At 33.1% G+C, this 72,089-nt stretch overlaps 5 protein-coding genes and 1 pseudogene across 9 annotated transcripts; 5 read left to right on the top strand and 1 right to left on the bottom strand.

Annotated features, from left to right (window-relative positions):
- The first annotated feature begins 5,934 nt into the window (after nucleotides 1–5,934).
- On the top strand, nucleotides 5,935–9,569 carry LOC114192653 (putative disease resistance RPP13-like protein 1). The gene has a single exon (XM_028082427.1). It carries the CDS (start codon nucleotides 6,137–6,139, stop codon nucleotides 9,371–9,373), a length of 3,237 nt encoding a protein of 1,078 aa, XP_027938228.1. The 5' UTR covers nucleotides 5,935–6,136; the 3' UTR covers nucleotides 9,374–9,569.
- Nucleotides 9,570–12,358: 2,789 nt separating this feature from the next.
- On the bottom strand, nucleotides 12,359–35,373 carry LOC114192720 (chromosome transmission fidelity protein 18 homolog). 2 transcript variants are annotated; one of them, XM_028082513.1, is made up of 23 exons: nucleotides 34,719–35,373; nucleotides 34,030–34,091; nucleotides 33,718–33,855; nucleotides 33,316–33,591; nucleotides 29,806–29,892; nucleotides 27,106–27,207; nucleotides 26,952–27,017; nucleotides 26,083–26,190; nucleotides 25,931–25,992; nucleotides 24,977–25,021; nucleotides 20,027–20,100; nucleotides 19,264–19,331; nucleotides 16,844–16,912; nucleotides 16,648–16,742; nucleotides 16,481–16,562; nucleotides 16,311–16,389; nucleotides 16,143–16,230; nucleotides 15,901–16,054; nucleotides 15,134–15,322; nucleotides 14,981–15,040; nucleotides 14,037–14,299; nucleotides 12,915–13,020; nucleotides 12,359–12,639 (listed from the first exon to the last, which is right to left on the bottom strand). In XM_028082513.1, the coding sequence occupies exons 1-23, from the start codon at nucleotides 35,236–35,238 to the stop codon at nucleotides 12,586–12,588; spliced, it is 2,847 nt and encodes a 948-aa protein (XP_027938314.1). In that variant the 5' UTR covers nucleotides 35,239–35,373; the 3' UTR covers nucleotides 12,359–12,585. The 2 variants fall into 2 exon arrangements, with proteins under 2 accessions (XP_027938314.1, XP_027938315.1); XM_028082514.1 differs by having other exon boundaries at nucleotides 34,017–34,091; nucleotides 34,719–34,837.
- A 4,210-nt stretch (nucleotides 35,374–39,583) lies between these two features.
- Nucleotides 39,584–42,150, top strand: LOC114192721 (annotated as a pseudogene).
- Nucleotides 42,151–43,840: 1,690 nt separating this feature from the next.
- Nucleotides 43,841–53,453, top strand: LOC114191687 (uncharacterized protein sll0005). The gene is made up of 13 exons (XM_028081032.1): nucleotides 43,841–44,166; nucleotides 44,313–44,462; nucleotides 45,415–45,585; nucleotides 45,930–46,073; nucleotides 46,519–46,624; nucleotides 46,746–46,894; nucleotides 47,052–47,177; nucleotides 48,028–48,171; nucleotides 48,526–48,613; nucleotides 49,605–49,978; nucleotides 50,651–50,977; nucleotides 52,656–52,886; nucleotides 53,219–53,453. The coding sequence occupies exons 1-13, from the start codon at nucleotides 43,966–43,968 to the stop codon at nucleotides 53,351–53,353; spliced, it is 2,346 nt and encodes a 781-aa protein (XP_027936833.1). The 5' UTR covers nucleotides 43,841–43,965; the 3' UTR covers nucleotides 53,354–53,453.
- Nucleotides 53,454–54,750: 1,297 nt separating this feature from the next.
- Nucleotides 54,751–57,541, top strand: LOC114190770 (B3 domain-containing protein At5g26805-like). Of its 4 annotated transcripts, none has more exons than XM_028079796.1 (3): nucleotides 54,751–55,091; nucleotides 56,605–56,705; nucleotides 56,851–57,541. In XM_028079796.1, exons 1-3 carry the CDS (start codon nucleotides 55,056–55,058, stop codon nucleotides 57,488–57,490), a joined length of 777 nt encoding a protein of 258 aa, XP_027935597.1. In that variant the 5' UTR covers nucleotides 54,751–55,055; the 3' UTR covers nucleotides 57,491–57,541. The 4 variants fall into 4 exon arrangements, with proteins under 4 accessions (XP_027935597.1, XP_027935600.1, XP_027935598.1 ...); XM_028079799.1 differs by having other exon boundaries at nucleotides 56,472–56,705; XM_028079797.1 differs by having other exon boundaries at nucleotides 56,458–56,705.
- Nucleotides 57,542–66,331: 8,790 nt separating this feature from the next.
- Nucleotides 66,332–71,067, top strand: LOC114191002 (ankyrin repeat domain-containing protein 13C). Its single transcript, XM_028080117.1, has 3 exons — nucleotides 66,332–66,866; nucleotides 67,012–68,873; nucleotides 70,314–71,067. Exons 2-3 carry the CDS (start codon nucleotides 67,260–67,262, stop codon nucleotides 70,650–70,652), a joined length of 1,953 nt encoding a protein of 650 aa, XP_027935918.1. The 5' UTR covers nucleotides 66,332–66,866; nucleotides 67,012–67,259; the 3' UTR covers nucleotides 70,653–71,067.
- The last annotated feature ends 1,022 nt before the right edge of the window (nucleotides 71,068–72,089 follow it).

Below are 72,089 nucleotides of genomic sequence, written 5' to 3'. Positions count from 1 at the left end.
GATAGGTTTGCATGATTCCTTCTCCCAAATTTGTGGTCAAATCCTGCTCTCTGATCCTCTGCCATCCATCGGTAACGTTTTCTCCTTAATTTTGCAAGAAGAATCTCAGCGAGAAATTATTGATACCCAATCATCGAATAATTCTGAAAGTCTAGCTTTCTCTGTTAATTCTTCTAAAAAACCCCCAATTGATAAACAAAAATTTACCAAGAAACCTCACCCTAAGTGCACACATTGTGATATCTTGGGTCATACTAAAGAAACTTGTTATAAAATTGTTGGGTACCCTCCCAATTATTTCAAGAATCGATCAAATTCGTCTGTTAATAATGTTGATGGTCCTTCTGAACAAAACCCCACAAATAATCGTACATTGACCACTGCTCAATGTCAACAATTAATTCAATACCTCACCACGCAATTAACTGCTACTCCTTCCACTCCTTCCACTGATGACATTGCTACCAACGTTATCGGTAATACCCTAAACTCTATTTTACCTATTAATTCATATCAATGGATTATCGATTCTGGTGCCACATCTTATATTTGTTGTTAATAATGTTGATGGTCCTTCTGAACAAAACCCCACAAATAATCGTACATTGACCACTGCTCAATATCAACAATTAATTCAATACCTCACCACGCAATTAACTGCTACTCCTTCCACTCCTTCCACTCCTTCCACTGATGACATTGCTACCAACGTTATCGATAATACCCTAAACTCTATTTTACCTATTAATTCATATCAATGGATTATCGATTCTGGTGCCACATCTTATATTTGTTGTTACAAATCTTTGTATGATTCTTATGTGACTATGAATAATTCACATGTTTTACTTCCTAATTTCTTCAAAGTTAAAGTCGAAGGCATTGGCAGTATTAAAATTACTCAGGACATATTTCTTCATAATGTCCTTTACATTCCTTCATCTAGATTCAATCTATTATCTCTCCTTACATTAATTCAGCAGAATCAATTATGCTTTATTATACAACCTAATTTTTTTCATTTTGCAGGATCTCAAATCGCAGAAGACGATTGGCACTGCTAAGTCGCGTCACGACCTTCTAGTTTTTCATTTCTATAAACATTCTTTACCTTCTGTCAATTTTAATTCTTGCAATTTTGTGACATATGACGTTTGGCATAGGCGATTAGGCCATTTGTCTATTCCTGTTTACAACTTACTTACTGCCAAGACTTCCTTAACTGTTGTTGATAAAAACCATCATTGTAGCATATGCCCTCTGTCTAAACAACAACGTTTACCTTTCATTTCTAAAAATACTTTTAGTCCACATTGCTTTGATATTATTCATGCGGATGTTTGGGGTCCTTTTCGTTATCCTACTTATGATGGTTTACGTTATTTCTTAACTTTGGTTGATGATAAAAGCCGTTTTACATGGGTGTATCTACTTAAAAACAAATCTGATTGCATTGAGCTTATTCCAAATTTTTTTCAATATATTGAAAATCATTTTCATGTTAACATCAAAGTTTTTCGTTCTGATAATGCTAAAGAGTTGTCTCTTCATGATTTTTTTACTAATAAGGGTGTCCTTCATCAATTCTCTTGTGTTGAAAGACTTTGAGCAAAATAATGTGGTTGAACGTAAGCATTTGCATATTCTTAACATTGCTCGATCTTTGCTTTTTCAGTCTAATGTTCCTATAAATGTTTGGGGTGATTGCATTCGTACAACTGTGTTTCTCATGAATAGAACCCCTAGACCTGTTTTAGGAAATAAGTCCCCATATGAAATTCTTTTTGATAAAATCCCTCTATATTCTGACTTTAAAGTTTTTGGTTCCCTCTGTTATGCTTCTACCCTTTTGTCCTCTAGACATAAGTTCAGTCCTAGAGCCACTGTTGCTATCTTTATAGGGTATCCCATAGGTTACAAGGGTTACAAACTGTTGGATATCAAAACTAGGAAAACCTTTATCTCTAGAGATGTTAAATTTCATGAGCATATTTTTCCTTTTCAAGAAAATACTGTTTCTACTGCTCTTGACATTTTTCATCATGTTACTCCTGTTTTTCATCCACCTAATCTTGATTATGATACCTATTCTCTGGATCACAACCTGCCTACACCCACCTCTGCCTCTCCTAGTGATAATAACCCTCCTTCTCCAACTCCTACTCCAGCCTCTTTTTTAGATTCTGTTGTTCCTATTCGTAGGTCAGTTAGGTCTTCTATTCCTCCTACCTACCTTTCAGACTATCATTGTTACAATGTGACTTATAATTCAAAAATCCCCTATCCTATTCAGAATTTTGTTAACTATTCCATGTTGTCCACTCCCTACACACACTACCTTTGTCAAATCTCTGAAAATTATGAGCCTCAAACTTATAAGCAAGCTATTTGTTTTCCACATTGGCAAAAAGCCATTGACGATGAACTTGCTACAATGGATGTGAATAACACTTGGTTTATCACACACCTTCCTCCTGGTAAGAAATCTATAAGTTGCAAATGGTTGTTTAAACTCAAGCTCAATTCTGATGGCACTATAGCTAAACACAAAGCTAGGTTGGTTGCTCGTGGGTTTACACAGCAGTATGGTATTGATTTTTATGAAACTTTTTCTCCAGTTGCGAAAATTACTACTTTGCACATTATTTTATCCCTTGCTGCTTCTCATAATTGGCATTTAACTCAACTTGATATTAATAATGCTTTTCTAAATGGTAATCTTAATGAAGATATTTTCATGCATATTCCTCTCGGTTATACTCATAATTTTACACCCACATCTAATGCTCCTTTTGTTTGTCATCTTCATAAATCCATCTACGGTTTAAAACAAGCTTCACGCAGCTGGTTTCATAAATTTCGTGATACTATTCTTTCCTTTGGTTTTTGTCAATCTAAACATGACTATTCTCTTTTTGCAAAAGGCAATGATAATACTTTTATTGCTCTCCTTATTTATGTAGATGATATTATTCTTGCTGGCCCTAACATGGATTGTATTGATGCTGTTAATATTCAACTGAAAAACAAATTCAAATTAAAAGATCTTGGTGATTTAAAATTCTTTCTTGGCATTGAACTTTCCAAATCAAAAACTGGTATATTTATGTGCCAACGCCATTATGTTCTATCTCAGCTTGAAGATTGTGGAATGCTTGCTTGTAAACCTTCTGCTATTCCTATGCTTCCTAACTTACATTGACATAATAATTCTGGCACTCCTATTGTTGATCCTACTATTTATAGACGTCTTATTGGCAGCCTGTTATATCTTACTATTTCTCCTCCAGATATTTATTATACTGTCCATAAATTAAGCCAGTTTGTTTCTAAACCTTGTACTGAACATATGGCCGCTGCTAATATTTTATTAAGATATCTTAAGCATACACCTGGGCAGGGCATTTTGTTTAAATCTGCTTCTGATTGTAATGTTCATGCTTATGTTGATGCTGATTGGGGCTCCTGTATGGACACCTGTCGCTCCACCATTGGATTCTGCATTTTCTTAGGCAATTCTTTAGTCTCATGGAAAGCCAAGAGACAAAAGACTGTCAGTAAATCTTCTGCAGAAGCTAAGTACCATGCATTTGCTTATGTATCTACTGAAATTGTTTGGTTAAAGAACCTTTTGACTGACTTTCATATTTCCACTCCTCATGCAGTGATCTATTGTGACAATCAAGCCACCATTCAAATTGCTTCTAATCCTTCCCACCATGAGCGCACCAAGCATCTGGATATTGACCTACACTTTGCTCGTGAACATGTGGAGAAAGGAACTATCAAGCTTAACCATATACGAAAACATCACCAACTTGCTGATTGTTTAACCAAATCTCTGCCCAGAACCAGTTTTCTCAGCATTCTCTCCAAGATGGGCATAGAAAACATTTTCCTCCCATCTTGAGGGGGGCCTATTAGTTTAAACCTAATTACTTTCTATTAAGTCTAGTTAGGTTTAGTTTGTTTGTTTAGTTAGACTTTCTCTGTAACCTTTATATCCTCTGTTTGTAAACTCTCTGTGTTATCAATCTCAATACACATTTTTCTTGTTTCTGTAATAAAAAGTCATCCTGTTAAAGGAGACCACAATCCACCCACCTACCGCATACACAACAAACAAATAAACTTACCCGAACCCCACAACATTTATCAAATAAAATACACATCTTCATATGATATATAGAAATGCACAGCTTCAAAACCCACAACATTTATCCAATAAAATACAAGCTCCAAAACGAATTACACAAACATACAACTTCCAAACACAACCAAATGAGCATGGATTCATCAAATAAAATACAAACCCCAAAACAATATATAAAAACCTACACCTTCCAAAAGCACAACTGAATCAACACTGAAAACTCATGTAAAAGCTTCTTCTACTATAACGAAAGAACCCCACAACTTCTTCTCTCCATTGATCGAATGCAAATGTAACAGCTTCTTCTCCGATGACGGAATGCAAGTCGTTCTTCTCTTCTCCACCAATGCAAAACTCCATGAACCTTAATTCTCAAATTCAACTTTTACAATTTCAACCTTTTTTACCCTCAACTTTTATCTTTTTTCATTTTTTTTACGTAAATATTAATTTTACAAATTATTTAACATGACGAATCCATATCAGCAACTTATATCATTCTATTGCACAATGACAACTCATCACTATATAAATGATGTTAACCGGAATACGACAGAAAATACTAAAGTGAATCACTTCAAAAAATAAAGATATCATAGTGAACCTTTCAAAAACTCGAAGACCAAATTGAACTAACTCAAATAATTAGAGGACCATATCAATAATTATACCTATATATTAAATATATCATTGAGAAGAAAGAAAGAAAAGAGTGGGAAAAATGTATTGTTGAGAATGTACAGTGATGAAGAAGGGTTGGGGTCTTTTTCATAATAGAGTTTCATGGGTTTCTTGTGCAATAACAATGTCAACGATGGTAGAAAGACTATTTTCTAAGTTTATAAACTAACTAGGGGATATAATTTTAACTTAAAAATGGTACTATCATTAGCAGGTAAATAAAATGTTAAGTATAACATTTATTTACATATTTTAGTTTTAGTGTACAATAAAAAAATAAAATATTAATATAACAGTTTTCATTTTATTAATTATTTTTGAACTCTATTACTTTTATTAATTACTAAAGACTATATATGTGTTTCATTGCTTTAATCATTATTAGAGTTTAAACAAAATTAATAAAGTTAATTTTTTATATTAAGATTGTAATTTTTTTATTATATTAAAAATAAAAATATGTTAATATTTATTGTAGGAAGTATTTATCTCAAAATTAACTTATTAAACTATAAGTATTTAACAAATTAGGTTTTAAAGGTAAAATAAGGTAAAAATATATATAATTACATAAATTTATTTATATGATTTTAGATTTTTTAATATTTTTGTTTATTTTTAAAAAATATATTTTTATTTAAAGAAGCTATTTTATTATAAGAAATTATCTAATAAGTATCAATCACATTTGATTTTTATTTATTTCTAAAATTTGAAATTATTTTTATTTCTCAATTTAAGTTAGGCTTACATCAAATACATTTTTTTTTTACAATTTTCATTATACGTAATTTTAGGTAATTAGTTAATTCAATTTTTAAATGTCAGATTTTTAACATTAATTAAAAAGTAACGCAATAACTAAACAAACATAGTGTTATAATTATTTATTTCTCTATAAAATTAAAATAAACAACAATGAGTAGTAATAATAATAATAATAATATATACATATTAAAATATAAAAAATAATAATACATTTTTTCAAAATAAAATTAATTACTTTAAAATATATTATTAAATACATATATGTTTTTTTGTAACTTAGAAGCTATTTAAATAAGCTACTAGCTATTTAGCTTTATCCAACATTTCTGCTTTATAGAAACGGGATTCCATGTAATTAAGAGATTCCTGAAACTTTTTGAAGTGGTCGCCAGCTGCAGAACACAATCATTGACTTCACATAATCATTCAACTTTACAATCTCTCAACACTGCAAACCCAAGCAAGCAACATAATTACAGCAGTTACTCCACTTTACCATACACCAAAACTCTATAATCTTGGAACACACACAGCATGGCTATGGAACTTGTTGCTGGACCTTTAATGGGAGCTGTTTTCAATGTGTTGCTTGAAAGGATAGCTTCCACTGAGGTTGTCAACTTCTTCAAGAACAAAAACTGTGAGAAGTTGCTCAAAAGGTTGAAGATCATCTTGCTGTCAGTGAATGTTGTTCTCAATGATGCTGAGGAAAAGCAAATGAAAAATGGGGCAGTGAAGGAGTGGCTTGAGGAACTCAAAGATGTGGCCTTTGCTGCTGAGGACCTACTTGATGAGATCTACACTGATGCAAAGATGAAGGCAAAACAGGTAAACACACTCCACACTGGTCCTGTCAGTTTTTATTGTAAAGGGGTTGAAGAGAAAATTGAAGATGTTCATGAGAGATTAGAGTTTATCATGAGACAGAAAGAAGTGCTTGATCTGAAGGTGGGTAAGGAAGTCAAAATGTCACAGAAGACTCCAACCTCATCTGTAATGGAAGCATGTGATGTGTACGGAAGGGATAATGATAAAGAATCCTTGGTTGACTTGGTGTTGACTCATGATGAGAAAATAGGTGTTATTCCCATTGTTGGAATGGGAGGAATTGGAAAAACCACCTTAGCTCAACTGATATACAATGATCAAAGAGTGCAGAAGGAGTTTGATCTCAAAGCCTGGATTTATGTCTCTGAGGAATTTGACATTTGTAAGATTACAAAAACCCTTTTGGAGGCTGTCACGTCTTGTAGTTGTGACACTGAGGATTTAAATTTTCTGCAGAGGGATCTCAAAATGCATGTAATGAAGAAAAAGTTTTTGTTTGTGTTGGATGACGTGTGGAACGAAAATTATGACAATTGGGACAAGTTCAGGAGTCCATTTAAGCATGCAGGGGAACATGGAAGTAAGATTATTGTAACTACTCGAAGTGGGTGTGTTGCATCCATCATGCAGACTGTTTCACCCTATAATCTCAGAGAGTTGTCAAATGAAGATTCCTGGAATTTATTTTCAAAACACGCATTTGATTATGGTGATTCAAGTTTGCAATTGCATCAAAGTTTAGACAAAGTTGGGAGAGAAATAGTGAGGAAGTGCAAAGGGTTGCCTTTGGCTGTGAAGACACTTGCAGGACTTTTGAGGTGTAAAAGTGATAGACAAGAATGGTGTAAAGTACTGAACAGTGAGATATGGGATTTGCATGATTCTGAGAGTAACATTCTTCCGGCTTTGAGATTAAGCTACCATTACCTCCCATCACATTTGAAGAGATGTTTTGCTTATTGTGCAATTTTCCCAAAAGATTATGAATTTGAGAAGGAGAACCTGGTTTTGTTGTGGATGGCAGAGGGTTTTCTCCAACAATCCAAAAGACATAGAAGAATAGAAGAAGTTGGCAATGAGTACTTCTGTGAACTAGTATCTAGATCATTTTTCCAGCAATCAAGGCGTGGCAAGTCATGTTTTCTAATGCATCACCTTGTAAATGATTTGGCTCAGTTTGTGTCAGGAACATTTTCTATCAGAATGGAATGTAGCAATACTAATGAAATCAAAGAAAGAACTCGCCATTTGTCCCACATTATTGCAGATAGTTCCTCATACGTAAACCTGAAAGATGCTAGCAAAGCAAATTGCTTACGCACTTTTCTGCAAATAAGACCAGTAGGTACATCCATTGATTTGTTCAACAACATGCCAAATGATCTGTTAACAAAGTTAAGGTGCTTAAGGGTGCTATCTTTGGTAGGTACACATATCTATAGCTTACCTAATTCAGTAGGTGAACTAAAGCATCTCCGCTATCTGGAAGTGGCTGATACTGAGATTGTGAGGTTACCCAAATCCATCTGCAGCTTGTTCAATTTACAAACTCTCAAGTTAGTTGGATGTCACAATCTTATTGAACTGCCAGCAAGTATTCATAAGCTTGTTAACCTGCGCCACTTGGATATCAGAGGAACAAGTTTAAGGTGGATGCCATTGCAAATCAATGAGTTAAACAACCTCCAAAATTTGAGTGACTTTTTTGTGGGAAAGGGGTGTGGATCTTCCATCGGTGAATTGGGTGAGCTATCATGCTTACATGGAGAATTGTTCATTCATTGCCTAGAACATATTGTTAGTGAGAAGGATTGCGAGAAGGCAAAGTTAAAGGAAAAGCAAGGTCTTGAAAAGTTGTCTTTGGAATGGTGTGGGAATGGTGAAACTGATAACTCACAGAAAGAAAAAACCATACTGAACAGCCTGCAACCACATACAAATTTGAAGAACCTAGATATCTATGACTATCCAGGAACAGAATTTCCAGAGTGGTTGGGAGATCACTCCTTCTACAATTTGGTGTCCGTACTGCTTAATGGCAGTAAATATTGCTACAAGCTGCCTCCCCTTGGACAACTTCCAATGTTGAAAGAGCTTCAGATCAGTAAATTTGAGGGACTAGTGAGTGTGGGATCTGAGTTTCTTGGAAACAGAACCTCTTACGTAACCGATTGCTTTCCTGCACTAGAAATTCTAAGGATTGAGTATATGCCATCATGGGAGAAATGGTATCCTAATGCTGAAAATGCAGGAACCAAAGCTTTCTTTCATCTGAGAGAGTTTCATATTGGTAACTGTCCCAAACTGAGAGGAGATTTACCAGATAAACTTCCATCTTTGACATTACTTGTAATCAGAGATTGTAAACGTTTACTTTGTTCACTTCCTAATTCTCCATCTCTGCGCGTGCTGAATGTTCAGAATTGTGAGAGTCTAGAATTCCAAGTACACTCACCTTGTTGCCATCAATCACTGACATCATTGTTCTTGCACGGTAGCTGCGACTCACTCGTGTTCTTGCCTTTAGATCTCTTCCCCAACATCAAGTCTTTAGATATATGGGGGTGTAAAAATCTTGAAGCACTTACTGTTTCAGAATCAGATTCAACTCCTCCAACTTTCAAGTCCCTCCATTCCTTGCGCATAAGACACTGTCCGAATTTCACATCATTTCCCAAGGGTGGATTTGCAGCATCAAAGCTCACTTTGTTAACCATCAACTACTGTCAGAAGTTGAATTCTCTGCCTGAACAAATGCATGACCTTATGCCAAGTTTGAAGGAAGTTCAACTGAGGGGATGTCCCAAAATTGAGTCATCAAGAATGAGGCCACTCAGGATCAGGATTTGCAGCAAACACATGGAAGGCAAACAAAACCTCTCTGATCCTCTCTTTGCAAGGTTGAAAGGTTTGGCCACTGATCAAAGCCCCTCATCAAGTTAGACAAGATAAATGCAATGATTTTCAAGCAATCACAAGGAACTATAATACAAATTTACAGTGTAGTCATGTAACATAACTAAGATGATTAAAATGGGTTTGATCAATCATAGCTTCTACTTATTACGTATATAATGTAGAACTATTCACTAATGTTCACTTTGTAAGTTTAGCTTTTGGAAAAGATGAGCTATGATATGTTACCAAAATATTTTTAACAAAGTTTTGACAAACTTTTCTATTTAGGTAAAAAAAAAAATTCCAAAGATAATTATAAGTAGAAAAGGTATAGTATATGGAAGCATCGCTCGTACAAAGCTAAAGTTTAGATCTATATTTAAAAAACTAGAGTAATTAATTCCTAAAACCTAACTATATTTTATTCCTTTACACTTCTGAAAAAGTGTGATTCCTTTAATTAATAGAAGAAATAAAATATTTGTAAATATAAAAAGAATACAATATCACGAGTTTAATTTTATAATTTTCAAGAAATTTGAATACACTAAATTTAAATTGTTTTTCTTTCAAATTGTTTAATTTTTTAAATAATTTTTTTATGAGACAATTTTAATTTTTTATAGAATATTTCAATTATAACAAAAAATATTAACATTAAATAGAAATTAATAATTTAAAAAATACAGGTTAATAAATTTTCAGTACACATTAGCTTATAGGTTGTTTTTTATAAAGTGCACCAAAAACGTTTCAATAAACAAAGTGTTTATTTTCTATAAATTATTTAAATTTAAAAATAATAATTAAAAGGGTAAAATTTAAAAAAAAATGTGTAGTTAGTTATAAATACATAATTATAAATATAGTCATAGATAAAATAAATATTAGTTATTAAAATAAAAAATATTATAAGTAATATTGGGTAAATATTTTTTTATTATGAATAATTATTTAAATTTGAAAAAGTAATTACTAAAATGATAAAATTGAAAAATAATTTTTTTTATTATGAATAATTATTTAAAAATAAAAAATAGTAATTAAGATAAAATTAAAAAGCAAAAGATGATGGTGATGCTATATTCTTTTTATATATAGTTATAGATTAATATGTTATTTTTAATTTATGTTAACCATAATTATTTTAGTGACAAAAATTAGTTTTTTTTTTTTTTTAAAGTTTTTTTGCCTAGATTTACTTTGCAACTTCTATATCTTTATTAGTTGAAAGTTTTTGCCCGGCAAACATTGGCCGATCCTAGCAATGGTTGGTTAAAATATTTCTCTATCGACATTCGAAAGAAAAAAAATCCTAATAACAATGAAAAACAATTTCTCAAATATAAAACAATTCTTACAGACTTCAAGTGAAAAGATGAGTTTGAATTTTCCATTAGTTTTTTTCTATTGTTTTTCTATTGTATTTTTAAAATATATCAATGATCATTAATTTTAAAATTTTAAAATATATTAAAATTATCTTTAAAAAAATAGAACAATGTGTTTTAAATATTTAGCAGAGAATAACACAACACTCAACAATGAAATTAGATTCGTGAAAATATATGATAGACATTTAAAAAAAAATAGCATCAATAATACTGGTCAAAGTAAATCATGACTAATGTTGATCCTGAAATAATCCTGACCTACATCACCAGATAAACAATCTTAGCACTATCAACCAAACAATAACATTTTTCACATTGAAAAAAAATATTGACATGCACAAGTGGAAAAATAGTTTAACATTAACTGAAAATGATCTCGTTCAACAAAAAATGTGTTTAACACTAGGAAAACCCATTATCATTGATGTTAGCCAAAAAAATCTTAACTAATATTAATTGAAAAATAACATTGACCCATATCAAGGTATAGCTTGCAGAAAGACTCCTGAATACTAACTACCAAAAATTCACCTACAACTTTAATATGAAAGAAACCATCAACAATATTAGTAAAAAAAAAAACATAAATGAAAGTGACCTAATGATATCTTAACCAAAATAAAGCTGACAAGAAAATATAAAAAGGATTAAGTATGCTTTTAGTTTCTTAAATTTAACTTAAAATTAAAATTTGTCTAAAACTTTGATATATTTTGATTTTAAACTTTTAAAAATGAATGAATATAGTCCTTTTAATTCAATTATGTTAACTTTTGTTGAGATATTGAACACATTTGTCAACAGATATTAAACCGAAAATGTGTCAAACATTGTAAACAACTTCAATACTAACATGAAACATGTTCGACATATAAAAAAATTAACGTAATTGAATTAAAATTATTATGTTCATTCATTTTTAAAATTTAGAAACAAAATGTATCAATGTTTCAGAGAAGAATGAATTCTAATTTTTGATCAAAATTTAAGAACTAAAAACATACTTAACCCTATAAAAAAGAAACAAAGAATTTTAAAAAGAAAAGAATATGAAAAATATTAAATTCTTATTCATAAGTGAAATTTGAAATTATACAATTTTAAGTAATCAACATACTTTTTGTCGAAAATAGTCCCACAACCACCTCAACCCATATCAAACAATTTTGACCAACAATATTCAAAAAGTGCAACAATAAACCATTAACTAAATCCTTAAAAGTGCATATATTTAGCCATACGATCTATTAAAAAAGAATTCATAAACGAGTTTTTAAAAGCATAAATCTGTCAATTATATTAAAATTTATAAAGAGATGTATGATTTAAGTAATTAATGTTAACTTATATTTAGGAAACAAAATAGTAAGTGTTTAATTTTAAAGGTAAGGATAAAACGAGAAATTTTGAAAAACATATATGATATTTCTGTAGCTTTATAATTTAATGGAATACATTTTGAGGGACAAAATAGTAGTTTACTCCCAAATTTGAATTCCAATTCACATTTTGACAAGATTCAACAAGCATTGCATTGTCTATATAAAAATCTGCATTGAAATTTAGCTCTGTGGAGTAGGGACTGGTTGGGTGCTATCTGGCAATGTCATGATAAACTGTAAACATAGAAAATTAGTTTTTGCTGAACAAATTAACTTTTAGATGAGTAAACTGTAATCATAAACAATTAGTTTGGTTGACCCTGCCACTCCATTCCCCTTCATTTTGTAAGTGAAAATGATAAACAGAAAACAAGACCACAACTAAAATTGGCAAGAACTTTGATTTTGAAACATACAACAAAGCTAATCGAAAGGGAACAAGGGGAGCCCATGAAGATGAACATATTATTTGCTAAACCCATTAAGATAGAAATTCCCGAATACGGACAGGCCTTTTGACTGCATTAGTAAAGCCCTGCAAAGAAATCAACAAGACACAATGACCGTATTAACGAAACAAATATTGCTATTAACTTAAATCATAGCTCCATTTTCTTAAAAGTAGTGAAACTCAATGCAATGATTTTGCAAATATCTTTCTCTTATCGTCTCCAATGCTATCGAATGAATGGCTTTGAAATCACAACAATGCATCTTTATTAATTAAATGCAATTACATTTTTTTTCTATCATGTGCAAGATAAAATAAGAAACTTCCATTTCATTCATTACTAAAGAAATGTAGTGTACCTCATTGTATTTAAAAAGTAAAGGGTATCGATCTTTCTCCAAGATAGCTTCTTCTGGTAGAGATCTGTCATTACTTTCTACGCCCTTAATATTTACCTTTTTAAACCTGCCATGAAGCAAAGAAAGATAAGCAGTAATAATGACTATATAAAGACAATCATTTAGTAAGGAATAATTGCCATCCATTAACCCAACAGTACAATATTAACATCCAAGTGGAACCATTACAAAAATCAATGGACATAAAATCTTTTTTAATTAGTAGTAATCAGTTGAAGAGGAGATTTTCATTTTTTCTGTGAAGCATTGTGTCTTTGCCCGATTTTACCAAAGTCAAAAATAAAAATCAAAGAAAAAAACAATAATTAAAATAACCTTGATCCAGGCTTGATGCATCTGCCAACAAAATCAATATTTTTACCAGATATAAACATAGTGATATACTATGAACAACTGTAAGACAAAATAATGTGCTCTCGTACTAAATTTGACAAGATATAGGTAAGAAATGGTATAACTGTTTCAAAAATCATGAATCTGGGTAACTTCTACGGGAGATTAGACCAAAGAGATTTATTGCACTGAACCTACTTGGAACAAGGATTTTGGAGTGCGTGATTTCTCCTAATCAACCATTTACAACTCCAAGGTGCTTTTCCCTCCTAAATTTTTCTATTTGATAACAGTGATAACAACTTTAACCAAGTAACTTCTCCAAAGAAGCTTCACCCAGTTAAAGAACCACTTCACGTTGAGCCCTTTTTTGTTCTCCTAGTATAAAAAAAATCATTAAAGGAGGTCTAAGACGTGATTTCATTATACACATCAAATTTGAATTAAGATATTCTAGAAATACTCTTTAGGTACTGAAATCAATACCATGCCAGCCCAGGAAATATCTCAACCTGGCCATACAAATTTATTAAGGAATATGTGACTTCAGCTAGGTTTCAATTTAAAAAGACAATAAGTTTCCAATTTCAGACCCTTAATTAAGTTTCCCAAATTAGAAGCTGTTATTACAGTATATAGATTAATTTAGCAAACATGATTCTCATATATCATTATTTGCTTTAAGAAGTAATAATTGACTCGACATACAAATAACTCAGGAAGAATCACCTATCAAAGAAACTGGAGGAACTTCTGGTTGCTTTTTTAATATTTCCCACGTTTTGTGGTTTTCCAATATCTTTTGCACTTGAACTTTTATCTGTATTCAAGTTGGATGAAACTATTGTGGGATTTGCATTTGATTTCCTTGCCACAACATTGGTATTGGCTAATGGGATGTTGGGAGTTCCAGTCTCAATGATTTCATGCCCTTCATTTGCTAAAGCCCTAGTTTTGTCAACACCAACTTGTAAAATCTTATGCTTTTCAACCTGTAACCATAAAATAATGGAGCATAAATACAAATAAAAATGGATATAGACATCCCTAACATAACTACCAAAATTTGAATAAGTTTTGGATAGTCAGATTATGAGTCAGTTTGTTTAAACTTAAAAAAAATAAGTATGTCTGAAATAAGCAAATTTAAGAAAAAAAATCACTTATTTTACAAGTAGATGGAACTTTCTTATTAAAAAAATCATAAAAATATTTTATTTTTAAAATAAGCAAGTTAGACAAACAAAAAAAAAACATAAATTTGCTTATTTTATTAAAAAAAAATTCTCAAAAAAATAAGCACAAACAAACGCACCTTATATTTGATATTCAAATTTGATTTTCATTCTTTCAAACTTGAAGCTTTAGGCAAAACTAATTGTTAACCTTTCAGTCACAAAGCATTAATTATACAAATGGGTATAACTATAGGTGTTGATACAAGTTGTAGAGCTAACCCGGTTGGGTTTGCAACTTATATTGTTATACCATAACCTTCTTTCTTTACTTCGATATAAAAAAAAAGGACTATCATTGGTCAACAGACATATTTTACATATATAAATAAGTTATACAAGAGAAAACAGAGGCCAAGATTTGAATATCCTCCTTAAATAGAGAAGGATGAGAAAAATATGTAACTAAACTAAAACGTCAAGTTAATGAAATCTAACCTCATGTACCAAAAGCTGCTTCATAGCTACAGAAAGCACATAATGATTTGAAGTATAATCCTGCACAAATGTAGAGAATAGAAGATATTAAAATCTGGCTGAGATTGACATACTTCAAAGACAGAAGTATGACCGACAATCCATAGTCCAAACCTTGAAGTTTATAAAGTCACTTATAGGAGGAACAAAAGACAGTGCCAAACCATCTGCTAATTCGGACTTCAGGGTTTGATGCAGCATATCTGATTTCACAGTTTTATATGTTATAGCATATGATACCATTTTGCTAACTAATTGAGCAAGATCATTCTTCTCCGTGTCAGATAGTAATTGTAATGCCACCTAAAGACAAAAGAAATCCACATCAAAAAAGAGAAAAAAAAAAAATGCAGTGCAACTGGGGCTGAACCAAGCAAATAAGTCAACTTGTCTATCAGAATCAGACACCAAGTCCGTTACTACAAACACTGGATTAAAAATCAAAGATCTGGTCCTGATACAGTTAGAACAGCTAAAGATAAAAAACAGAATTAAAGAAAGAAAACATAACAATGAAGGATCTTCATAAACAGAACTGCAAAAACGGACTTACAGTACTGTTGCAAGGCTGTGAATATAGAGATTGGGGATTTATAAGTTCTAGTGATTAAATTAAACTGGAGTAAGGTTTTGTTCGAACTGAATTCAATAATAAATAATACGACGAAAGATTTCTTCATCTTCACAATTTCTTTGTCATAAATATTTCCACAAATAATTTATCAACAAAGAATAGTCTGTCTCTACAAACACACATGAACATCAAATAACAAGGAATCAGCAATTAAATCTACTCAAGCAATTATAGAGGATGAAGACAAGGAGACAAAACTGATTGGATAACAAAACCATATTCAGAACAAATAGAATTAGTACATCACCGGTCTTATAGTTGGTGGGGACAGAATATGTAACAACGGAGAAATTAAGTCTTCCACAAAGGAACTAGCTGATAAGTGCCTTGCAATATGCGGTGGGATTTTGTGGTGCCAATTATTTAAAATGTCCATTTTTTCTGTCATCATTGTACGATATCTGAAGATGTTTGAGATACATTATTGTTTTGTACGAAAAGTACACAATAAAATCTTTCTAAACAAAACACAAGAAGAACAAGATATACCTCTGATAGGACTTTGGCCACTCAATGTTTGGTTTCTGAACTTGAGATACTATATGATGTACAGTAATTGCAACTAGGGGCAAATATACTGATGAAAGGAAACATAGAGAAATAAGAGCGATATTTAACTTGTAAACAAAAATTAAAGTAGGAAAATTATCTTCTTACCATAAAGGGACATCTGATGTGTATGCACTATATATTGATGCAATAGATCATAAACTCCAAGATTGTTGAAGCACTTGACCTTCAAAAAGATATCAAAACAAAATTCTAAATGATTCAAAAGAATAAGTGAATGAATCCAAGGAAATAAGTTGTGTTTGATAAATGTTTACAGTTTTCTGCATCAGTGGGTCATGATAATTGAGCCGCAAAACATTTTCATGAATTCCATCCAGAATCAAGTCACTATCACCTCTGCACATTGATATTCCTATTTTACCATGAAGATATATTTAAACAAGAGAGGAAGAAACAAGTAAGACAGTAAAACATGGCCAACCGTTTTGACACAAGGGAGTACAGTGAGTCAAAGTCAAAGGAATTCCCTCTATGAGATTTTCTTTCCGACTTTTTTGTTCTTCGCTTATGGAAAATCTATACAAAGAACACCAATCAATAATGAACATGGTCAATTAAAGTTGTAATATTAGATACCTACTGGATTAATATAAAAATTTAATAGAGGTGAGTCTTACCTCTTTCCAGATGTCAAAAACATTCTTTGATGTGTCCTTCTGGCCAACTACTTGAGAACCAATATCAAACTGTGCACCAAGTAAAACAAGTAAAAATTAATGCAGCATCTAATGACAGAAAATGGTTAACTATGTTTTTGGTCCCTAAACTATTAAGTGATTTTGGTTTTAGTCCCTCTTCCAAATTTTGCTCTAGTTATCCCTATCTTTTCAAAATTCATAGAATTAGTCCTTAATAAGCAACATAAGCAACCACGTTAGTTTTTTTTTATGTGGCAAACGGAATGTCACGTCGTCACCCCATTTCAATGACCATGTTGAAAATAAAAAATAAAATATTATTTTTTAATGCAACACTTATCATCTTCCCCAATCCCGCACCGAGAGAGAACACACTCATCCTCAAGCTCCATCATCATCAGCACCACGTTGACATACATCACATCTAAATGACACAACAAACTTTTTGGAAAATAAGAAAGGAAACATGAACTTTAGGACCGGAAAAGAGGAATGTCCTAGACGACAATGGAAAAGCCAAATTTGAGAGGACTCAAAAGTTGTGTAAGATTGGAGACAAAAGGTACGCGTGTTTACTAATATTATCTTTAAAACCCAAGTTGTTAAAACAATACAACCCTCCTTGTTCCTCAATGGCACCAAATATCCTCCCCGTAGCATGATCCTAGAAAACACAATGAGTAGGAAAGAACGTTACATAACACTTTAGGTCATGGATAAGTTTTTTAATGAAAATAAGATTATTAGAAAGGTTTGGAACATAAAGAACAACTTTAAGGTAGAGGTATGACAAAAAGGAAACATTATCACGTCCAATTATTGGGATATGAGTCCCATTGGCAGTAGCATGTGTGGTTACCGAAAAGGGAAACATACGATGTTAAAAGAGATGAATGAGGGGTCATGTGGTCTGTGGCACCAGAGTTGAGAACCTAAGAGTCCTTACATAAAGTTTTAAAAACATTAAAAGATGAATTGAAGTTCTTACTAGTTATAGCTGGAGAGCAAGTACTAGAAGGTGACTTACTAGTAGACTCCAAATGAGATTTCAAACATTCAATTTCAACACATTGCATGTATCTTTGAAGTTAGAAGCTCAACATTGCTTAATGGAGCTGCCATGCTCAAGTAAATAATAGAATTCCCTCTTAATTAAAAGAGAACAATAAGACAAAAAAACTCTAGATGTGGTAGCGGCAATGACATGACAATGTTGATGATGGCAATGGCAGAAGCTCTAACAAGAAAGCTCGACAACAACTCTAGCAAGGGTCAGCGACAGCTCTAGCGAAAGCATGATGAAGGTTCGACAAGGTTTGGCAAAAGTCCTGCGAAAGTCCGACGAAGGTCCAACAAGGTCTGACGAAGGTCCGACAACAACTCCGGTGAACAATAGGGTGCAAGAATGGACAAAACCACAAGTTGGATGCACTTCGGGCAATCCCAATATTTAAAGGAAATGGATGCACTTCAGACAACCCTAAAAGGAACCATAACTAAGACAGTAAAGAAGAAATGCAAAGGTAAGGCTCCCAAGATTGGGAGTTCTGATACCAACCAGAAAGAATTAGTATAAAAGAAAGAAGATTGGTATTCGATTGATTCATTTGAAACAATACATTAGTTAGTCTCTATACATAGAGAACTCTAACCCTAAAGTATTAATTACAAGGAGATCACTAGAATCTTCTAAGAACTTCTATTAGCTTCTAGTAATAAATTTAATATTCTACCAACTTCTAGTAATGCATTTAATATTCTACTTACAACAATAGGTTTTTCCCAACCATGGTGTTTCACCTACACCCATACTGGTCTTGCTGCCACACTGTTGTCATGCCATTTAGTCCGACAACACAACAATTGTGATCATCCCAATAAAGCGACAACCACACCGAAAAAACACGACAATCAGTCACCACCCCATCCCTTGCCGCCACTACTACACGTGGCGACACATCTAGCCTCCTCTCTAACAACGACCACCAACATTAGACTGGTCTCTCCATCCTCTTTCCATGTTGTAACTTTCATCTTGATCGGAATATGTTGTTTGTAACCACCCATAACTACTCAACTTTTTTCTTTCTCTCATTCACATCTCTGAAATTGCAAAATGTATTGTAGGTATTCACATCTCTGAAATATTGTTCTCTCTTATCCATTTTTGAACCACAAAAATGAGAACACATTTAAAATGTTATTCTTCTCAAATGTACGGTTATCTTTCTATTTGATTTCATTTTTTCACTCAAACCGCAACTCTAGTATTGAAAAACGGTTGTTGCACCCACTTTCAAAACATTCTAGCACAATATCCATAAAACAAATTTAATACTTCTATGAATTCACTAGCCTTAAAAAATTTATCAGAACTTCGTGATCACACGAAATCTTACCACATTGAGATCTTCTTTCTTCTTTGAGAGAAATTGGAGAGTGTTCAAGCATGATCTAATATCACATTCTGTAATTAAAAAACAGGACAGAAAGAGAAGGATTAAATGATTGCAAAGATGAACTGAAGAATGTAACATTGAGCAAAAAAATAATCTTTAACTAGTCAAGGTGTCAACATGGACACATCACATAATCATTACATTTATCATGAATCAACCATTCAAAATGTGACAACACTATCCATACTACATAAAGATTAACACTATTTTTGAACATGAGAGGATATGGTAGATCACAAAATGGAAGTTCTTGTTGCTGAAATGGGAGAGGTTGTGAATGTGGTCAAAATGGTGATCCATTATTATGTCAAGACAAGGCAAATCTAGAAAAGGAATTCTTGTATGCTGCACATAAGCCTAGACAGTCTGTTGTATGCCAGTGAGTGAATGTCATTTCCCTTTATTTTGCACTGTATATTTCTTTAATTGCTGTAATCTATTATAGTGTCTTTTAAGTTTAGCAGCAGCTTCTGACTATATATAACGATGTACCTTTTGTTTCATTTTCTATAACACAGCAGTTAATTGATTCTTTCTGCTATATTCGATAGTATAAAGAGTGAAAAAACTCCTTACATACACTTCTTTCCACTTTTTCCCCCAATACTTAACGCCAGACACTAAAGCATGCAAAAATGTATGGCCGCACCAAATAATATTAACTTGAACAAAGGCACAAAATTAAAAATATAAGAAAATTTACCTGTATATTCTGCAAGAGCAGTGAGTGCAATTGCACTGGCTTTCATCCCCTCCTTCTTGCATATGTATGTCAGCCTACAAAGATCATTTGTTTTAGGATGAATTTATCAAACTAAATTAACAGAAAAGACACTGCAAAAGATTAATGAGGTGATCAAATATGTAGTCTAGAAACATCGAGCACTAATCCGTAGATTTTACAATTCAATCAAAGTTATAAGTACAACCTCAACCCATCTCTTATTAATATGTGGCTTAAAAACAGTGAGTAGCTAGTTTGGTAAGTTTCAAAAATTTGTGACTTGGTTCTAAGCTTAGTGTCAGAATTTCTCTTCTTTAAATAATACAGATCCATTAATAGTAGCTAATAATTCTATTTCCTAATTTATTATATCCAAATTAGGAAAGCTTATATTCTACAATGCCTTGGTAAAGATGATCGCAAGCTGAACTTGAGATGTAACATGGGGAAAGAAATAACATGTGCAATGTCTGTTGAATAGAATGGAAATTCACCTCAATATGCTCCGTACCCTCATGAAAAATTGAATTATCAAGAATCGTAGCCAAATCAAGAGTCCATGGAGCCAAATGATTTCAGAAGAAACCATAGACATAGCTTAATACTTGAGGACTTAGATACACAAGATTGCTTTTTACACTTCCAAGAGAGCAGTGTGGGGTCGAGATACATGCACCAACTAGTGATAGATCTTATCAAGGCAACTAGCTAAATCTATAACACTGTAGGCAACCACACTAGCAGGCTTCTCCATAAGAAGGAACAGGTTGCAAGTAGAAGTGTCTTCTAAGAAACAAATAATTCATCGAACAATGGCCATATGAAGATGCAAGGGGAATGCATAAATTGGCTCACTTGTTGGCTGCAAATGAAATGGCAGGGCATGTAATGGTCATATAATTGACTTCCAACCAAGTAGTAGTATAATAAAGGATCTATTAAAAGACCTCCCTCATCGCAATGAAAGTTGACACTAACCTCACGAAGAGTGTCCTGTCCATTGGAGTGGCCGAACTAAGAGAGGCAAAAAGAAAAAAGCCAGTTGTATACTTGGGTGATGAAGAAAAACACTTAGGGAGTCAATACAAACTTCAAGGTCTAAAAGCTAGTGAAGACAACTCGATCTTTCAAATGAAAGGAAGCTTGGAGTTGTTGCTCAAGACATTGAACGGTTGCACGATCAAAACCAATAACCAATATTATCGTGTTGTCTTCAACATATATAAGAACAACAATTCCAATGTTTCTATGATGAATGAAGACATAAACTAAGTGAAAGAAAACCAACGAGAGTAGAACAAAACATTTCAAACCATGTACAAGGAGCTTGTCACTAGCCACACAAAGAACCTTTAAGCTTGCACACGCCATTAGATAAGGAAAACAGGCCTGGAAGAAGAGTCACATAAATATCTTTTACCAAATCATTAAGACCTTCAGAACAATATGAGCCAATGACAAGCCTAGAGAGGTAATGTTGTAAATAGCATATTATTAATTTAAAAAATTCTCAATATCCCATAGTGATTAGGAAAAGTATACCTAGAATCTTCCTGATTATTTTAGCATATTTTCATTTCCTTATTTTAAGGAACTAATTATTACAAATAGAGACGATAAGAATGTAACTAGTGTGATTGTTGGCGATAAAATAACCTAATCATGGGAGCTATGTTTCTACTACCACCGTAAGCCATCACCGTTGTTATTCACCATCACTGCCATTGAGGTTAGTGGTGACCCAGAAAGGTGTACCCCACTTCAGCGATCAAAATGCCAATAGTTGCATCGACAATAGAGTTGCCAAATCCCATCACATGCTAGCATCGATATCAACACATAAAGAACACTATCCGGTGCCACAAAGAGTGTTGACTGGACCTCTTCAACCCATTCCAAGGAGTGATGACATCTCTTTTGGCTCCAATTTCAGTAAATATAAACTTTTTGGGTCTTTTGCCAAATAGGTTCTTTGTTATGTCTTTGTTTTAGTTTTCTTCAAGGTCTGATATGAAACGGTTATAAAGAAGAACTTGATCGTTTGAGAACAATGAGTCAATCAATGACTAAGTCCTCTACATCATATACCCTATACATTTAATGCTATTGACCCTTTGTCTTAGGGTGTTTGGATTCTTCATTGAAGAGCATTTACACATTCCATTGAGAAAAGGAAAATGTGTTAAATATCCTATTTCTTAGTAAGTCTACACTAACAATTTTTCTCATCAACATCGAAACTTTATTGTTGTCATTTATGCTGCAAAAATTCCTACCTCAATCCAAGAAGCCATAAAAAGTGAACCTTGGACTTAAAATGGAAGATTGTTGACAAACCAAGATACAAAAAAGATGAATGGTGCAAATGGATATTTACAATGAAATATAAGGAAGATAAGACAAGAGACAAATATATAAAGCCAACTCGGTTGAAAAAGAAGACACTCAAACTTATGAAGTTACCTACAAGGAGACATTTTCTCGTATAGTAAAAATGAACACAGCTCAAGTTGTTCTTGCTCTAGCAATTAGTTTTCGTTGGGACTTACATTAGTATGTGAAGATATCATTAAAGTGTATAATGAAAATATTCGTGAATCATACGAATCTAATTATATCTAGAATAATAGGGATTTGATTATATCCCTATATAATAGGAATTTGATTATATCCATATATAATAGTAATTTGATTCTATCCCTAAATTATAGGGATATGATTACATTAAGAGTTATTATATTTCCAAAACTAGTTTTCCAATCTTGCATGTCTATCTAATGTACTTTTAGCGATAAAATTATTCTATTCTACCCTAGTATTTACAAAATGTCTTTCTTCATGGAACTATAAAACAAGCGTACATGGAGATTCCTTCATCAGGATTTGAAACTCCTAGAGAAGGAATAAGGTATGCCTCCTAAAGAAGGTTTTTTATAGTCTAAAGTAATTTCCAAGAGCATGGTTTGGGACATTATGAAAGCAATGGTTTCCTTATTATACAAGCAAAGTCAAGGAGATCATACTTTATTTATTAAGCACTCTATTATTGGATGATATGATTATTGCAAGAGATCATGAAACAAAAAAATTGGCAGCCCAAATTGAAATGAAGCACCTAGAAAACTCATATTTGTTTGGAATAGAGGTTGCTTATTCAAAAAAAAAAATGGATTTTCATCCCTACGTATTTGATCTCTGTTAGAAGTCTCACATCAACTAGAGATGAGGTCAATTTGCAGTATATAAGTGGGTCTAAACATCACCTTACAAGTTGGTTTTGTAAAGTTGAGTTAGGCTTAAAGCCTACTTCTTAACATGGTATTAGAGTCATGGGTTAGAGCCTAGCATAGCAAAGTTTGTAACTTGTTGGATCTATTATTCCATGCCATTATCGAACCACTCATTAATGTCTAGTTCCACGCTCGAACGCTCGAGTTGTATATGCCTCAGCCTCAAAGGATGTGTTGGAAGTCCCATATCTACTAGAGATAAGGCTAATTTATAATATATAAGTGGGTGCAAACCTCACCTTACAAGCCGGTTTTGTGAGATTAAGTTAAACTTAAAATTCACTTCTTAACAATGTCCTCAAAGAAACATATGTAGAACTTCAAAAGCTCCTACTGAACTACATCACAAAAATTGGGACTGAAGAGGGTTCTCGTGTAGAAAAGACTTAATATAAGATATTGATAAGAAAATTTACTTATTCATTGCACATGAGGCCAGGCATTACTTATGCACTTAGTGTGGTAAGTCATTTTGTACATGTTCGAAGAAAAATGACAAAATTCTTCAATACTTGAAAATCATGTTCAAGGGGTTGTTGTTCAAGAAGAAAAAGACACTTTGTTTGACCCTTAGAATATATACTACTACAAACCATGCAAGTTATATTATGAACAAAAATCTACCTTTGGGTATTATATGTTTATTGGAGAATTGGTAACCTAGAGAAGCAAAAAACAAGATAGAGTATCTCTTTCTAGTGTTGAAACCGAATTTTGAGCCTTTGGTCAAGGTGTGTGAGAAGTACTCTGTATGATACGACATAGTGTTGTGAAGAGCCACAGCAGGCTAGTGTCAACACATAAACATGACATGGTTTGAAAAATTCCCAAGAATGAGAAACATAAAAATACTTAGAGAGGGAAACAAAATCATTAAAAGAGTTAATATATATACATATATATATATATATATTAATGGTAAAAGAACCACACTCCTAGAGATACTAAAGTGACAAGAGGTTGCATCATAACACAAAAAATCCTTTGAACCATACAATAGCCTATGACGTTCAGGAAGTGAAAGTTGGAGAAAATAAACACAACCATAGGAGTGTAGATCAATATAATCAAGATAAACTTGAACGCGGTGAAAGAAAGGAGAATCAACCATAAGAACATGAGAAGGAAAAAGATTTAACTAAGAGACAATTATTGTCAGAACCTCATCCCAAATATTGGAGAATAATAACACCGTGTTACTTTTCCCTTATTCTAGAATATTCTCTTGTTTGTTGTACTATCGGTTTGCTATGAAAACTATCCTTTTTTGTTAGTTTGATATTTGTATTGGTACTCTTGTACCCTAAAGATAGCTTCTATAAAATACTCCCTTTGCTCACTATTTTTGATGGGTTGAAAATATGAAAACCCCCCCTTTACATTTTCTTGTTCTCTAAGATGGTACACAAAGCTCCTTAATTTCTTTTCCATGGACCCAAACCCCATCTCTTTCGCATCCCATTCTTGTTCCACCATTGTCGTCCAAACACTTGATAACTTCAATCATCTCCTTTGCTAATTTAATTTAAACATTAAATCTTAATATAATCTATAAAAAGGTTTTTTATCAACAGTCTTACTAACGTCAATTTTCTGATATATATGTATGAGGTATGAACTATTTCAAGCTAATCATCACCTGCTCACTGCACGATTGACTGTTGGTTGAACAAATATATGAACCCTGTCATGGAACAGAAGTTTGTTGTCAAAAATCAGACCATATACACATTTGGACATACAAATTAAAAAAAATGCAAATAGGAAAGACAGGAATACTAGCTTATAGACAAGATTAGTATTTAGGGATAAAGAATCAAAGGTGTAGCAAAAGAAAAGCCATCCGAAATTCAATATATTAAAAGGTGTAAGAATATAAGATGATTATCCATATGGACGAATCCTTGTGTGTTTGAGCACAGCCAAGGAACGTATTATATATAGATTGTTGGAGCTCAGAGGAACAGTTTAACTTCAGTAATAATGGGAAGAAAAAGTTTGTAAAAAGTGAGGAGGGGTTTGGCTGAGGATAGCTGCTGGCTGTAAGCATCCGTTGAGCAAAGGCCAAAAAAACATAAGCGCTGTTGTTGGTAGAGTAGTTGACAATTGACCACCGGCAAGGACACTAGTTTTTCTAGGTGCATGGCTTAAACATGACTCGAAGTCAGTTTAAAGAGAACAAAAAATATTAGCATGAAGAAAATAATTTCATCGATTATTTCATATAAGCAGAGATAAATTATATAGAAAGAAGGAAGAAAATGAAAAGAAATAAAACAAAAAATATTTCCAAAATTAACTAGTATTATACAACACTAGTAACTAGGAATGACACACAAATAGAGTAACCGACAGTAATCCTTCCTACTACTGAGATACCATGATTCTGTAACAACTAAGAAATTGATTTCCAATGAAAGTTTTCTCAAATAGCAGGATAAGACTTCAGTCGCAGCTGTTACGGTTGAATTTTGTTTTTAAAATTGTGGGAAATAACAACAACAAATATATGCAAAGAAAATAATTTAAGATAGAATGAAATATTTAACACCTAAAAAAATTAGGAGATTAGTTATCTGAATCAGAAACTTACTTGGCTACCTGACGCAATGGTCTTAAGGCAGGTGCATATAGGTCATTACAAATGCATATCACCTACATTGACAATTAATATCATCATCACTGCAAATGATTTGTCTGGTAAACAATACTAACACTATGAACATCAGAACATCCAAAACTCACAGGTCTTGAAAGTGAAGCAGTTTTTGAACCCTTTTTTGATGACTTTCTCTCCAGTTGTCCTTTGCCCACAGTTTGTTTCCCCGCATCAGGCTTCCTTTCGGAAGAAATCTGCATGATTTGGTTTATATAGAGATTTATGATTTCATATGACAAACTTTCATTAAAATTTCCATGTTACTGTTATTTATACTTTTCCTTAAAAAAGAGGGCTCCGTCTCAATCCCAACTTCCCCTACCCTATTCATTGTAGGTATACCAATCTTAAACTATATGAACTAGAAAGACATTTAACTGAAATAGCTGATGCGGGATCTCTAACATCCGATATAATTTTATTTGGTTAGAAGAAGCTACATAATAGTGATAAATATTTGTATTTTAATTAAAGGTAGTTAGTCAATTACAAGTGAAACAATTGGCAAGGAGCTTCAATCCTCTCAACCTAGGGAAATTTGTTAAAAAAGGTACAATTCTAAAACAAAATGCATACAAACAATACTTCAGATAATCATTTTGTTCAGATCCCCAACTCTACCCTCTCAAAAGTGTATATCTACTTTTAAAAACCAGCAAAACAAAAAAATTGCATTCAGTTACATACAAATGTCAGCAAGCCTATCACATGTCTAGTAAGAAAATTTATGTTCTTGTATTGTACTCATTGATGAATGCGTGAATAGTGAACACAACCAACAAATGAAATTATATTGAAACCACAAAAACATCAAGCTATAAAACTTGTTTGATCATTGAGATGAAATTGAGACCTTGGACAATATTAAAGGAATCTTCAATATGACTACAATTAAGTAGGTTTGCTTAGACAACACACTTTAGGAGACAGATCAACATTTGCATCTAACACTAACCATCTTTAGAAGAACCTCCACAGCACCCTTACCGTCACCAAGAGCTCCATCAATTTCATCCACCACCTAGGAAAATGGAAACAGATAAGCATTTTCACCTTTATGCATTGATACTAATATACAAAATGAAAATATTGAAAGAAAGAAAAGATACCAGACACTTCGGCCTTGAATCAGACAAGACAGAGTTCATTTGAACCACATCAAGAATCTTGGCTTCAATTGTTGATGTAGAACGATCATCACTAGCATTAATCTACAAAATTTAAAACTCCTGTTTGGTATAGGTTGAAATTATAGGAATCTATGTAGAATGGGAGGAAAGAGAGAGCAAGCCAATGAATAATTAGGATCTGGTATTGATTTGAGTTGATAAGAAATACAACTATTACCACTAACCCCTATTTATGATAATACTAGACATCTAGACCCAATTAAATAAGGAAGCATATCTTGATATACAATGACCAAAGCCACTCCCTAGAGATCATTATAATACTTTAAATATTCTAACATATGATAAGAACATAAGAATATTATGCAGATATTATAACATTCTCCTTCAATGTAAATCTCATAAAGCTTTCAGGGTGTTATAATTAAACAGCTAAAAGAGAAAAAAAAGTAAATATAGCATAATGGCATTCAACTTTTACCTTAAGACAAGACCAAGGAATATTGGACTAAAAGACAAGGCCAAACTGAAACTGGAACAGAGACAACAAATGTGAGTTTAATAGAACTGGTATTTTAAGAACACCCTGAACAATAGTTCTTGATTGAATCAATACTAATTTCTTATCAATGTGACAAGGAACTAGCCTGGGTTACACATGAAAGCTTACAACTCAGAACTCTGAGAGACCTTTCTCTCAACCCTTTCCAAACCCAACTAACAGCACAACTAACTCCCCCCAAAGCTCTCAGATAGACTTATATACATGTTTGTTACCGTTACAACCCCTAACTGTTCTAATTGTCTGTTTTCCTCCTCCATTTATACACAATACCAAATCTATCAATACCCCTTCCATGAAGTTTCACCTTCTGGAAATTCCTTAGAGATGCAGGCCACTGACTCTCAACTATTTTCAGTAGGGGGAAGATTCTGCCACTGAATTAAAACCTCTAGATCGCCTTGAGTCGTAGTCCTAACATCCAATATTTCTTTTGGAGTAGCAACTAACACCAGGTCCTCATTCAATGTCGAAGGCAAGGGTTGAGGTACTGTAGATGGTTGAATGGCCTTTTTAAGCAATGATACATGGAAAACCGGTGTATTCTGCTGTGTGGAGGTAACTCCAATCTGTAAGCGACTTGGCCAATGCGATCCATGACCTTGGTAGGGCCCATAAAATCGCGAACACAATTTCTCATTGGGTCTTCTCGCTAGGGATTTATGCCTAGAGGGTTGCAGCTTAAGATATACCCAATCTCCCACCTTGTACTCCACTTCTCTGCAATGCTTGTTTCTTTGTAGTCTGTTCTAGTCTTGAGCTTTACACATTAACTTTCAATTTGTTCAAGATATCATCCCTCTTGTAGTAACCAGTTGACACTATCCACCTTAGAAGGAATAGTAATGCCCTTAATAAGGGGAGGAAGGTCTCGTCCATAGAGGGGTTTGAAAGGAGTCATCTTTGATGAGCATTACAATTGGTGTTGAACCAAAATCCTGCCCAAGGTAGCCAATAGGGCCATCGTTTAGGTTGTGTTCCCGTTATGCAACATAGGTAGGTTCCAAGGCAGCGGTTGACTACCTTTGTTTGGCCATCCGTTTGAGGATGGTAAGTTGTACTAAACTTCAACTTTGTCCCTGCCTGTCGAAACAATTCCCTCCAAAAATTGCTCAAGAATAGGTGATCGCGGTCTGAGACAATGGTCAAAGGAAACCCATGGAATGTGACCACCTCCTTAAGAAATAATTGTGCCACTTTTGTTGTTGCGTACAAATGGGCTAATGGAAAGAAATAAGCATACTTTGTTAATCTATCAACAATCACAAAGATAGTGTCTTTCCCTTCAGCCTTGGGTAACCCCAATATGAAATCCATGGATATATCCGACCAAACTTGAGTGGGAATTGGTAAAGACTGCAATAACCCTGTGGGAGCCAAGGCTTCTGCTTTATTCCTTTGACAAACCTCACAAAGCATGACAAAGTTTTTAATGTCCTTTCTCATGCCTTCCAAGTACACCACTCCCGCCACTCACTTGAATGTTCTAAAGTAACCACTATGGCCACCAATGAAAGATTCATGCAAATCTTTGATATCTTATTTTTATCTTCTATCTTTAGTTTCTTTGTTATTATTCTTTATTTTGTATATTGGGCTTATCCCATGTCTCCTTTACTATAAATACAATAACCTATGTGTATTTTCTATACTAGGGAGATTAATCCCACACTTATATTCCCTATACTTCTATACTCAATATGGTATCAGAGACATGGGTTAAAGTCGATCCTAGCGAGATTTGATATTTATTCAGCCTGTTCGGAAAGTTTGTTGTTTGTTCAGTATGTTGTTCCACCCACTATCAAGCCGTTATTGGACCACCCATTGATGTTTAGTCCCACGCTTGAGATGTATGTACCTTGGTGGGAGGGGGTGTATTGTCAATCCCACATTATCTAGGGATAAGGTGATTTCATAGAATATAAGTGAATGCAAATCTCACCTTACAAGCCAATTTTGTATGGTTAAATTAGGCTTAAAGTCCACTTCTTAATACATATAGTTACGTCACAAAAACAATTATTACTTAGAAAATAATTTAAATTATTCTAAAAAAGTAAAAGTGTTCACAACTTGAAGACTTGTGAATCCACATGTAAAATAATTCAAAATACCTCTACCACATGATATCCACAATGCTTGGCAGCTACATGTGCTAGTGTTGTTTTTCCAAGACCTGGTGGTCCACTTAGCAGAAGGATCTGTAACCATTTTAAAAATCTAGTTACCAATGGGATTCAACACCCGACATCTAATATGATTGATATCATAAAACATTAATATAAATCAAATGGTTTCATCTTATGTCATGTACAAACAACCAAAGAGTATAATGCAAATGCAAGACTACAAGGATAACAATACCACCTCCGGTCCTTTATATAGAACAAAAGAGAGCACTTTTTAATATTTATTATAGGATACTTACATTTCAAATGTATTAATTGCTAAATTCCATATACCCTAAATTATTGTAAAGTTAGTTAATGAGATATCCACCCACTTTCCATGAAAGTAGACATGTATTTATTGGCCTATTAACAACATAAGGCACAATAATTATTATAGGAACAATGGTAATAATATATGTATGATAACAGAAAACCATTATTCTTGTGCTTATATATGTAGAAAAATTATTATTGGAACAATGGCAAAACATAAAACTTTGTGTACTTTTGAAATAAAACTCAAATTTATGACATTGCTAATCAAAACTAACCAATTTTTATTGGGCTTGATGAATTAGGTATTAGTCTCTTTCGCATAGATCTTAACATAGTTTTATCGAGAATCAACTTTGTCAAAATTATCAATAAACAACTTGACTACTTTCTAAGAACATAGTTCTTTATTTCTCTTAGGCCTTACAAAAAACACAAAAATGTTCCTTTAGGTCCCAAGAGTGTGCCTTTCTATGATATTTATCTCTCACAAAGAAGACAAGTGTTGTCTTCCAGCGGTTACAATTTTGTTTCCAAAGAGTATATGTTTTCAATGAGCACAAGTTTCCTAATCCCACTTTACTTCTTTAATTGCAACCTCATCATCCTTTAGTAAATAGGTTTATACCCAATTCAATCTCACAAAACTGGTTTGTCAAGTAATATTTGCACTTCACTCATACACTATAATTTGATTTTATTTGTGGTCGATGTGGGATCTTCAACACTCATCATCTCATTCTATTCTTCTTCCTTGTATACCTCAAATTTGCCTAGTTTCTCACCCTCTCAATTTGTCCCTTCTGCACTAACTTCATAAGCCTCTCCTTGTGACCCCAATCATCCTCACTCATCATTACAAACCACAACCGAATCTACATCCTCTACTTCTCAAGTTGTTTATGTTGATTCCTCTATGCTTATTCCATCCTCAAATTCCGATATACACATCTTTCACAAAACATCAATCATATTCAAATATCCGCCATGTTAACCATAGTTTAAAGACATCTACATCCTACTCATATTGAATCAAAATCAATGAAACATGCCCTTGTTGATCCCACTTTGTTTGTTGCATGCAAACAAGATTATACTCATATTCCTCAAAATACATGAAAGTGAGTTTAAACCAAACTCATCCTCACAAAACCAAATTAAAAGACAAGGATTGCCCTCACTTATATATTATGAATTAGCTTTATCTTTAGTCGACGTGGAATCTCTAACACAACTCCCTCATGCCAAGATATAGACATCTGGTGTGTGGGACTAAATATTTGTGGATGGTTCGATAGTAGCCTAATAACAAGTGATACCATATTAGGAAGTGAGTTTAAGCCTAACTCATTCTCAGAAGAATGGCTTATAAGGTAAGAATTTTTCCCGCTTATACATTGTAAATTGTCCTTTGTCTAATTGATGTGAGATTTCCAACACTCGTGTTAAACAAAATCAACCAAACATGCCCTTATTGATGATCCCACTTCATTGTTGCATGCAAACAGAATATTCTACTTTTATTCCTCAAATACATGGCTTTAACAACAATTCCTACTAGACATGTGCCTACTAGTTGTAAATGGGTTTTCCACATTAAGGAAAACTTAGATGGCACAATTAAAGAGAAAAAAGCTATTTTGTGGCCAAAGGCTTCCATCAACAATTCAGCCTAAATTACAATAGACTTTTGCAGCAGTGATCAATCTTTAATTTGGCTCTTTCTCATCAATGGCCCTTAAAGCAATTACATGTGAACGATGCCTTTTCAAATGGGCTCCATACAAAGGAGGTATATGTCAGCCACCTGGATTTGAAATGGTTGATATGTCCTTGGTTTTCAAACTAAATAAGGCCATTAATGGTCCTAGCAGGCAACCCAAACTTGGTTAGAAAGATTACAAGCAGCCTTTACACAACTTCAATATGTTGCCAATAAATGTAATCACACATTGCTCGTATACTCAATAGTTTATGTGGACGACATTAGCACCACCAAAAATAATACTCATCTTACTCAAACTCTTATTTGGCAACTCAATTCAGGATTTTCTCTCAAGGAACTAGGTGATTTGGGTTATTTTCTTGGGATTAAAGTTTGTTATTAGTTTAATGGTTCTTTTTATCTTACTCAGTCCTAGTATGTTTCGGGATATGCTTTCAAAGACCAACATGTTAGAGGCCAATCCAATTTTCTCACCAATGGTAGGAGGTTGCAAGCTTACGAACATAGTTATGTTCCTTTACCTGATGCATCTTACTACAGGTATATTGTTGGCTCCCTTCAATATGCCACCTTTATATGATGAAAAATAATTTTTGCTGTCAATGAAGTGTGCCAGCACATGCCTTCAACAAAATCTTATATAAAGGGATGGAGGTATGTTTTGTTTTCTTAAAACACCTTAAATAATAAAAGTCCATCAGAGCTTCAAAATTAAAATTATAGGTAGAATTCGTTAAAACATACATGTTGGGAATTTAGTTAACTTGGATTTGGAGCAACGGTCCATTAATGGCAATTCATTAGTCTAGAGAGAACTGCAGCACATGGCAATTCATTAGTCTTAGAGAGAACTGCAGCATATGGCAATTCATGGTCAATACATCAGAATATTAGAATATGATTTGGAGAGAAGATAAGTATTGGTCTCCTAAAACAGTCAAATAATCAGAAGATACGAGAAAAAAAAAATGCTCAGATGGAAATTGAAAGGATAGACTATTTTCCAATATATCAAAACTCATCAAGTGTAAAAAAATGCTCAAAATTTGAGGAAAAAGTTAACTGTTTTCCAAAATTATCCATCAAAACAAAGAGTCAATACGTTCATTGTTACCCCAACCATTATGTTTGCACAAGTGAAGAAGGAATGGGTAAGTACGTGTATAAGGAAACTGTCGTGCCTATAAACAATCAAAATACTAAGCATAACCCAAATACATAATCCCAAATACCAATGCATATTCTACCCCTCCCTGACCTGGTGGTGTAAATTGTTAACTTTGCCCATCATGTTACAAATCTGACAAAATGGTCTCGAGTCTATTCTCCAAATCAACACAAATAATAATAGCATAATTCTACCAATTTGACTCCATTGCATATTTGCTTCTCAAAAATGATAGATACATTAATGGGTGTGGAAGAGTATACAATCATGCGATTCTTATAAATACCTTTTGTTCTGGGGGACCAATATTCCTTGACTTCGTACTCCATGCATCTTGAATACTCTTTGAACTCCCACTCTCATCCATACTTACAGAATTTACATACCTTCCCCCGTTACTCCATTTGGATCCTCCATTCTTCCTAGGAAACTTTGAATTCAAAGGTTTCTGATTGTGGACAATAGAAGAATGGCGTTTCAAAGCAGACAAAACATCATCTGATGTGCTTCGAATTTCAGATCCAAACACAACAGAATCCCATTGCTTCAACCATAACAGTACCTGTCCTAGTCAACCAATCAAATTAGTCATGGCAACATAAGCCAAGCCTAGAAAACCAAAGAATGAAGTCCTTAACTGCAGCAATTCTAATAAATTATTTTCATAACTAAATGGTACTTTAGATACCTCACGATTTGTCTGTTCATCACTGAGAAGCTCGGTGAAGGATTTTGGAGCATATTTATCAACCCAAAGTTGCTCATTAACCATTTGTGCTTCGGGAACATCTGGAACACTTTGACCTTCAGAACTAGCTTCCAAGGCCTTCAGCATCACAAGAACAGGAATAAGCAATCACTAACATCAAAAAGCTACATTTGATTACCAAATTCAGATGCATTCCAAGTAACAAACAACACAACATAAAAAGAATTAAATTTTCATTCAAGTTTCGCCCTTAGAAGCTCAAAAAGCACATTCTTAACCTTGAGTCCAAACCTTAGCAAAAGCCTCTTGCTCCAGCCTCTCAAGTATAACATTAATTGGTTCTGAACTAAGCTCTGCAACCAAATACAATTCATGAAAATAATCTCAGTATTCAACAAGGCTCGTAATCAAAATTTAAGACAAAACCTCACACCAAAATAATAGGCTTCCTAATCCTTAAGTCATGTTTGGGTGCCGGATTTTGGCATTGGAAAAAAAAGGGAATATATTTATTTATATTGAAAATCAAATTCGAATATTTATTTATTTAATAGTTTTTTATAAGCAATTAGTATCTTATCTAGAGGAACAAAATCTCCCCTGATTATATGCATCTATTTACTTTACAAAAATTAAATTAACTCCCTTAGTTAAAAAGTTACCTAAGGACTTGAAATTGTGATAAACACAAATAACATTAGAGAATTTTCAGTTCAGGTATTTTTTATTTCTTTCAGAAAAAACATTAGTCTTTTTTTTACCAGTTTCATCCCAACCACCAAACTATTAGAGCCTCTCCCCTAAGCAGCTCTTCATGAAAATAAATTACTCATGTTCATGTAGACTTAGAAATATTAAAAACCATGTACCTCAAACATTGAAAGAAAACAAAAACACCAAACTAATCTCAAATCTTAAAACTAAAAGTGATAAAAAAAAAAAAAGTAGAAAGAGTGACAGTTCGAAAGAGAAAAAAGTACCGGCAGAATAACCATTGCAATCGAGCGTCTTCACGCGCTCTTCTCCTTGAAACCGAGTCAGCTTCGCATAAACCCTGTCGCCGTTGGGCGCGGTGATCGGCATGCACTCGCCGTCAATCTCCGAGGCGAATCTCGACAATGTCTTCTCCTTCGCGAACGTTGTTTCCTGCGCCGCCGGCTCCTGCGGCGGAGGAGAGTAGCGTAGCCAATCCTCGTCGGCGGCCTCCTCGGTGGAGGAATCCTCCTGGACGGTAACCCTAACTTTCGCTGTCTTTTCCTCTTCGGGAAGTGAACTCGAACGCGACCGCTTGTGACCGCTGGATTCGATATCCACCGAAGGAGCCTCGAGATCTGGCGGCGGTTGTGGAGAGTACGGTTCAGCCGGGGGTTCGAGGTCTGCGAAGTGATAATGATGATCTTCTTCTTCTTCTTGATTTTGCTCGGGTTCGTGAAAATTTGATTCCAGAAACTCGAGTTCATCAGGGAGCGGAATATCCATTTCCATATCATCTACGTCCATTGTTGGAGTTTGATTGGTGGTACAAAGAAGCGAGAGAGAGAATGAGGTTTCAGTTTGTGTGAGGAGAAAGGGTTTGTGTATAGGTTAACTGAAGAAGGTTTTGGCGGGAATGAGGCAGAAAGGTACCAGCTCTGTGTTGTGTTGTGGCTTATGTTATTATGTAAGTGTACTACAAAAACAAAAGCATGTCAAGGCTGATCAACCGTTGATTAAGTAGAAAAAGGTATCATATTGACCACAATTGTTTCATGTGGAAAAGAAATATAATTACCAACGTTTGATTTGAAAAATTACACTAATACATATGATGGGTTAAAAAGGTATTTCCTTATTTATAAACATATGGAACTTTGAGTGTGAAAGGATTTTCTGAATATTATTTTATTAGATAATAATATTTTGATAATTTTTTTTCTAATCTGAGATGGCATTTTTTAGTAATTTTAAAATATAAAAAAATAAAAAATAATTCAAAAAAATATTATCTTAGAAAAATTTATCTCACGTTGTAAGATAAATTTGTTAAAAAATCATTTCCGTGATTTCTCACTTTTAGTTTATTTTGGAGAAAAATGAAGTTCACTTATTTTTTCTATCAGTGATGTACCATTATCTACTCCCAAAAGTATTCTCATATTTCCTTATATTATTTTCTTACTTATTCAACCGTTATATTATTATTATTGTCTTACTTGATTCTCTATTCCTCTATTTTAATCATAAAAGCTTTCGGACTTAATTTTGTGAATTAAATGTGTTCAGTGGTGAGCATAATTGAGTTTTTTTTTTCTAGATTAAATTATACTTTTAGTCCCCATTTTCGTAGCAAAATTTGAATTTGGTCCATCAATTAATTTTTATCTCAATCTGGTCCCTATTTTGGGAAATTTGACCCAATCAAGTCCTTTCCGTTAGTGGTGGAGTAACGGTGTTAAATGGGATGCCACGTGTCAGCTTCTGAATTTTTTGAATTTTTTGAATTTTTTTATTTTATTTTTAGAATTTTTTTTTATTTTTTTTTTTAATTTTTTAAAAAATTGAAATTTTGCCACGTGTCAAGCTGACATCGTGCCATGTGGCAGTGACAGTGCCACGTATCACTATTTGGGAGGTGTCATTTTCTCATTCTCAATTTGGTCCCTCTATTTTATTTTTTGTCTCAATTTAGTCCCAATTTTTGTAAAAATTATGCAATTTCGTCCCCCTCCAAATTGAAACAAAAATTATAAAATGTTATACAAATATTTTTATTAAATGATATTTTTATTATATATTTTCAATAAAATCAAGTTTCTTTAAATTTGTTTCACATTAAATTTTACTTAAAATTGTTTTCAAATTTTAAATTTAATTGTTTTTTATTGTTACATAAACTAGTTAATTTTTCTTAAATTATATAATTGTTATTTTTATACTAACTAAAATATTTGTATAGAAATTATTGAATTTTACACATTTTTAAAATATGCAATTATTTAAAATATAAATTCAAATAAAAAATATTATTAAAGTACAATGTAATAAAATATCAAAATAATTTATGAATTTTTTTTATTAACATTATTTTCTATTAACAACTTTAAAACAATTTTAAATAAATTTTAACGTAAAATATAAATTAAAATAAACTTAATCTTGTTAAAAATATTTACTTGAAATATCAATTTTGATAGAAATATTTGTGTCTATTTATATAGAAATTAAATTTGGTTTCAATTTGGAGGGGGACAAAATTGCATAATTTTTACAAAAATTGGGACTAAATTGAGACAAAAAATAAAATAGAGGGACCAAATTGAGAATGAGAAAATGACAACTCCCAAATAGTGACACGTGGCATTGTCACTGCCATGTGGCACTATGTCCACTTGACACGTGGCAAAATTTTAATTTTTTTAAAAAATTTTTAAAAAATTAATAAAAAATAAAAAAAAATTCAAAAAATAAAAAAATTCAAAAAATTGAAAAAATCCAGAAGCTAACACGTGGCACTCCATTTAACACCGTTACTTCACCCCTAACAGAAAGGACTTGATTGGGTCAAATTTTCCAAAATAGGGACTAGATTGAGATAAAAAATAATTGAGGGACCAAATTCAAATTTTACTACAAAAATGGGGACTAAAAGTATAATTTAACCTTTTTTCTATCTTGAATCCTCTTAAACATACAATTATACTAAATTTGTAAACTATTTCGACCTATTTCATACGTTTAAACTAATTTGTGATGTACTCTCATAATTAGGAGTGACTTTATGCACTCCCTGCTGACCCTCAAATATACCTTAAATACTCTAGATATTCAATTCATACTTGTAATCTTAGTTATTTAAGAGGAATCATCATGTATTTGGATGAAAGAATTTAAGAAAGATATTCATTCTTTAAAAAAATAATTTTTTTTAAAGTAAAATTACTTGTTTGGATGAAAAAATAAAAGAAAATTGAAATTAAAAAATTTTAAAAGATATTTTAAATAACTAAAACAATAGAATTTTAAATTTAATAAAAAGTAATAAAATTGAAATTCCACATGTTTATGAATTGCATATTGGTTAAAATGAAGAAAGTCCACGAATCCAAAAATCCAACTCATATCGATCTTTAACTTGGACCAAATCATCTGGACATCTAGCCCAAGTTGACCTTATGAGCTCGGACATACTTGATTCGACCTTCGGTCAAAGCCAAATATCAAGTGGACTAGATTTGGGTCAATGGTCGAGCTGAATGGACCAAAGCCAAAATTAAACTTGATTCACCAAGTCCAAAAGGTCGAGCCATGTTAATTCGTGTCGATTAGGCATAAACTGAAGGTCGATCTTAGTCGGCTTGGGCTTAAAGTTAAGCCAAGTTAGTAAGGATCAAAGGTCGAGCGGATGCAGTTGGGGCTGAAGATCGGGCTGAGTCAAACCGGGCCAAAGGTCGAGCCGGGTTAGTATGGAGTAGGTTGAGCTAAACTAGTTGAAGTCAAAGGTCGAGTGGAGTCGGCTCAGACCAAAGGACTAGTGGAGTCAATCTAGGTTGAAGGTAGAACAGAGTCGGTCCGGGCCAAATGTCCAATCAAACCGATTGAGATTGAAAGTAGATCAAAGTTGGCCAGGGATGGAGGAGGAGTAAAGTGGCCCAAGCCAAATATCAAGCAAAGTCGCCCCGAGTCGAAGGTTAAGTGGGGTCGGTCGGGTTGTAGGTTGAGTTAAATAAGCTTGGGCCAAAAGTCGAACTAAGTCGGTCCAGACTGAAGGTCGAGCTAAGACAACTAAAACTGAAGCTCGAGCCAGTTGACATGTGGTAAGGTCGAGCTGAGCCAACTAAGGTCGAAGGTCAAGTGGAGTTGGTTCGGGCCAGAGGAGGATCAAAGTGTCTTAGGCCAAATGTTGAGGGGAGTCGGTCTGGGCTGAAGGTCAAGCTTATATAGCCTGGTCGAAAATTGAGTCAAGTCGGTCAGACTGAAAGTCGAGCTAAGTCGGTTAGACTAGAAGTCGAACCGAGTCAGTCAGACCAAAAGTTGAACAGAGTCAATCAGGCTGAGGGTCGAGCCAAATTGGCCAAATTGAAACTCGACTCAAGTCAAGTTAGGATGGTAGTGGAGTCGAGTCAACCTAAGATATCGAGCCTAATCTGCCTCGTGGGAAGTGCAAATAGAAATCGATGGAACGTAGGAAGTAATTATCCTAAATTTTTTCTAATCCGTAACTTATTAAACCCATTTTACATCTCTAAAACATCTGATTAATCAAATTTAGTTAATAGATAAATTTTGATTAACGGGTATAAAGCGTATGCTATAAATAAATGTTTTAACTTTGGCATATAAACTATTTAATTATCCATTAACGTTAGACCTGACAAATCAAATCACTAACTTTTATTAAATTTAAATTTCAAACATTTCGGAAACTTGACCACTCTTTATTTTAATTTTACATTGTATAACAACAAGTAACATTAATTTGGCGACTATTCAATTTTTCATTAATATTAAATATGACAAAAAGTTATTATTAGTAAAATTTCGACGAGGTTGTAAAATGTTAAAAGTCCTATATGATTAACATAATCGTAGGTAAATATAAAAATCGACTGACATATATAACCTTAAGTTTAATTTTGACTGAGCATGTTTGAACAACTCTTATTTATACATATATATAAATCGAGCATTGAATTAAAATAGCTCGGTAGAACTTTTAATTCGTAGATGAGAAAAATGAGGAGATGTGGCAGAATGTGATTAGAAATTGTTTGCAAAACACTATTTTTAATATCTTGAATAGCTGCATTTTCGGGGTATCATTACAAACATTGCAGATTTTCCAAATCAAAACTCCTTCAACCCAAATAAACTCTTGTGTCTCTACTCCCACCATTTTTTTGTCTCTTCTTCATTCTGCCTCTCTCTTCATTCTCTTTGCATTTTGAGATATTGAAAACGTGTTGTGTGGTTTTTGAAGATGGGGCAACAATCTCTGATCTACAGCTTCGTGGCTCGAGGCACCATGATTCTCGCTGAGTACACTGAATTTTCTGGGAACTTCACCACCATTGCCTCTCAATGCCTGCAGAAGCTTCCTTCTACCAACAACAGATTCACCTACAATTGTGATGGCCACACTTTCAATTATCTTGTTGAAAGTGGATTCAGTACGTTATATATATATATATATATATATATATATGCATTTTTCGATGATTTCATGCATCATATATATTCCTTTCATCATGCATACCTTTATCATGATTTCATCTAGATCTTGATGATTCTACCTTTTGTTTTGAATTACTGCACATGTTTGATAACCATGATAACAGGTGAATTCTCTCTTTCTGATCCCCTTCTCAGGATCTAACTGATACATTTTCTAACCATTTTTTGATCTCATGCAGATTAGAAAAGTTCTGATTTATATTTTCATAAATAGATTATAGTTTTGAAGACAAATTGTAGAATTAACCTGAGACTGAACAAGATGATGTGAAACTGTTTTGAGAAAACAGTTTCTGAAAACAAAAATGAAAATATATTCCCTAATTTTCCCTAATCTATTTTTCCTTTCTTTTTTGTTTTTATCAGGAAAAACTAAATAACTGGTTTATGCATGCTTTTGCTGTGTGCAGCCTAAACCATGAACATGTTATATAATTTTGAAGTGTTTGAACAGAAATAGTAATCACATTTACAAAAGAAACAAGGATTGTTGGATCAGAATTTGATTGTATATGTTTGAGTTTAAGAAAATAGAAAGAGTTAAAAGGGGATGAATAATATAAAATTTGAGAAGTAGTTTGTTGTAAAATATTTTTGGTTGAAATTTTGGATTTTGTAGCCTACTGTGTGGTGGCTGTTGAATCTGCTGGTAGACAGCTTCCTATTGCTTTTCTGGAACGTGTGAAGGAAGAATTCAGCAAAAAATATGGTGCAGGCAAAGCTGCAACTGCTTCTGCTAAGAGCCTAAACAGAGAATTTGGGTACCCCATTTTCTTGCACTTGCAGAAAAAACAAATCATTTTTTTATATGCTGTCATTCGATTATTTATGAGTGATACTTTCTTTATCATTAGATAAAGTTTTTCTTCGTTATTATATAGTTTAATTATAAGAGAATTATGATGAGAATGGAAAATTTAAACATAATGAATGCACGGTTTTGGAAATGTACAGGCCAAAACTGAAACAGCAAATGCAATACTGTGTTGATCATCCTGAAGAGATCAACAAACTTGCCAAAGTGAAGGCTCAAGTGTCTGAAGTGAAGGGTGTTATGATGGAAAACATTGAGAAGGCAAGATTTATATACAAATGCCTAATTTAGAGATATATATTTAAAACAGTTTCTCCCACATTCAGTAAATATTAATATTATTCTTATTTTTAATGATGATTTGATTTGATTGAAATATATATATATGAATATGGTTTTTTCATAGGTGCTTGATCGAGGAGAAAAGATTGAGATGTTGGTGGATAAGACTGACAATCTTCGCTCACAGGTTCCATTCATTTTTCTTTGTTTTTTTCTTATATAAATATATGTTTAATGTCTATCATATGATAATTTTTACTCAGTTTTTTTTAATATATTTTTTCGTAATATTTAATTGCTTTACATTATTAGTTCTTGCTTATGCCTTACTTATATATTATTAATTACTGTTGCAACATGTCATGTTATTTTATATAATTGTTAATTTAGTTCTTACAAATGGATTTTTTTTTTCAGTCACCAAAAAATAATGATGAGTAAATATTGTTAAAAGGAAATACAAAAACTAAATGCTATGAAAATTGTTTTACAAACACAAGAACCAAAAAAACTTTATATGATTTTTAATTTAGTCTCTCTCTATATATTTGTATTTTTTTATCTTTAATGATGCCTATGAAATAGTAAAAATTAATATAATGATGAAGTATTGTTTAAATATAATTTTGAAAGGACTAGAGCAAAAAGACAAAATATAAAAACCTTACAAGATTAAAAATAGTTTTATATAATTTTTAATTTAGTCTCCATAAACATATTGTAGAACCTTATTTTTTATTCTGTAATGATCCAAAAATTGAACGAGAAACAAAAAATAGTAAAAATAGCATATTAATCATTTTAATTTAGTCCTGCATTTATACTCTCTTTTTTATTTTAATCTCTGCCTTAAATAATGGTAGAAATTAACATAAATATTTAACATCATAGAAATAATTTTAAAAGCACTAAGAAAAGAAGCAGAAATTTAAAGCTTTTGTCCATGACTTGTTGTTGCAGGCACAAGACTTTAGAACACAGGGCACAAAGGTTAAAAGGAAGATGTGGGTTCAAAATATGAAGATCAAATTGATTGTTTTTGGTATCGTCTTAGCATTAATTTTGGTCATGTTTATGTCAATATGTCGTGGCATAAGCTGCTTACAATAGGGTTTTTGTTTTTCCTTTCCTTTGATCAATTTTGCAACATTTTATGTGTTACATTTGAGCCTATATTTTCTTAATCTCATTGCTCATTATTCTTTAGTTAATTTTATTTTCTTATCAATGGGCTTATGTCTAATATTTCTTAAATATGTACAAATATCAACACAAGGTAAATAATCATTATGATAAATATTCATATATTTTTGTTCATAATACAAATATATATAATTTTAGAGCAAAACTTTATTTTTTAATAATTGTTATGTGATTTTATTATAAAAAAAATTAATTTTATCATTTGCTCGTCTTATTTTATAAATTTAAAATTATAATTGTATATTAATATTCATACTCATTTTAATACGACTACATATAAATACTTTTAATTTTAAAGAATAAAATTAAATATTCTTTTTAAGAAATCAAAACTAAACCTTTTCAGTTAAATTAACCGGTCTAACTATTTTTAAGTTTTATTTTACATCAGCTGACGTGTAAACATCCCAATCAAGTGTTCTATTTGACGCATGAAATATTGACACGTCATTGTACTGTTGACACGACACTTACTAGAAAGAATAAAAGCATGCGAACCTATTATCCAATGAGATTCACACACAACATGTGAGGTCCCAACAAAAACAAGTATCATGTCTTAATGCCCTTCATAAAATACTTTCTTCCCTTTTTTCAATTTTTTATTAAGCAAATTCTTAGTAAGCAATTTTTTTATTAAAAAAAGCTTAATTAATTTTTTAAGTTGATTTATAAATTTAATATTTTTAATTATATTTTTATTATTTATTTATTTTTTAGTATTTTTGGATTTTATTATTTAATTTTTTCTTAATATATAAAATGATTTTTATTTTATATAGTTATCTTGTTTCACGCGTTTAAATAGTATAAGATTTTACGATTAATACAAAATAATATTATAATTACTTATGGGAAACCTATACTTAAATATTAAATGTAAATATAAAAACGATATTATCTTTATATTTTTTTTTAAATTCAGAAGATGAATTTTTCAATTTAGAAGTACTTGTACCAAAATTTCAGAAAATATTAGAAGTAAAAAGATTTTTTTTATCAAAAAGAATATTATTGAAGACATATATTCACCTTATATTTCTGAAGTTGTGATATTTAAGTCAAACTATTAGTTTGTATAAAAGGTATAATTATATTCAATTAAATTTTCTGAGAGATTGTAAAATAATAAGATATTCAATAAAGATTGTAAAATTTTTGTGAATTTTGTTTGATTTTAACATTGCTATAAATAAATGTTTTGCAAAGGCATGTGTTAAGATTTTGAATTCTTACTTTCATTTTTTTTTCTCTTAGCATGATAATAACAATTTAATCATTATTGTTAAGATCCTATAATTACTTGCCTCCTTTATTACTGTGTTCTTATATCATATTTCCTATTGTGAGTCTTCTGAACATCACTCTCATTATTACAAAAACGTCACTCTCCTTATTACAAAAGAAAAATAAAAGACATCACTGTTTTTATTTACCTAATTTTTCAAAGCCAACCAAAAATAAATAACAATAATTCTTTTTTTAATAACTAGCAAACCAAAAGAGTTATGTGAACTTCAGTTATGTGGCTCACATTAAATATAATTAAATTAAATATTAAATATTCAGTTCTCTCTCTTGGCTCCTTATGCAAACACCACCACCGTTTTGTTTGCATCATTCATTCACAGTTAGCATATTCCCACCAAAACCACAACCGACCCTTCACTTTCTCTCTCTAGAACCAAATTCAAGAAGAAAGAGTCACGAGTTCGGTCATGGATGCAGCTTCGCAGCTTGTCTACTGCGGAATCGATCCATTTCCTCGAAGCTCTCCATCGCCGCGCCGTCGCAACAGCCTCCTCCATCTCCGTCGCCGCTCCGGACGCGTCTTTGCTGTCTCTGCCGAGCCAAAACCGGCGCGGCAAAAAACTGTAAATGGCGCGAATTCGAGCAGAACAGTCAACGGAGTCTCCACGGTAACTTCTCTCGGATCCTGAATCAGTCGAATCGGGTTTCATAACACGGAATTAGTTAAAAATTCAAACGAGTTATTGCTTAATTAACTGAAGATAATTAATTAGTCTCCCTTGTTTTCTTGCGTTGTTGCTTGCGATGGTGATAGAGAATTGGAGATGTTTCGAAGGAGATTAAGAGAGTGAGGGCTCAAATGGAAGAGGACGAACAGTTAGCGACACTCATGAGAGGTCTTCGAGGCCAGAATTTGAGGGACTCTCTCTTCGCTGAGGATGATGTTGAGCTTCGTCTTGTTGAGGTGGTCAACTGAAATTATTTCTGAAGAAATAGTCTGATTTTTTTTCTTATCATAATATCTGTTAATTTCATGAGATGTTATTGTTCCATATGTCTTTTGCTTATAAGGTTAATTTGTGTATGATGTCAATTATAAAAAGAATTGGATAAAATTATAAGCTTCATATAATGTTATACTTAAATCGATAAAAAAATTTCAAAAAAATATATGTTTAATGTATTTAAAGTTTTACACTGCATAAACCACATTTTACCCTAAAAGAAATTATATGAAAGACTTTCACATTTAAAATTTTCTAACTTATTATTAAACTCAACAAAGTTAACATGCATGCTGAATTATGATCGGACAAATGTAAGAACTTAGTCTCTCTTATTTTGTCATGCAATGCATGTATAATATTCACCAAAGTTTAAAAATATTTTCAATCTAAAGAAATATGTTCAATTATATATATATGTATATATATATATATATAATTTTATATGTGTAATGAACGTGGTATATTTTTAGTTGGTTACCTTAAGACTAAAATCACCAAATTTTTACAATATTTAGAAATGGACATATACTTTTTTTTGGATAAGAATTTAAATAAAAGGAAAATTTCTTAATAATTTTAACCTTTATTTTTTTTGCATGAAAAGTGACAAGCTATAAATAATTGATGTTTTAAGATTTCTATCAACTCCCTCCTTTTATTATTAAATTTTCCTATAACTAGTAGAGTTGAATTAGCTATTGCTTTGTATTTTTTTTTCTTTCAGAAGTAAATCTGTCTGTACTTCATTTTGGAAAACGATTTTGGTAACATATAACATTTCCCCTGGAGAAAAGACATATTTTTAGGTGAAAATTATTACTAGTATAATTTCCTGTGGTTGTTAATTTTCAATGGGAAAGTAGCTAGATGAAGAATATAACAGACATTGGTACTTTGTAAATGCTGTAGGTGGATGAGAGTAGTGAGTTTTTGCCTTTGGTGTATGATCCTGCCAGCATTTCTGCGTATTGGGGAAAACGACCACGGGCCGTTGCAACTCGCATTGTGCAATTGTTATCTGTTGCTGGAGGTTTTCTTTCACGTATTGCCTTGGATGTGATTAACAAGAAGGTTAAGGAGGTAATTCTCCAATGTTCCTATGGTCTAAAATAGTTTAGCTGCATTCTTAAGCTGATGGTTCCTGTGGATGATAAATCTGCAATGTCCCTATGAACTAAAATAGTTTACCTGCATTCTTAAGCTGATGGTTGCTGTGGATGATAAATCTGCAATGTCCCTAGTTATATCCAAATAATGAATAAATAGGCAGTAGTATTGAAGAGCTTATGGCTTAAGCTTTGTGTTATGTATGGGTTGATATTTAAGCTTTTAATGGTTTCCTTATATTTTGTAGTCATTGTTCAAAATGCAATTTTGAAGATTACATTTTGGTTACTCTTTTTTGGTCTTTTTTGCATAACCAGAATGAAGTTGCTCGAGCCATTGAGCTACGTGAAATTGTGACATCTTTGGGTCCAGCGTACATTAAACTTGGGCAAGCATTGAGCATTCGACCTGATATTCTTTCACCTGTAGCAATGACGGAGCTGCAGAAGCTTTGTGATAAAGTAAGCTCGTTGTTGTTTTTCTCTTTAACACGTGTTATTGTTTCTATTTTAAAATACATATCTAAGTCTCATACTTTGTTATTGGGACAATACCTATTAAGAGAATTTTTTTTCTTTGAACAACTTGATTTGTTAGACAACTTTGGTTTATTTCTGCAGTCAATTCGAGAACTATAAAAACAAAATTCGTATTCTTCATTTCAGTAAAAATGTAACAAGTTGGACTGGTATCATTTTGAAAATTTTAGTTGTAATTTTTGAAATAACTTACAATATTTCTTCTGTTAGCTTATTTAATTATTTAGAACCAAGATCTCTTTAAACAAGAATCGCATATAAGCATTCACACAGGCTCATCTTGATTTCTGATATTGCAAGTATTATTCTTCTTGCTGAGATTGCCTTTTTTTGATGGGGGTGTGGGGGGATACCATAAATTATGAAGGTTCCTTCATTTGCTGATGATGTGGCTATGGCTCTAATTGAGGAGGAACTTGGTCAGCCATGGCAAAACATCTATTCTGAGCTATCATCTTCTCCCATTGCTGCTGGTAGCTCTCCAGACAACCAGTTAGATATATTACTTTCTTAGTAGAAAAGTACAGTCTCTCAGAGCTGGTTCTCTATGTTAGTTAATCAACAGGTATTTATCTTTCTTTGAAATCTGTGCAGCATCTCTTGGACAAGTATATAAGGGTCGCCTAAAGGAAAATGGGGATTTGGTTGCTGTTAAAGTGCAAAGGCCTTTTGTTCTCGAGACAGTTACAATTGATTTATTCATTATCAGGAACCTTGGTTTGGCTCTTCGAAAGTTTCCTCAGGCAAGTAAAATTCTTGAGAGCAGAGACTTAAATTCGGATCCATATTTATTTCCTAAAGATGAGATGACACTTGGTAGTAACTTAGAGATACTAAATTAATTAATCATTATAAATGTCGTTTGCTCAACCAAACCTCTTTTTACCTAATATTTTGCAGGTCTCTATTGATGTGGTTGGGTTGGTTGATGAGTGGGCTGCTCGATTTTTTGAGGAATTGGACTATGTGAATGAAGGTGAAAATGGGAACCGTTTTGCTGAAATGATGAGGAAAGACCTACCGCAGGCAAGTCTGTTAATTTTTAATTTTTTCTTTTTTTACCACTTTTAAATTTTAATCATGTATAAATCATACATCTTTTTTATTGAACTTAAATATATATGGTGAATGAGACGATAGTTAGTAGTCGTAGGTGAGCCAACCATTCTCTTTTCTAGGCCTGTGCATCACAGCAAACATCTTAATTCACTAACTAGATCATCTTCCTTACAATAACCAGCTGCTGTACAAAGGAAATTTCATTTAATTATGACATCCGCAAGAAGGATATGTTATTTAGATGGATGACCTTTAATTTGATTAAATAGGAAAAGGCTTTCTAACCTTCTAAAACTTTTAGTAAGTTTCTTACACCAGAGAAAACTAGAAGTCAGCTGTCTCTCACTATGGGACCTAAGAGCACATAAACTTCCAAATTTGGTAAAACTAGACTGTCTGAGCATAATACATTTATCTTGTTCTAAAATCTTTTGCTTTTGCTTTTCATTGTTCAAGACAAATGATAACGATATTAGGTGTCTATGAATGAGAGATAGGGACACTAGTTATTTCTTTTTCATTTTTTTCCTTAAAATTTTTGGCTGTTTATAGATGTATATGTAGCTACTCGAATGTATAGTGGAGTACTGATTTGTGGGTTTGTACTTTACAGAAAGTAGAAACACCAATATAACTTCATTCACATTGTATGAGTACTCTAAATGAACTAATGCTCTATTTCATGGAAGAAAAATTAAAAAGAAGCAAGGCTGAGTTTTTATCAGGATTACTTTAAGCCATCGCTCATCAGTATCAGCAAAATAGTATACGTGGTCATGGAGAATTTTCTTGTATCTTCTGACAGTTTTAGTTTCAGGTTGTCATACCAAGAACCTACCATAAATATACATCAAGAAGGGTTCTTACCACAGAATGGATTGATGGAGAGAAGCTTTCGCAGAGCACAGAAAGTGATGTTGGAGAGCTAGTTAATGTTGGAGTCATCTGCTATCTGAAACAGGTAATTTTGGTACTTTCACCGGTATTATGCATTAGAATCACTCAGCTTTCAGCTAACATTTCTCTAATGCAGTCATTGTGTATCATTCATCTTATATATTTAATTATTTATCCTCACAATAGGTAGGTTGTTACTCAGATTTCTACATATTCAGTAGACCGTTGTGTAGTTTAATGTAACACACGATGACATTCCCAAACTTGGGTCCATGTGCATGTTGCATTGACTATGGCTATTGTAATTTGCAATTGTGCAGACAGTCTTGTATTCCAAGAAAATATTGTTATATAGTAATAAATAAATTATGGCTTATCTATTTTATTTTTGTATTAATATATTTTCATTTTATTCCAGCTTCTTGATACTGGATTTTTTCATGCTGATCCACATCCGGGAAATTTGATCCGCACTCCTGATGGAAAACTCGCCATACTTGACTTTGGTAATTTTATTTTGTTGTTGTAGTTAGTACTGAAATATTTTATATTTGTAGGTTCATTTTTTATTTGTGATTAGGGAGAGGTAGATGCGACTTCTTCGTTTAATGCTAGATCTGCTGTCAAGTCGGGTAATAATTGTTATTTAAAGGAAGTATTATAAGAAAGAAACTATATATTTAATATCGTCATGATTTTTTCAATTTGGCATTTTTAATTCGGAAATGAAAACATCGACTCTTTTTTTGGCTGAAAAAGGAATATCCATTCCTGATCATACAACGAATTTGAAAAGTATATAGTTACTGGTTAAAGATTAATTAGATAAGATTTAGAAAATTATTTTAAAAAAATATTTTAGAAAATTGTTTCTTTCAGTAATTTATGAAATATTTTCAATATAAATTGAATGAGAGACGTTGTAACTTGTATCTTCTTACGAATCTTGTATTTCTATATAAAGAAAATATTTAAGAAAGAATAAATAAATTTAACTTATTATTTTTGGTGAACTATATATTTAATGTATGAGATACGTAAAAAAACCTTCAATACTTTCTATATTTAGCAGCTAAGGATTATTGGGAAGGTATTGTTGGAGATTTTAGGATTGTTCAATTTAAAGATGGGAATAGTGAGATTTTTTTTTCTCCACACTCTCTAAATATAAAACAAAAGTGCTTCCATTACCTAATGATGCAATTTAACTCTTGTTGTGGTTCACCAAGAACAATTTATTTATGGAAAATTAAATGTGAATTTACAAGAATATAGAAGCAAACTGGAATTGGGAACATGCCAAATTTTTCTGGACGTTGTTTATTGCCAATCTTTAAAACAAATAGAAAAATGTGGTGCTTTATTTGTAACTGTGCCTGGATATTGTTCTTCATAGTGGTTCTGATGACATGAATGAAATACTATATTGCTTAGTTTACTTTTGTTCCAAGATCCTAATCATCATGACAAATGATGGAAGTTTTATGTTGCACCCAGGGCTTGTGACAAAACTGACAGATGATCAAAAGTATGGCATGATTGAAGCAATTGCTCATCTCATCCATCGGGATTATCCAGCCATAGTAAAAGACTTTGTTAAACTTGGTTTCATTCCAGATGGTGTCAATTTGGAGCCTATCTTGCCTGTCCTTGCCAAGGTTTTTGATCAGGCATTAGAAGGTGGAGGGGCTAAAAACATCAATTTTCAGGAGCTGGCTTCAGATTTAGCTCAAATTACCTTTGATTATCCGTTCAGGATACCCCCATACTTTGCGCTTATTATTAGAGCTATTGGTGTTCTGGAAGGGATAGCTTTAGTAGGAAATTCTGATTTTGCTATCGTTGATGAGGCCTATCCATATATTGCTCAGGTATAATAGCTTGAGGAATTTTTAGTTATCTGTCTCATTCTTTAGATGTTGGCTTATATTCTTAACCCAATGGGTACATGTTCATGTTAATTTTCTGCATAATCGATCACTGTGTACTTACTTGAGACTTTGAGTCTTACTTGACGCATAAGATTCTCCATTGGTTTTTATTTCCAAGAACGGAATCATGAACTGTGCTAAAGGGAAAATCAGCGAGATTTAATTGGGCTATATTGGTTAGATCGTATCATTCAATGGAAAAAGGAATGAAGCCAACAGCATGTGGCTTGAATGAAAAAATTTCTGTCCTGCGCCTGGAAATAATGGGCTAACATTGTTTCAATTTGAGGTGTTCCTAGTTTAGAGGAGGCACATGAAGTAGGAATATTAATTTTTAACAGAATACAAAGGAAGAAAAGCAACCTGCATTCAGTGTTATTAATTAGGATAAACACTTCAATCAAAATTTTCGCCAATCATAATTCTTGACTAGTTGTTAATTGTTTTCACTTGACACAAAAGAATGAATCTACTTGTCCAGTTTATTGCTTTGAACACGGAACCATTATGATTTTGCATCCCCACACACTGCAAACTGACTGGTGTTATTTTATTCCATTCTTCTGATTATTCTGAGTAATCTGAATTGATATTAATCATTTTCTCTTATAGAGGCTCCTCACAGATGAATCTCCTCGGCTAAGGAATGCTCTACGTTACACTATATATGGAAAATCTGGAGTTTTTGATGCTGAAAGATTTATTGATGTCATGCAAGCCTTTGAGAATTTTATTACAGCTGCCAAAAGTGGTGGTGGAGAGGATATGAATGGGAATATGGCTGAGCTTGGGATTCTTACGACTAGGCAGTCAGAATATTTGTTGCCAGGATTCCAATCTGTTATGCTTCAACCACAGCAGCCAGTGCAAACAAGGGCAGCTTTAGCGTTTCTGTTGTCTGACAGGGGGAATTTTTTCCGAGAATTTCTTTTGGATGAGGTACTCTCTTGAGTCACTGAAGAAACTATAGTTTGTTGTCGTTAGAATATATGGAAATAGAACAAATATTTTATCATATCTTTGATTGTCCTCTTCAAATAGTTACCATATCTAATTATCTTATCATGATTTCTTTCTTTAAAATAGGGTCATGATTAGTATAAACAACGGTTAGTGCAGTTTTATGAATGTATAAGTACGTTGTCACATTTTAATAACAAATTTGTGATACTGTATTTCATTTCTTTTCCTCGTTCTATATCTAAAATCACCTTTTTCAACTGATAGTTATCAATGTTATATCTTGTTTACTTTGGATCTTTCTAAGTGCAAAGGAATTTTGTTATTTACTCTTTCCAGAAGAAATATTTATTTTCACCTTCTTGTCCTTGACTCTTTGATTTGCTGTTTGTTTGTGTTATCCTACAAGTAGTATAAAAATAAGAATCTATAGAAGTTTTTAAATTCAGACTTTCAATGTTTAAATACTTACTATATGTGAGAAATAGATGAACTATTTGTTGAAATAATTCGTGACATTCAATTCGCTCACTGTTTTTTGCTATTTTGTTATGCATATGTTCTTTTGAATTAAAACCCGGAACATTAGTGAAGTCTTTTGTTTTCCCCTTTATTTTTGGTTGTCTTTAAGGATTTTTTTATTTGTATCTCTCCTTTGTTAATAATTTCTTTATCATAATACAAAAAGAAATCTTTTATGCATAATATGATTTGTGTTTCAGCAGTAACTAGGTCAATAGTGACATTTCATAAATTGATGGAGAATATTTCAATTACAATTCATAGCAGGTGCTCCATATTATGTTTCAAATCATGTCTTGTATCTGGTTACTGAAGGAATTTGATACTTCAATTCATAAGATGTATTATTGAAAGCTTAATTTTAAAAACAATGAAGGTATTGGTATAAATGCATACATAGTAGTAGTATAACCATATCAATTTAAAATTTCTTGACTAGTCTGGTGATAATTGTAGCCCTAATATCTGCTCAAGTTCCAATTAGAAAAAGCTAACCACTACAAAAAGGAAAAAACAATTGAAAATAAGTGAAACAACAGAACTTGGGGGATTATTTTTGTTCTTGATTAGTGATATGTGTTTCAACTCTCTTGGCAGCATAAGGACGCGAGCAAGATGAGCTAGACCTTTACATATCCAATTATTGTTGAGTTTAGCCAAACTTCTTATGGTCTTCTAGTATGGAACACATTTTATCACAAGTATTGACATAACCGTTCAGATTTGATGTCAGCACAAAGAATTGACTGCATTCATTATGATTTTCAATTGGGGAACCTCTATGATATTGTATAGGGATGCGGGTATGAATAGATAGTTGCATGCTCCTACATGGATATAGTTATTATTCTAAAAATGAAAAACACTAGAATACATGAAATATGTAAATATTTCAAGACATTTAATTGCATTATGTGAATTTTATGCTTGCGTAGTTAAGTCTGTTGCATTTGTGGCAGTTGTAAATATAGTTTTGTAGTACGTACTATATATAGTATTGCTGTCATAAATCATAATAAAGTTATGATGTGTCGTGTGAGAGAAACTAGTTTGTTAAAGTTACTGAGATTTGAATGACTTCTAATGCTTCCCTTCTGTGCATTTATGGACTGATTTTATTGGTGGTGGAACGCAGATTGTTAAGGGCATTGATGCAGTAACAAGGGAACAACTGGTGAGAACAATGTCCTTACTAGGAATTCAGAATGCAACCCCTGTTTTCAGTATGGTACCTACTGTGGGACCCTTTAAGCCTGCGGCTCTAATACCCAGCATAACTGAAGAGGATGAAGTTATATTGAACAATGTGCAGATGGTGGTGGAATTCTTGACTGCAGGAAGTTCCCTATCAAGAACATCTGATCAGGTAATGAAGACTTCACCCCTCAAAATCATAATGCAAGCACACCCTTTTGAACAAACTTGAAATTTATTAAAAAATACAAAATTTTAACCAATAAGTCTCGTCAATCGTTATAATTCCCTATCAATTTTAACCAATAAAAAACTCAAAATGTGTTAGAAAGAGTGTTCTAAAGAGGTTTCCTTTCACTTACATTTGTTTCTGTACTCTTTGCAGCAGTTCTTTGTATAAATATAGTATAGTATATGCATGCCTATCAATTTTAACCAATAAAAAAACTCAAAATGCAGTTGAAGATAGTTATTTATTTATTTTGTCGTTTTGTGGTGTCTTAGGGACTGAATATTCCTCGGATTATTCAAGAGCTTCTCCCAGTGCTGCCGGGCATCTCTGTTAAAGTGCTTCCTGATGTTCTTAGCAGATTATCGTCTCGGGTTTTAGCACGATTAGTACGTGATGCATTTTTGTAAGAGAATTATGTATACCTTAGTGCCTTAGGCCACACAATTGTGTATAATTTTAAAGAATGAAACCTCAGTTCAAATATATATAACCAATATTTTACCTATTTTTATGCTACTAACTAAAAAAAATCTTAATTGTGCCCTAAAACACTCTACTCAATGCCAAGCGAAGTATGCTGGCTATCAAAACAAGATACTTTTTTAATTATGAATAATAACTGTATGATGGGGAGGAAGGTAATTGTTGAGAAGAAATGTGTGTTCCCAAGATTTTTTTTTTTTTTTCACAATATTGATTTTTTCCTTATTGTATTTATAATAGTTGTTTTTTAAGTCTTTGTGAATTAAAAAGGATATTAGTAATTCGGATAAATAAATATATGTTTGATGATATTCATCGAATAAATTTTAATAAATTTATTTATTAATTTACATGTATAGATAATGAATATATGACTGTAATCATTGAAATGGTTTAAATAAGATTTTATAATAATTGATATTGACTATTGTCTATGGAAAATTCTTAAGAAAATGAGTATTTCTTTACCTCACTTAAATATGTTAATTGGTTTATTTGTTATATTTTCATTTTGGACACTTAATGTTTCAGAGCATATAAATGGGATAATTAGATGTTTGTGAGAGTAATGATTATTCATTCGTCTGTAAAAGTAATGAATTTAAGTTTTATAATAAAATTAAACATTGGTAATGGCAAATTGAATGAATGAGGAATGCGTGTTTTTTATAAGTCATTGGTGGTAAGTTAACTTGTTGGAGTATCACATTTGTACCATATTCTAAAATTAACTCAGAGTTGTAAGGAATGAAAAAAAAATCGTATTATTTATTTTGTGGTTCTTCTAAGTCAAATAGTATTATATCATGTTATTCAAATATTGAGAAATATTGTTAAAAGCCTATTTTGATTAATGTGTTAATAGTTTTCATAAAGTTTAATATATTAATTTGATTAATACATTTTTAACTTAGTTTTGAATTTATAAAGAGCAGCAAACAAACGAGTAAAAGTATTTAAAACTGAACCAATCCAAAATATCAATAATCATTTAAAATAAAAAAACATGGTTGTTTTAGATTTATTTTCCAAAATCACATGATTCGGTCTGATTTGTGGTTTGAAGCAAATCTTTAGAAAATTATTAATAAACAAAAACAAACAATTTTTACATTTAATATACATGAAATAAAATTCTTTAAAAGAAAAAAATAGAAAATAAAAAATGTATTTTGATAGAGACAATTCCTAAAATATATTAAATTATCTTGCAAAAATAATAATAATAATTTTAGTTGTTTAAAAAAAGTTATTTTTTCTGTTAGTAATAAAATAAAATAAAAATCACACTCTCACGTTGACTCCTTCTAAATCCCTATTTTCTCTCCCACTTTTCCTCTATTCACTCTCCACTCTCTCCTAATATATCTCAACATTCACAAATAACTTCCTTTTCCGGATTTCTCATATTCTCTTCTCAATTCATATAAATCCGGGTATAAGAGAAAAAAAAAAAAGATTTGAGAAAGAAGAGATAGAAGAGAGCGACGAAGAGCTTCAGTTGGAGCAGCCAGAAACACAGACATAAAGAAGAAGGAGAATAGTTTTGAGAGGGTTGTTCTGCATTTTTGTGTCTCTAAGAAATCAGAGAGGCCGGTAACGTTGTTAGAAGGTGTAGTACAGAGTATGACTCCATTGTTCATTGCATTTCGGAATCTTCAGGTATTTGCGTAATGCTTAACCCCTTTGCCCCTCTACACTTTTTCCTTTCTTTTGCTTAATATAATCCTTTCTAATTTTAACCTTTTTTTTTTCTTCTCTTTCTTTAATGTTTTCTTTAAAACAATACAAAAGTAAGATGACTTACATTTTGAATACAAATATGACATTATCCTCTCCCCTTTGCATAGAAGATGAATACCCAAATATTTTAAAAGATTGTTCATATTTTTGTTACATTTATCATAATAATTGATAATAAAGGTTAATCTCGATGTGCATGAACATATAGTCTTTACACTATTGAATAACTTTTATGCTTTAAAAAAAGTATGAATAAATACATATCCTTTAAGTTATTCATCATTTATTTATTTTATGTGATTTAAATATAAAATAACAAAGATTGTGTTATTTTCTTTGTTTTTCTCTAACATTTTCTAACTCAAATAACAATGAGTTGTAAGGTCAACAAAATTTGTCATTAAATATGAATTTAATTCAAGAGAACTATGTGGTGTGAAGATAAAAATAAATTAAACACACAAATTAAAATAGACACATACGGATCATAGAAGATAAAAACAAAACAACTACACAAAAACTTAAGAAACAAGATAAAGTGAAAAAAAAATGATGGAAATACTTATTAGACTGGGAAGAAGAGCATCACTTTAAAAGGGACAAACCTTCATCTTCATTATAAATTTAATAAAGAATCTCCACTCGTCTCTTAATAATTGAAAATAACTTTCCTCTCAATTCTCAAATTTCATCAATTCCAAAGTAAAAGTTACAAAAAACAAGGGATGAATATTTATACCCAAACAATAAAAATCCTCATTATGATGTTTTAAAACTTAAGTAAACCTATTAAAACTAAAATATAATATAATATTTATCTCTTATTTTCTTAAAAAAAATTGCTTATTTCTAATAAATTTGCTTATTAAACCTATTAATTAAATCTGTCATGACTTTTCCACACTGGCATTAAGTTGATTAAATTAGTGTAATAAATTTTGTTGAAGATCTGTAACTTACTCTTGCAACTATTGGTCCTATTAGTGTTTTGGTGTTTTTTTAAGAAAACAAATTGATAAACTAACTTAGAATTAAAGATCTAAAGGTGAACTGGAATTATGAGGTTTTAATTATAAATACTTAAAATTTTTAGTTTTAAAAACTCAGCCTAAGTAAGTTTTATAGAAAAAAATTACATTCTAAAAATTCTACATATGATATCAATGGTTGGCTTGCCTATAGTTTCAAATTTTTATGTTAAAGATAAATAAAATAAAATAATTAATGGTCAGTAAAAAAACATGTACATTTTTTATACCTGATTTAGGCCACCCTGAAGATACAGTTTCAGTATCACAGTTGAAAAAATCGCAAGGAGCTAAAGCTATTGTATTCAATAGCATTGCATGTGTACGAATGTTACATGTACATTATACAGTAGCCATGCAAGCCAAACCATTCAATCACGTTCATTGAGATTATGATTCATTAGAGTGAAGCGAGAAATATAGAAAGAGAAACAAGAACAATGTTCGGTACAAAGGAAGAAACTGATGAGACTATGGGAAATGAGAACGATTCGAGACGCGAAAGGTACTTTTTTTTTTCATCCTTGGTTATTCTCTTGTTATTCTTTCATATCTCTCTTTACATTAATCACTTCTTCTTCCTTTGATGTTTGGAATGTGCATTTTCTTTCCAAAAATAAAAAGGTTATTCAATTTGGCGTAATTGGTAGGGAACGGGAACAACAGAATCTTCTGGTTGGACGACAAAGTGTTCTTATGGAGCAACAGAACATTCTGATGGCGCAGCAGAATATTCTGACGGAGCAGCAGAATGTTCTGATGGCGCAGCAGAGTATTCTGATGGGGCAGCAGAAGATTCTGACGGAGCAGCAGAATGCTCTGGTGGCGCAGCAGAAGATTCACACGGAACAACAGAATGTTGCAGATGAGCAGCAGAAGGTTGAGGAACACACGGAGCAGCAAAATTCTTCTTCTGCAGATCATCATGCAATGGAGCAATCTTCAAGTGAAGAAGACCCTTGGAAAATCAAGAAAGTGCTGCAAGATTTTGATCTCACTCTACGACTTCTGGTGGCACCATCATTGGCAAGAAATTTCATGCTACCTGTGTTGAATGCTACTGATTATGAGATTGAAAAAGGTTTTGATGTTGAGATTTGGGATGTGGACACTCACACCAAACACTCTCTCTTTTTCACCAAAAAATCTCATGCTTATATTTTAGTCGATAACTGGATCAATGATTTTGTGCATAGAAGGGCTCTGCACAGAGGGGATGAGATTGGTCTTTGTTGGGATCCAACCCGAAAGTGCTTTAATTTTTCTGTTCTACGTAGGCCCCAGACATGATAGAAATACAAGTTCTACAATAATACTGATAATACTGAAACAAGTTCTCCATTTTCTTTACTTTACTTTTCTTCATTTTCTAGTTTAGTTGCTATTAGTTATGGGAGTATGCTAGACTGTGAATAGATATCAAAGGAAAAGTGTTTCTTGCAGATTTTGTTAACCACAGGAAAATCATATTTTGCAACCTCTGTGAAGGGAACTCAGCAATAAAGCTTATGATTTTGTCTACTGGCAAAACTATTTGGATTACATATGATGCAAATTGTTCTTCATTTTTTTTTTACTTCTAATGACAATTTTAGTAAAATGGTTAAATGTAAGAAGAAAGGAATGAAAGAGAGAAAAATCTTACCACTGGTTTGGATTCCATGGAAGGGTTCTTCTTTTACATCACTAGTTTAACATAGAAGAACAGGTGTTAGAACTCATCGTTGATCCTTTTTTTCTACTGGGGTTTTCCTTTCTTTTAAAACTTCAAAAGTGATCTCTTCGACTTGTACCTTTGTTTAACCTTTTTCAAGATCAAGTTGTCGCAATTATTATTTCAAAGGGTGGGTCTCCCCAAAATATGGGCATCTCTATGTCTTCTTTTAATGTATGAACCTTTGCTATATGTTTATCACCACCCATTTGAGAATTTTAACTATTTTATCCACTAGTTAATGGGTCATTCGGGTAGACTTGATTAACTTCTACGTCCCTATCTTCGAAAGTTAGGATAAGGACTTCAAAATAACACAAGTCCCTAGATCAAGTAACACTTTTCCCATTGAAAATTCTCTATGATGACGGGTATAGTGAAGCTCTTGTGATCCTTCGTCCGAGAAGATAATGTCCAGAGATAATCATTGAAAAATATATTTTCACTACTAAATTTTGACAACTTTTTATTATAACATGATGTGTTATCTTCTAATTGGTTTTGAAATATTGAGAATGAGAAAATAAAAAAATAGAAACCATTTAGGAGATGCCACATAAGGTTGTAAGAAAAAGTTGTTAAAATTTAGTAGTCAAAAAATCATTTTCCATAATCATTAAAGGTCGTAACACGGGTCAGTCTGACCTATTTAGGCGCGTCTCCCATTTGGCCTATAAAATTCGAGTTAGTTCGTCTCGCATTAAAAATATAGGCTGAAAAGTCTGACTCGCGGACTTGGAATCGATTCACTTCTTTTTAAATGGTATAGTTACTGATTTAGTCTCGTAATTTTTTTGGTTTAGTTCAATTTGATTCCTTATTATTTATTTGTTCAATTTAGTTCTCCAATTATTTGAAAATGTTCAATTTAGTAATTTTTGTTAAGTTGAAGTTAACACGGTCACGTATTAAGCTCGTGAAATTTTTAATTTTTAATTTTTTTTTTAATTTTTAATTTTTTCTAAAAATATATAAACTATCATGTGTTAGGTCATTGTCGTTAGAGCTATCAAAATGGATCGGAACCCGCGAGCCAACCCAGCTCACCACGGGTTCGGGCTGGGTTAGGTTGAAATTTTTTTACAAATTTCAATATGGATTAATTTTTGACCCAGCTCATTTAGAACCCGGCTCATCCGGGTTGAACCCGTGGTGAGCCAGGTTGGCTCACCAACCCGCAGATAAAAGGGTCACACAAGAGTTTTTATTTTTTTTATTAAGTTGGGCTTTACATTTGGATCATGTTAAGTTGTTTTTTTATCCAACACATAAATAATTTGTATTTTTTTATTTTGGTTTGTATTTGGATTGTATTAAAGTTTCTTTAGATTTTAATTAGAATTACAATTTAGTTTTGACTGAAAAAAAAAATAAAAAAAATATTTTTTTTAATTAAGTGAACTCGTGAGCCAACTCGTTTAATCTGTCAACCCGTGGTGGGCCGGGCCGGGTTCGAATTTTTTTGGCTCGCTAAAAAGTAGGGGTGATCATGGATTGGATTTTTAATGATCCAATCCAAATCCATTTTTCAAAAAAAGTAGATTGAATTTTTTAAAATTCCAGATCCAAATATTTAGATCAAGTTTAAATTCATATCTAAATATTTGGATCAAGTTCAAAATCCAAAATCCATTTTTCATAAAATAAATTCAAATTAAATTTTTTTAAAACTAGTGTCCATAGGGCTGACACCATAGAACTTGGGGGGCAACGAGGCCAAATTTCAGCATGGGATGAACTTGGATGACTTTCGAACGAATTTCGGTCGGGGACGACGTGACCAAATTTGGGCCAAGGTCGACTTGACAAAATTTCAGTCGAGATCGACTTGATTGGATTCGACTGAATTTCGGCCAAGGTTGATTTTGCCTAATACGACCAAATTTTGGCCAGAGCCAACTTGGCCAAATATGACAACATTTGGGCCAGGGCTTGATCAGTCAAGTTTCAGTCAGGATTGACTCCACTAAATTCGTCAGCCGGGACTGACTTGACTGAACATGGCCAATTTTCGATCACAGCTGACTAAGTTGAATATAGTCAAATTTCGTCCGGGACTTACTCGACCGAATACGGCTAAATTTGGGCTAGTGCCGACTTGACCAAATTTTGGTCATGACCAACTCGACTAAATTTGGCCAAATTTAGGTCAGAACCGACTCGCCTAAATATGACCAAATTTCGGTCGTGATCGACTCTGCTGAATATGACCAAATTCAGGTCAGGACTAACTCAGTCAAATTTTGGTTGAGGCCAACATGACTGAATTTTGACTGGAGTCGACTCGACTGAATTCGGCCAAATTTCGATCGTGGCCGACTCAGTTAAATATGGCCAAATTTCGATCGTGACCGACTCATTTGAATACGACCAAATTTCATCCTAGGCCGTCTCAGCCGAATATGACCAAATTTGGGTCAGGGCCGACTCGGCCAAATCTCAATCGGGGCCAACTCGATTGAATTCGACCGAATTTTGATTGGAGCCAACTATGCTAAATACAGCCGAATTTTGGTCGCGGTTGTCTCGGCCAAATACGGTCAAATTTTGTCTAAGTCGACTCAGCCCAATGCAGTCAAACTTGGATCAAGGTGAACTCAACCGAATACTTCCAAATTTTGTCCAGGACCAGTTGGGCCAAATTTTGATCGGGACCGACTCGACAAAATTTGGCCTAATTCGGCCAAATTTTGTATAGGGTCACGCCAAATCAATCAAATACGACTAAATTTGAACTAGTCCATCCCAACCTTTAGCCTAACCTAACAAAAAATATAAACTGAAAATTTGGATTGAATATTTTGGATTATCCATTTTGAAAATCTAGATTTAGAGTATGGATATACAATCCATAAAATATATAAAATGTAGATCAGATTGATATCCAAATCCAATAAAATGGATTGGATTTTTAATAAAATAAATATTAAATGGATTTGAGCATCGCAAAAATGGATTGGATCATGAAAATTAGATTTTTTTGCCCATCCTTAGTTTAACTTTTCAGATCATCCTCTGTTTCCTTCCGCTCATTTAAGAGTTCAATAAATATAAATTATTGTTGTTACTCTCATAATTTTTTATTTTTATGTGTTAAGTAAACATTAATTATTACTTTTACCTTCATATTTTTATTCTTTCACTTTTATATGTATTTAATCTCTTTTTATTAATACATTTTTTTACAAGAGTATAATTTAAATTTGTTAGTACAAATTTATGGATACATTAACAATTCTTTTATTAAACTTCTAAAATTTCCAATTAAAGGTTTAATGTTTACAGATGTCTCACATCTCACGTCTTACGTCGCACGTCTCACGTCTCTCACGTCTCTCACGTCACACGTCGCACGTCTCTCACGTCCAACGTCACACGTCCCACGTCTCACGTCCTATGTTCCACGTCCCAAATCCCACGTCCCACGTTCCACGTCCCACGTCCCACGTCCCACGTTTCACGTCCCATGTCTCACGTCTCCCACGTCGCACGTCCAACGTCACACGTCCCACGTCTCGACATCGCACGTCTTTCACGTCTCACGTCTCTCACGTAGCACGTCTCTCACATAGCACGTCTCCCACGTCTCACGTCTCTCACGTTCAACGTCCCATGTTTCATGTCTCTCACGTCTCACGTCTCACGTCCCACGTTTCATGTCTCTCACGTCTTACGTCCCACATTTCACGTCTCACGTCCCACGTCCCACGTCTCGCATCTCATGTCTAACGTTTCACGTCTCACATCCCACGTCCCATGTCCCATGTCCCACGTCCCACGTCCCATGTCCCACATTTCACGTCCCATGTTCCACGTCTCTCACGTCTCACGTCTCTCGACGTCACATGTCTCTCACGTCTCACGTCCCTCACGTAGCACGCGTCTCACGTCTCACGTCTCTCACGTAGCACGTCTCCCACGTCTCTCACGTTCCACGTCCCACGTTTCATGTCTCTCACGTCTCACGTCCCACGTTTCATGTCTCTCACGTCTCACGTCTCGCATCTCACGTCTAACGTCTCACGTCCCACGTCTCACGTCTCACATCTCACATCTCACATCCTACGTCTCTCGTCTCTCGCCTCACCTCTCACGTCTCTCGTCTCACGTCGCACGTCTCTCGTCTCACGTCGCACGTCTCACGTCGCACGTCTCACGTCTCACGTCTCACGTCTCACGTCTCACGTCTCACGTCTCACGTCTCACGTCTAACGTCTCACGTCTCACGTCTCATGTCTCATGTCCCACGTCTCACGTCCCATGTCCTACGTCCCATGTCCCACTTCTCACGTCCCACGTCTTACGTTTTCTCACGTCTCACGTCTTCTCACGTCTCACGTCTCACGTTTCATGTTCCACGTCCTATGTCTCACGTTTCACGTCCCATGTCCTACGTCTCACATCTCACGTTGCATGTCTCACGTTGCATGTCCCACGTTCCACGTATCACGTCCACGTCTCACCTTCCACGTTCCACGTAGCATGTCTCACGTCCCACGTCTCACATTATTGCACTGAAATACTTGATTCTTTCATAAAATAATGGTTCTTTGGTTTACTGGTTGCAGTATAGCTAAGGTTCTTCTTTGCTGTTTATCCTTATTCAGATAATAGTTTCTTATTGATCGAAAGAAGGAAGAGAACTGAAATTATTTTACCGGAAATATGATAGCTAACCTTATGCAACAACAATAATTTGAAGCTTTTGCAGATGTCTGCTATCATTACATGGATGATTTTAGAAAAATGTTTAGATGTTGGCAAGCAATATTTTTTTATTGTTTTTCTATTTTGACATTCAATATGCGAAGAGATGTGTCACAAAATTTAATTAAGGGTGGGCAAAAATCCATTTTTTATATTCCAATCTATTTTTTCTATGATCTAATCCATTTAATATTTATTTTATTAAAAATTCAATCCATTTAAAATCCATTTTATTGGATATGGATATCAATCTGATATATATTTTATAAATTGGATATCCATTCTCTAAATCTAGATTTTTCAAATGGATAATTCAAAATATTCAATCCAAATTTTCAGTTTATATTTTTGGTTAGGTTAGGGTAAAAGTTGAGACCGACTAGTCCAAATTTAGTTGTATTTGATTGAGTTGGCGTGACCCTATACAAAATTTGGTTGAATTCTGTCAAGTCAGTCTCAATCGAAATTTGGCCCAGCTGGTCCTGGACAAAATTTGGAAGTATTCGGTTCAGTTCACCCCGACCCAAATTTGACTGCATTGGGCTGAGTTGACCTAGACAAAATTTGACCGTATTCGGTCAAGACAACCGTGACCAAAATTTGGCTATATTCAGCCTAGTTGGCTCCAGTCAAAATTTGGTCGAATTCAATCGAGTTGGCCCCGATTGAGATTTGGCCGAGTCGGCCCTGACCCAAATTTGGTCGTATTTGGCTGAGACGGCCTAGGGTGAAATTTGGCTGTATTCAAATGAGTCAGTCACAATTGAAATTTGGCCATATTCAACTAAGTCAACCACGACCAAAATTCGGCCGAATTTAGTCAAGTCGGCTCCGGTCAAAATTCGGTTGTGTTGGCCTCGACCAAAATTTGACCGAGTTGGTCTTGGCCTGAATTTGGTCGTATTCGGCAGAGTCGATCACGACCGAAATTTGGTCATATTTAGGCGAGTCGGTCCTAACCTAAATTTGACCAAATTCAGTCGAGTTGGTCATGACCAAAATTTGGTCAAATCGGCACTTGCCCAAATTTAGCTGTATTCGGTCGACTAAGTCCCGAACGAAATTTGACTATATTCAACTTAGTCGGCTGTGATCGAAGATTGGTCATATTCAGTCAAGTCGGTCCCAGCCGACAAATTTAGTGGAGTCAACCCTGACCGAAATTTGACTGATCAACCCTAACCCAAATGTGGTCATATTTGGCCAAGTCGGCTCTCGCCAAAATTTGGTCGTATTAGGCAAAATCGGCCCTAGCCGAAATTCAGTCGAATCCAGTCAAGTCGATCTCGACTGAAATTTTGTCTAGTCGATCTTAGCCCAAATTTGTTCACGTCATCCCCGACCGAAATTCGTTCGAAAGTCATCTAAGTTCATCCCATGCTGAAATTTGGCCTCGTTGGCCTCGACAAAAATCCTGCCAAATTTTGTGTTAGCCCTATCAAAAATTTAATCCACATCCATTTTAGATCCAAATAATGGACGTGGATTCAAATTTGTGTCTATAAGGCTAACACCAAAGAATTTGACAGATTTGGCCGAATACTTCCAAATTTTATCCTGGACCAACTGGGTCAAATCTCTATTGGGACCGACTTGACAGAATTTGACCTAATTCGGCCAAATTTTGTATAGGATCACGCCAACTCAATCAAATACGACTAAATTTGGGCTAGTTTGTCTCAACCTTTAGCCTAACCTAACAAAAAATATACAGTGAAAATTTGGATTGAATATTTTGGATTATCCATTTTGAAAATCTAGATTTCAAGAATGGATATCTAATCCATAAAATATATAAAATGTAGATTAGATTGATATCCAGATTTAATAAAATGGATTTTAAATGGATTTGATTTTTAATAGAATGGATATTAAATGGATTGGATCATAGAAAAAATGGATTGGATCATAAAAATTGGATTTTTTGCTCACCCTTGCTAAAAAATGAGCTGAGTTGGGTTGTCTCACTAAATCATCAACCCGTGGTGGGTCGAGCTAGATCAGGCCGGATTATCCGTTTTGACAGCTCTAATCGTTGTGTCACGTATAGTAGTTATTTTTAATTTAGTCCTCTATTTAAATTTTTTGTTCAATTTAGTACCTATATTTTAAAACGATTTGATTTTGTCCTCTCCAATTTGAGACCAAATTAATAAATAAGCTTAATCACAACTTATTTATACTTAATTTTTCTTTTTTGAATTCATACATCAAATCATTATACCTAAATATTTAAATTTATTACATGATAATACACTATAATAACAAATTTTACATGATATATCGAATTGCATTTACATATTTATACTCAAATGAAAAAAAAAACTATTATACATAACAAAACTAAGAAAAAGAAAAACTAGCATGGAGCATAATTGTAAAGAAAGAAAAAGTTGCAAAATGTGGCTTAGAATAGATGTCATAGCATTATCTATAGAGTATTCGAATTTATATTTTTTTTTTATTTTTTATATTATGTCTTTAAATATATATTTTTTACCAGTAACAAAATTTTATAAATATAGAAATATTTATATAATTACAAAGATAATTAATAAATAAAATAAAAAAACAAAAGTGTTTTTTTTTCTCTCATCCTTTATCTTTTTACTTAAATAATTAGAAAATAATACATTATTTGAAAGATCTGTCCTAATCCTAGAATTTGTATTTGAAGAATATTCTAAAGTGATACTATCTGGAAAAAAAAAATATTAATATACACTAAACTTTATGGGTTAAAATATATTAAAAACTTTTGAATATAAAAACAAAACATGTAAATAATACTAAGAGAAGATTTGAAATAAAAAGGGAGACATGTTTGATGAACGATGAAATAATGAAGGTAAATTAAAATGTGATATCGGAATTAACAGTGAAAAAGAAAGGAAATAGAGAAGCAGGTTCCTTCTTTTGTGGGTCACATGCATGCCACCTTTTCCCATCAATTCCATCAATCCACCCTTTCCTTCTCTAACCAATCAACCTTTCTTCTTTTTCTTTCTTCCCTTTTTCCAAACTTAGTTTTAGGAAACTTCTTCAACAAAACTCACTAACCTCTTTTCCTTTTCTCTTCATCATTTCCCTTCTCAATTTTAAAATTTATGCATTTTTATCGTTATATAATATTTAAATTTATAGTTATTTATAAGTCAGTTTTTTTTTTTTACTTTACAAGATGTAAAGTTTCATGTTTTATTTTAAGAGTGTAATACTTTATTGTTATTAAATTCTGTAGATAGTTTATGCATACTATTAAAAAATCCTCTTGAACATGTTTTAAACAATAATTTAATTTTAAATACATTATTATAAAGAAAGTATATCACCTTAACAATTATCTGATATAACTTTTAAAATATTTATTATAAAATAAATAAACTCACTGTAGAATTCAATCTTGGATTAGATGAATATCAAAAGGGCTTTTACAAACACACTATAACTAAATTCTTAAAATAATTATTACAAAATCATTATTTTTTTTTGTAAAATCATAATTCATGATTAATTACCAAAAAAAAAAGAAAAAAAAAATCTTTGCAGAATCAATTTATTTTTCAATTGAATTCTTACAGAAATATGAGAAAGACTTTTCTTAAAACAAAATAAGACACCTATTTATTTTTATTATTTTACTAATTTAGTGGTGAGAAATTTCTTCGTACTTGGTCTGAAGAAAACATGACACACCCTTCTTTGAAACCTTGATTGTTCAATATTCTTTTCTTATTTTCGTTTGCAAGTAAATTTCTTTTTCGAAGTGTTCCTCACTTTTGGTCTTCTCTATCCGTTTTTAGCTAAACCTTTGCAACATAAACTAGTTCCTCTTTCTTTGCTTGTGTGGTGGGGTTTATTCTCTTTCTTGATCCATGGCGTTGTTATTCCAACTTTCACCTTTTCTCTCACCAATTTCCCCTCCTCGCACACCTTCGTTTCCTCTTTTTTCTTGTGTTTTGTGATTTCTCAATATTTTAAAAAGGGAAAATCGAATTTAATATTCAAAGGTGAGTTTTTTATTCTAGAATTTCTGTTTCACGCAACCACATGCATGTTCTCTTCATGCTTGTCTGATCTGGATTGGATCACTAGGATCTTTGCCATCTGCACTTTTTGTTTGGTACTTGAGGGGTATAGTGAGTGGAGTGGTGGGGTTTCTTTGAGTAACACATGATATGAATCCCTGGACTCTTGGGCAATCATATTCATAGGACAAAGCAAAACATAGAAGAAAGGAACAAGGTTAGTGTGTTAGCATCTTTCACCTTCTTTTCAGATATCCTTGATCTGGGACCCCACAAGATGCTTTTCTTTGATTCTTGATTTTCTGTTATGCTTTCATGTTTCTGATGCAAAAGGGGTGTCTTTTAATTTCTGATCTTGATAGGGACCGAGCTTTTTCTGCGGCGTTCTGGAGGGGAATTACGCATGAGGGTCTGTTTCATTTGTTACATCCTACGTTGTGGTGTGTGAGTGCTGGTTGGTGGTTGGTTGGATTGGGGAAGTGTGAGTGGGGTACCCTATTGGGTAAAGTTTAGATTTTTCTTTTTTTTTTTTTTCATGGTGGCGTGTGTTTATGCTTGTGATTGGTAGTGGGGGTTGGTGGTGGTGTGTTATCCCTTGTGCTGTTGAGCTATGGCGGGGATTGATGCTACAAAGTATGGTCACAGTCCTGTGCACAAGGCCATAGTTTCAAAGGATTATGCTGAGCTTAGGAAGATTCTCGCCGGCCTCCCACGGCTGCGTAACACGGCGGAGATTCACACTGAAGCGGTGTCAATTGCGGAAGAAGAAAAGGCTGATGCGATTTCCGCTTTGATTGACCGGCGAGATGTGCCAAACCGGGATACTCCTCTTCATTTGGCTGTGAAATTTGGGGATGAAGTTGCCACGGAGATGCTTATGGTTGCCGGAGCAGATTGGAGTCTGCAGAATGAGCAGGGTTGGAGTGCTCTTCAGGAAGCAATCTGCAACAGAGAAGAGGGTATAGCAAAGATAATAATCAAGCATTACCAGCCTCTGGCTTGGGCAAAATGGTGCAGAAGATTGCCTCGTTTGGTAGGGACCATGAGGAGAATGAGAGACTTCTACATGGAGATTACATTCCATTTTGAGAGTTCTGTGATTCCTTTCATCTCAAGGATTGCTCCTTCAGACACCTACAAGATTTGGAAGAGGGGTGCGAATCTGAGGGCAGACATGACTTTGGCTGGTTTTGATGGTTTTAGAATCCAGAGATCAGATCAGAGCATTATTTTCCTTGGTGATGGTTCAGAGGATGGGAAAGTTCCACCAGGATCACTCTGCATGATCTCACACAAAGAAAAAGAGGTGCTCAATGCCCTGGATGATGCTGGATTTGCAGCAAATGAGGAGGAGGTTCAGCAAGAAGTGGCTGCAATGTCTAAAACAAATATTTTTCGGCCGGGGATCGATGTAACACAGGCGGTTCTTTTGCCTCAGTTGACATGGAGGAGGCAGGAGAAGACAGAAATGGTAGGGGCTTGGAAAGCTAAGGTGTATGATATGCACAATGTGGTTGTGAGCATAAAGTCTAGAGGAGTCCCTGGAGCTATGACAGATGATGAACTCTTTTCATCTTGCAATGAAAATGAAACTGAGAGTGAAGAGTTCAATGATATATTGACTGAGGAGGAAAGAAGGCAATTGGAAGACGCGCTTCGGCTGGATTCAGCCGACATGGCCAACGAGAGTGACGAGGTTGTCATTGGACATCGTCACAGCTGCTATGAGCATAGAGACATTCCCATTGAGGATGGAAATTGTAACAAGAGTGGAGAAAACAAGCAGGAAAAGAAAGGATGGTTTGGTGGATGGAGGAAAAAGGAGTCAAAACCTGAAACGCCAAAGAAGATTGCTGCACCAAGAAGTTCTCTTTGTGTAGAAGAAAAGGTGAGTGATTTGTTAGGGGATTCTCCTTCAAGAAACCAGACTAAGCCAGGAAGACATTCTGTTGAGATAGCTGTGAAGGGTGATGAGTCACGGAGGAAAAAAGATGCCAAGGCTTCTTCTGCAAATTCTGACGGCAGAAGTCGTCACAAAGATGGAAATCGTGAAAATGAATACAAGAAAGGGTTGCGTCCTATTCTTTGGCTTTCCCCTAACTTTCCACTGAAAACTGAAGAACTCCTGCCATTGCTGGACATTGTTGCGAACAAAGTTAAAGCGATTCGACGATTAAGAGAACTCCTTACAACTAAACTTCCAATGGGAACCTTCCCTGTTAAGGTCTGTGCTTTGTCATCTTTTTAAGGCCTGTTATTAGAAGTATGAATATTCTAGGCATAATGTATGTTGAACTCTTTAATTGCTTTGCTTCCATTTTATTTTCTTCTGTATCACTTTCTATGATGAATTCGACTTGCTTCTTTATTCTGCTTATGCTGTAGTGTGCTGCACATCATTTGTTGGTCTATAAATGGGAGGTATCAAGTGAAAGTAGTTGCAGAATAGGAGTCATGAATAGACCTGAGCTAGAAACGGATACTGTTGCTCAATTCAATAACCAATGTGAAGATAAAGTATATAAATCATTGTATTATCTACATATAGTTCAAGGGGACACAAGATAATAACCAAGCAATCTTAAGTGACTCAAAAGTAAAGTAGCACTTTGCTGAAAAACCAAAAACCCTACAATATGTAGTATGTGATAGTGATTCTTTATGAATTGATAGGTGATAATGATAATAATGTCTGCATCAATGACAGCTTAAGTGTCATTGTGTGTGTCACTATCATTATTATTGCAAAGTAAAAATGTTTATGCTAGCTGGTCAATGTTAGTTACCAATTGTTTTTCTGACAATTAGTAGTAATGTTAACAGTGTTAAAATTCATGCCAATGAGCTTGCATTGTGGTTTGTTTTTCTTGGGATTAGGTTGAATAAAAAAATAAAAAAATTGTGGTTTGCTGTTTTCAGTCAATAGTAAAGTGTATTCCAAAGTGTATTCGTGTTTTGCTATTATCTCTTTATTTATACACACGTGTATACACACACACATACCTTGCTGAGTTATTCTTTTGTCTTAGTTTCTTTATGTTTTCTTTGATGCCTTATCTTTCCTTTCGTTTAAAGATAACTTTTTATTCTTATTTGTTTTTAGAAAAAAAAAAATAACATTGTTGTAATTTTTGTCTAAAATCATGATGACATTTGTATTATTCTTTTTGTAACTCTAATTTTTCACAGATACATACTTTATCTCTATCAGTGATTAAGATTTCTTTCTTGTAATGAAAGACATTCCCATTTTAAGAGACTGTTTCAGAAAACCCGAAATAAGTTTCAATGGGTGGAAAAGCTCAGAGCTTATTCTCTCAGTAATTGAAGAATTTAGTTTTCATGAACCAACTACTTAAAAGCATAAGGTTTTAAGTGAAGATTCATGAATGGTTTTGTATTGAGTATTTCTAGTCTAGATGTCTACTTCAGCTTAGGCAAGAACATCAAATTACTGATTCTAGTTAGTGCACTCAACAAAGATTGCTCAATACTCACAACAAAAACTGAACCATGTCATTGAGCTTCTTCAGGAAAGGGAAATTTAACTTCATTGTATCATATAAATCACATGATTACTGTCTTTGTTGGCTTTTGTTTGTCTATTCACATGTTTTCTTTGCAAATGATGTTAATCCATTTCCTCTTGCATGATGATACACAGGTTGCCATCCCTGTGGTTCCTACTATCAGAGTATTGGTTACCTTCACAAAGTTTGAAGAACTACAGCCGGTAGACGAATTCGCGACGCCGCCGTCGAGTCCGTCTGCGACCGGCCAAGAGAGCCCTGCGGTGCAACATTTCTCAGCATCATCTTGGTTTCAATGGATAAAGGCTCCTTATCGCTCTAGCACATCGGCTCCAGGATCCAGCAGTAGGATAGAAAATATTCAAGACCCATTTGCAATTCCATCTGATTATACTTGGATCAGTGCTGAAGCAAAGAAAAAGAAGATGCAAGAGAAGAACAAATCAAAGAAAGGAAAAAGTCATAATAGCTAATTATGCCAGTGAGTGTGACTCTTCATGAGCAAGCTCCAAACTTGGAAGTGCTTTGGTTGTTTACAAGACTTTGGCCATTTTCTGGAAATTGAATTTGAAGTTATCTTTCATGTGGGGTGGGATTATCCAAGGAGTTATGCATTAACTATTTGAAGCATGTGGCATAAGGAAAAGAAACATTGTGATTCTTGCAATGATAGCTGCAAAGAATTTGTTGATTGTGTTTCAGGGCATGTGGAAAACCATTATTAATTCAGGATAGTTGCAATCAGTGTTCCAACTTTTCATATTCATGATTGCAGTTTAAATTTACCTTTGTTTGGTTATAATAATTCTTTTCCCTGATTTCATTCATGTAAATAAACTCAACAATTTGCTTATTCGCTTTGAGCTTTATCATTTACGTTTTATTCTATTTCAGCTTTGTTGTTATTAATGAAATTTGGTGTCAGTTATCATTGAACTTGTCTTATGAAGGGGAATTTCTTCTTGTATCCTATGTATAGTTTTAGTGAAATGATTTAGTTATCCTTTATTAAAAAGTTTGTATCCTATCTTGTTTTTCAAATTTACATTATGCGTTTTCTAATTCAGAATATAAATTTGTATCACAGATTGTAAAATCTGAATTATATTTTAGATTTTGATTTTCTTTTTCTAAATTTGTATTATAAATTATATAGTTCAAAATGTAAATTTGCATGATGAATTATACAATTTCGGTTTTAAAATATATTTTACATTTTGAATTATCTTTTAAATTTTAATTTGAATGATGAATGTAGATTTTGCATGTATTGATCTTATAATTTAGAATGTAATTTACATTTTAGTTTATTTTTAAATTTGTTTTACAAATTGTATAATTTAAAATTTATATTTACATTATGAATTGCATAATTCTAAATGTACTGTATTTTGGATTGTCTTCCAAATTTATATTTACAATACAAATTTAAATTTCAGATTATACAATTTGAAATATCTACACACAATCCAAAACTATAAATAAAACATAAAAAAAAATCATATGCTATCCTTTTCTATTAATTTTTGAGAGGGGTATAATTAGAATTTTAGAATATATGGGGTGCAAGAAGAAATTTTATTGTGTAGATGAGTGCAATCGGACTTGTGAAAAAAATGACAATATACATATCTCCAAACGTAGCTTCTAAAATTATGAAGCGAAAAAATTGTTCTTCGAATGTTGTAAAAACTTTGTTGCACCCCAAAAAGGAATTTCCTTTTGAATGTAAATATAAATATAGTTGTTGCATACCTCTTGCCCCTCCATACACAGTAGTTTATGTACCTCCATACAAAGCTCTTGCATTCCATTGTCAAAAGGTTAAGACGAGCTGCATCTCCTTCATTACAATATTGTCCATCTCCATCACAGTGTTGTTCTACACCTTCATAGTTTTACACCTTCAT

This window comes from Vigna unguiculata, chromosome 7 (genome assembly GCF_004118075.2).
Source record: "Vigna unguiculata cultivar IT97K-499-35 chromosome 7, ASM411807v1, whole genome shotgun sequence".
Classification (NCBI taxonomy): Eukaryota; Viridiplantae; Streptophyta; class Magnoliopsida; order Fabales; family Fabaceae; genus Vigna; species Vigna unguiculata.
Note: the sequence above shows the minus strand (reverse complement) of the source record. Positions and strands in the feature narration are given on the sequence as shown.

Excerpts from the sequence above, each read along its gene's own strand:
- LOC114192653 (XM_028082427.1), top strand. The coding sequence starts at position 6,137 with ATGGCTATGGAACTTGTTGCTGGACCTTTAATGGGAGCTGTTTTCAAT.
- LOC114192720 (XM_028082513.1), bottom strand. The coding sequence starts at position 35,238 with ATGGACGTAGATGATATGGAAATGGATATTCCGCTCCCTGATGAACTC. Across the intron at positions 25,993-26,082 it reads CTGCTTCACTTTCAAGACCT|GTGATATGCATTTGTAATGA; the intron begins GTGAGTTTTGGA and ends TTGTCAATGTAG. Across the intron at positions 14,300-14,980 it reads AGCAGCTTTTGGTACATGAG|GTTGAAAAGCATAAGATTTT; the intron begins GTTAGATTTCAT and ends TTATGGTTACAG.
- LOC114191687 (XM_028081032.1), top strand. The coding sequence starts at position 43,966 with ATGGATGCAGCTTCGCAGCTTGTCTACTGCGGAATCGATCCATTTCCT. Across the intron at positions 50,978-52,655 it reads GAGAATTTCTTTTGGATGAG|ATTGTTAAGGGCATTGATGC; the intron begins GTACTCTCTTGA and ends GGTGGAACGCAG. Across the intron at positions 52,887-53,218 it reads TATCAAGAACATCTGATCAG|GGACTGAATATTCCTCGGAT; the intron begins GTAATGAAGACT and ends GTGGTGTCTTAG.
- LOC114190770 (XM_028079796.1), top strand. The coding sequence starts at position 55,056 with ATGACTCCATTGTTCATTGCATTTCGGAATCTTCAG. Across the intron at positions 55,092-56,604 it reads TTGCATTTCGGAATCTTCAG|AGTGAAGCGAGAAATATAGA; the intron begins GTATTTGCGTAA and ends ATGATTCATTAG. Across the intron at positions 56,706-56,850 it reads AACGATTCGAGACGCGAAAG|GGAACGGGAACAACAGAATC; the intron begins GTACTTTTTTTT and ends CGTAATTGGTAG.
- LOC114191002 (XM_028080117.1), top strand. The coding sequence starts at position 67,260 with ATGGCGGGGATTGATGCTACAAAGTATGGTCACAGTCCTGTGCACAAG. Across the intron at positions 68,874-70,313 it reads TGGGAACCTTCCCTGTTAAG|GTTGCCATCCCTGTGGTTCC; the intron begins GTCTGTGCTTTG and ends GATGATACACAG.